The 59,983-nt window shown below is 45.1% G+C and overlaps 1 protein-coding gene, 1 long non-coding RNA gene and 1 pseudogene across 2 annotated transcripts; 1 reads left to right on the forward strand and 2 right to left on the reverse strand.

Annotated features, from left to right (window-relative positions):
* Window positions 1–3,226: 3,226 nt before the first annotated feature.
* Window positions 3,227–23,406, forward strand: LOC147991968 (uncharacterized). Its single transcript, XM_087538888.1, has 3 exons — window positions 3,227–3,406; window positions 22,353–22,496; window positions 22,834–23,406. The coding sequence occupies exons 1-3, from the start codon at window positions 3,227–3,229 to the stop codon at window positions 23,404–23,406; spliced, it is 897 nt and encodes a 298-aa protein (XP_087395014.1).
* Window positions 23,407–25,901: 2,495 nt separating this feature from the next.
* Window positions 25,902–26,518, reverse strand: LOC147991969 (uncharacterized; annotated as a pseudogene).
* Window positions 26,519–42,268: 15,750 nt separating this feature from the next.
* LOC147991970 (uncharacterized) lies at window positions 42,269–44,586 on the reverse strand. The gene is made up of 5 exons (XR_015614902.1): window positions 44,343–44,586; window positions 44,001–44,248; window positions 43,444–43,760; window positions 43,238–43,348; window positions 42,269–43,151 (listed from the first exon to the last, which is right to left on the reverse strand). It is a non-coding gene; the product is annotated as an uncharacterized LOC147991970 (long non-coding RNA).
* Between the last annotated feature and the right edge of the window lie 15,397 nt (window positions 44,587–59,983).

Consider the following 59,983-nt stretch of genomic DNA (forward strand, 5'->3'; position numbering starts at 1 on the left):
CGCCAACTCAGCCTGCACCTGTGTGGAGGCATGCAAATTTTCATGAAGGCTCCACCACCGCGCCACCTTAGCAGCCTACCTACCTACATGGCACCACACGCACCGCTGGCCTGGGTGCGTGTCGAAGCCAGGCGAGGCGGCAACGGACGGGACGGGCTCCGTTCCCGTCCCCGATAAAGCAAGGGGACACCTAAGCGATGCATTAACTGCATCTTGTCCTGTAATACGGGTGATAAGCTCGCAGCACTGTTTGCCTTTCCACCTCCTGTGTGCCACTGTGGCAGCCCCTTTTTCCTATAAAAGGAGGCCCAAGGCGACCAGGAGAAGGATTTGGCTTTTTGGGCACGTTACACCCTGTGGCTAGCTCAAGAACACAAGAACACTCAATACATCCACCAAAGCAGGACTAGGGTTTTACGCATCCTTGCGACCCGAACCTGGGTAAACGAACTGCGTGCTTCCTGTTAAATCCGCTCTTCGCTCAACCCCGCGCCCCTCCAATCATAGTAGGGATTCTTGTGATCCCATAGGTGTCGTTTCCCCGACACCAAACCCTAGTTGTATAGCCTATGATTATTCTGATGCCATCTGCGGACTAACCACTCCGGTTTATATACACACCGGAGGTGCCTAGGGTTATACAAAGTCGGTTCACAGACGAAAGGAATATTACACCCGGACACCAAACTTGCTGTTCTACCCACATAGGAGTCCTACCCGGACACGGGAGGTGGTCTTCTGCCTCACCTTTACGACCCATCAGTCCGGCCCATATCGAATAGACCGGACACCTGAGGACCCCCAAATACAGGACTCCCTCACCCCTATTGCCCACACTAACTTGGAGACGGTTCCAAATGCCGTCGCAGAAAGGGGTTAAAACCATTTGTATAGCACCGACGCATACGAGTGACTACAGGTGTTGTTAGTGTCGTGTAGTTTCCCACACTTATATTATGTGTATGTTGTTGTGTCTTAAAAAGATATGATTTGAACTGTATCTCTATCTTGATTTGGCAACATAAACTAGAATGAAATAGACAATACAATGACCATAGTACATAGATATATGTTTGTTTCATGTTGTTATCGTGTCCACCTTACTACTGAACCATTTTACCAAAATGAGTTTCATATACTACATGCTAAACATGTGATGTGTTTGCTTATTTCTCTTGTATAATGCGGACAAAATATTGGAGAAGAGCACCCCATTATGCAATGGTAGAGAAAGTAATGCAGATAAGGTTCAAGATAGTGAGTCAACCTTGTTGGTCTTTAAGAAAGGTGATAAAAACTATATTGTAGACAGTGAGACAACCCCAAAGTCCTGCCTTGATGTAGTGTTCGAGTTACTGGCCACTACCATTGGCCCAAGCTCTTCAAACTCGTTTCCTGAATCATTCGGCTTCTTGAGTCTCAGTTATAAGCTAAAAGACATCAGTCAGCTGTGCTTCAGCAAGAAGCCAAAGGACTAAGGAAGTCCCTGCAGAGTTCAGATGCATACTTTCTCGTACAACAGCAAGAGTTGGAGGATTTTAGCGCCAAACAAGAGAAAGCTAATAAGCTTGCTAAGCTTCTTGCCAGCATGGTGGGTACCCAGGATATCATTTCTTGAGCTCTTCTGAAGTGGTTTCAATTCTGGACTTGTTTTGCTGCTGCGTGTATTTGCACGGGTGGCCAATTTAGATGCCCAATGTATGTAATATGATGCTTTGTTCACTATATTTTCTCTGGTGGCGAACTTTGATGCCTAGTGGATGTAATATTTGTAATAGCTATAATAGCCTAGCGTAAGTTGCTTGCTTATTTGTTTCCTTATTGTATTGTTTATCTTTTTGCTTGTAGTCAGTGCAATTCTTTTTCCACGGTAACCTTTTTATTTAGAACTAGGCCACAATAACCATGGCCAACATACAGACCGTTGTAACCATGGTCCTGCTACCTGGTGTAGTGACCATGGGCCTCCTACGGTCCGTATGATCCATGGGCCATCTACGGGCCGTAGAATCAATGGACCTTCTATGGGCCGTATGATAGGTTGGTCAAACATGGGCCACACTATTAGTGGACCAATAACGGTCCACAATGTGGGCCGTAAACAGTTTAGAATGGGAATCATCTGTTTATCGGCCGACCATAACGGGCCATCAATAGGCATGTATGTATAACGGGCTTAATTCTATCGATAGGCATAACTGGTTGTTAATGGGCCGTATTAGATGATGCTATGAAAATGGGTCACTGGATTAACGGGCCACAAACGGGCTGACTGTAACCACGAGCTGAATTTGGCCCATCGACACAATAAGCCAGTAATGGACCTTAAGTAATCGTATGTTGGAAATGAGCACAAGAATAATTGGGCCCTTAGAGGGCCGAAAGGTAACACGGGCTAGAAACGGCCCAACAAATAATGGGTAGTTAATGGGTATAAAGTGATTAACTATTCATTATGGGCCAATTTCACCACAGGCCATTAAAGGGCCCAGAGTTACAAAGGGCCTCATCTGGGCCGAAAGACGTCATGGGCCATACATGGGCCGGAAGTTACAATGGGCTGGAATCACATTGGTAGGCCCAGATGATGCTACTAGGCCTAATTCGGATAAGCCATAACGGACCGCGAATTAGCAGGCTATAAATGGGCTATATCCGAACATGTCGTTAACAGCCTTTCCATGGCCCGGCCCGCTACCTTTTGACCAAGTCAAACGGGCCGACCTTTTGACCTAAATGGACCACCGTTGGGCCGAGCCACGTGTCGACGTATCATAGGCTCGTCTCGTCCATTCGTTGGGTGACATCTGTCCCAACGCGGAGCTGACACTTGGTTCCTTCGGCCAATGAGAATTTTACCCGTGGAAAATCGCCATTGGTCGTTGCTCGTAACGGGTTATCGGATCCAAACTCGGACTTGATATCTTAACAGCGCCCGCTACGGTGGATGCCACGTGTTGATTACCCTTGACGAAAACACTCCCATGACGTGCCATTTATCATCATGGAAGTGGTCGCCTTCCGTGATGATAATTTAAGTATTGTCATGGAACACTTCTACGATAGCACAGGTATGACTATCTTCATTCTGTCATAAAATAGTCATGGATATACATGCATGCCAGAAAATGTGACCTACTGTGACAAACATGTATCATCACAGAAGTGTTTTTATAGTGCATGGGCCTCGTCCAACGAGAACATGGCATGGCGTGCCCACCGTGCGATGCAGTGGGCATGGGAGGCGGTAGCAGCCCTCGTGGCGGTGGATATCGGTGAGGCGGAGTCGCATTATACGGCGACCTATATGGTGCAGCAATTCGGGCGCCGCAACCGCATCATGGTGGACGTCGCCGGCTCATTGGACAGATCCGTCGTCAATCTGATGTCCATCAACACCGTTCAGGTTACGGGCTCCGACGAGGAAGAGTAGGGCATGGGAGACGGCGGCGCCTTGAGTTCCGTGAGCCGGCTCGTGTCCCATGTCGTGCTCTACCTTGCTGGCGACAGGACCAACACCCTAGGGAGCGTAGCCGGCAGCTGGACATGGCCACGACAGAACTGTGCGAGCTCCAGTTAGATTAGGTTTCACATTGCATGTAATAATATGGATTTGAGGTGTCCGGTTGTAGAATCAAATATTTTAGGCATGACCTGTTAGTGTCCGTGCACGCATCCGCGGGCCTTTGAAGGACCGGATTTATCCATCGCAGTTGTAGATGCTCTTCGTACTCTAAAAAACGACATAGCATTTGAAAATAAGCTCAATGGCATTTGACCGAACACCTATCCGAACGTGATGTCCGCCATGGAGATTGTCGACGGGGGGCGCAGTGTATCTAGGTACAAATGGCTCCAATTCATGGATTGATATCTACCATTCAATTGAGCACATTAATTAGCTTAAATTTTATTTGGATCTCTCTCACACTCATCTTATTCGTAGTTGATATCTAGCCATTCAATTGGGCACATTAATTAGGGAAGAGATCTTTATAGCCTTACAAATCATGTATTGGCCACATGCTCAATAATTTTAAGATCAAGCGTATTGCCCCACATAATTTCATAATAACATTCTCAGTTCATATAATATAAAAAGTGTATACATATAGTAATGTTAAACTAAGCGTGAGTGTAAAATAGCTTATTCTACACCCCTACTAACGCTCTATAAAAAATACAGTAACATAACATATAAAATATAGTAATTGTTTTAACAATCTAGTAAATTAAAAACTTGGATAGTAATTTTTTTCAGAATTACTACATTTTATACAGTGTTATACTAGATTTTGTACATATCTTTACTACGGTGTCGAATAAGCTATTCTACACTCACGCTTAGAATAGCGTTTATATATATCCATATGTTACTATATATTCGCAAAAAAAATCCATATGTTGCTATAATGTGGAAATTTAGGTTACTCGCTATTCACTCTATCTCATTCACGGATTGATATCTACCATTCAATTGAGCCCATTAATTAGCTTAAAGTTTATATTGACCTATCATCCAATATCACTATCACTCTTTTCTTGCCCCTTTTAATATAATCGAAAAAAATCTACCCGGTAGGGCATTCCCCTACGATAATGCAGTAGAAAAATTATCTGTACAATAACACATGGCATATCACGGCAGATTTTTTGGACTGCGTGTCACAAAATGGCCTGCAACTTTTCCCTAGCATGTACAGATCCGCCGTTCCATAATGTAAAATATTTTTTGACACTACACTAGTGTCAAAAAATGTCCTATATTATGGGATCGGAGGGAGTAGTACTTTCGTGTCGCCTAGCAAGGGTGGCGGTCAAGATTGTGCCATGGCAGATTGTCTTGCAATTCTTAAGTGTGCCTCACTAGCTGGCCAGCAATGCCTGTGTTTGTACATACCTTTTTACATGACCTGGGGCAGAAATTTTTCCGCCGTGTAAACTGAAGGAAATATGCCCTAGAGGCAATAATAAAGCTATTATTTATTTCCTTATTTCATGATAAATGTTTATTATTCATGCTAGAATTGTATTAACCGGAAACATAATACATGTGTGAATACATAGACAAACAGAGTGTCACTAGTATGCCTCTACTTGACTAGCTCGTTAATCAAAGATGGTTATGTTTCCTAACCATAGACAAAGAGTTGTTATTTGATTAACGGGATCACATCATTAGGAGAATGATGTGATTGACTTGACCCATTCCATTAGCTTAGCACTCGATCATTTAGTATGTTGCTATTGCTTTCTTCATGACTTATACATGTTCCTATGACTATGAGATTATGCAACTCCCGTTTATCGGAGGAACACTTTGTGTGCTACCAAACGTCACAACGTAACTGGGTGATTATAAAGGAGCTCTACAGGTGTCTCCAAAGGTACATGTTGGGTTGGCGTATTTCAAGGTTAGGATTTCTCACTCCGATTGTCGGAGAGGTATCTCTGGGCCCTCTCGGTAATGCACATCACATAAGCCTTGCAAGCATTGCAACTAATGAGTTAGTTGCGAGATGATGTATTACGGAACGAGTAAAGAGACTTGCCGGTAACGAGATTGAACTAGGTATTGAGATACCGACGATCGAATCTCGGGCAAGTAACATACCGATGACAAAGGGAACAACGTATGTTGTTATGCGGTCTGACCGATAAAGATCTTCATAGAATATGTAGGAGCCAATATGGGCATCCAGGTCCCGCTATTGGTTATTGACCAGAGAGGTGTCTCGGTCATGTCTACATAGTTCTCGAACCCGTAGGGTCCGCACGCTTAATGTTCGTTGACGATATAGTACTATGTGAGTTATGTATGTTGGTGACCGAATGTTGTCCGGAGTCCGGGATGAGATCAGTGACATGACGAGGAACTCCGGAATGGTCCGAAGACAAAGTTTGATATATGGGATAATAGTGTTTGGTCACCGGAAGGGTTCCGGAAATCACCGGAAGGGGTTCCGGATGTTTCCCGAAATGTTTGGGTACGAGAACACTTTATTTGGGCCAAAGGGGAAAGCCCACAAGGTTTTTGGAAAGCGCAAAAGGAAGTTTTGTGGAGTCCAGGGGCCAGACGCCAGGGTCCCTGGCGTCTGGGTCCAGACGCCGGGAACCCTAGCGTCTGGCCCTGGAGTCCGAGAAGGACTCTTGCCTTTCGGGTGAAACCGACTTTGTGGAGGCTTTTACTCCAAGTTTCGACCCCAGGGATCAACATATAAATAGAGGGGCAGGGCTAGCACCAAAGACAGATCAAGAAACACCAAGCCGTGTGCCGGCAACCCCGTCTCCTCTAGTTTATCCTCCGTCATAGTTTTCGTAGTGCTTAGGCGAAGCCCTGCGGAGATTGTTCTTCGCCAACACCGTCACCACGCCGTCGTGCTGCCGGAACTCATCTACAACTTCGCCCCTCTTGCTGGATCGAGAAGACGAGGACATCACCGAGCCGAACGTGTGCAGAACTGGGAGGTGCCGTGCTTTCGGTACTTGGATCGGTCGGACGTGAATACGTACGACTACATCAACCGCGTTGATATAACGCTTCCGCGAACGGTCTATGACGGTACGTAGACAACACTCTCCCCTCTCGTTGCTATGCATCATCATGATCTTGCGTGTGCGTAGGAAATTTTTGAAATTACTACGTTCCCCAACAGTGGCATCCGAGCCTAGGTTTTATGTGTTGATGTTATATGCACGAGTAGAACACAAGTGAGTTGTGGGTGATATAAGACATACTGCTTACCAGCATGTCATACTTTGGTTCGGCGGTATTGTTGGACGAAGCGGCTTGGACCGACATTACGCGTATGCTTACTTGAGACCGGTTCTCCCGACGTGCTTTGCACAAAGGTGGCTAGCGGGCGACAGTTTCTCCAACTTGAGTTGAACCGTGTGTGGCTACGCCCGGTCCTTGCAAAGGTTAAAACAGCACCAACTTGACAAACTATCGTTGTGGTTTTGATGCGTAGGTAAGATTTGTTCTTGCATAAGCCCGTAGCAGCCACGTAAAACTTGCAACAACAAAGTAGAGGATGTCTAACTTGTTTTTGCAGGGCATGTTGTGATGTGATAGGGTCAATACATGATGCTAAATTTTATTGTATGAGATGATCATGTTTTGTAACCGAGTTATCGGCAACTGGCAGGAGCCATATGGTTGTCGCTTTATTCTATGCAATGCAATCATGCTGTAATGCTTTACTTTATCACTAAGCGGTAGCGATAGTCGTGGAAGCATAAGATTGGCGAGACGACAACGATGCTACGATGGAGATCAAGGTGTCGCGCCGGTGACAATGGTCATCACAACGGTGCTTCGAAGATGGAGATCAGAAGCACAAGATGATGATGGCCATATCATATCACTTAAATTGATTGCATGTGATGTTTATCTTTTATGCATCTTATCTTGCTTTGATTGACGGTAACTACTCCATCTCACGTGATGATCGGACATGGTTTAGTTGATTTGGATCACGTGATCACTTAGAGGATTAGAGGGATGTCTATCTAAGTGGGAGTTCTTTAGTAATATGATTAATTGAACTTAAATTTATTATGAACTTAGTCCTGGTAGTATTTTGCAAATTATGTTGTAGATCAATAGCTCGCGTTGTTGCTTCCCTGTGTTTATTTTGATATGTTCCTAGAGAAAATTGTGTTGAAAGATGTTAGTAGCAATGATGCGGATTGGATCCGTGATCTGAGGTTTATCCTCATTGCTGCATAGAAGAATTATGTCCTTGATGCACCGCTAGGTGACAGACCTATTGCAGGAGCAGATACAGATGTTATGAACGTTTGGCTAGCTCAATATGATGACTACTTGATAGTTTATTGCACCATGCTTAATGGCTTAGAATCGGTACTTAAAAGACGTTTTGAACGTCATGGACCATATGACATGTTCCAGGAGTTGAAGTTAATATTTCAAGCAAATACCTGAGTTGAGAGATATGAAGTCTCCAACAAATTCTATAGCTAAAAGATGGAGGAGAATCGCTCAACTAGTGAGCATGTGCTTAGATTGTCTGGGTACTACAATCGCTTGAATCAAGTGGGAGTTAATCTTCCAGACAAGATAGTGATTGACAGAATTCTCTAGTCACCATCACCAAGTTAGTAGAACTTCGTGATGAACTATAATATGCAAGGGATAACGGAAACAACTCCCAAGCTCTTCGCGATGCTGAAATCAACGAAGGTAGAAATCAAGAAAAACATCAAGTGTTGATGGTTGACAAGACCACTAGTTTCAAGAAAAGGGCAAAGGGAAGAAGGGGAACTTCAAGAAGAACGGCAAGCAAGTTGCTGCTCAAGTGAAGAAGCCCAAGTCTGATCCTAAGCCTGAGACTAAGTGCTTCTACTACAAAGGGACTGGTCACTGGAAGTGGAACTGCCCCAAGTATTTGGCGGATAAGATGGATGGCAAGGTAAACTAAGGTATATTGGATATACGTGTTATTGATGTGTACTTTACTAGTGTTTATAGAAACCCCTCGGCATTTGATACTGGTTCAGTTGCTAAGAGTAGTAACTCAAAACGGCAGTTGCAGAATAAACAGAAACTAGTAAAGGGTGAGGTGACGATGTGTGTTGGAAGTAGTTCCAAGATTGATATGATCATCATCGCACACTCCCTATACTTTCGGGATTAGTGTTGAAACTAAATAAGTGTTATTTGGTGTTTGCGTTGAGCATGAATATGATTTGATCCTGTTTATTGCAATACGGTTATTCATTAAAGTCAGCGGATAATTGTTGTTCTGTTTACATGAATAAAACCTTCGATGGTCATACACCCAATGAAAATAGTTTGTTGGATCTCGATCGTAGTGTTACACATATTCATAATATTTAAGCCAAAAGATGCAAAGTTAATAATGATAGTGCAACTTATTTGTGGCACTGCCATTTAGGTCATATCGGTGTAAAGCGCATGAAGAAACTCCATACTGATGGACTTTTGGAACCACTTGATTATGAATCACCTTGGTGCTTGCGAACCATGCCTTATGGGCAAGATGACTAAAGACTCCGTTCTCCGGAACAATGGAGCGAGCAACAGATTTGTTGGAAATCATACATACTGATGTATGTGGTCCGATGAATATTAAAGCTCGCGACAAGTATCATTATGTTCTGACCTTTACAGATGATTTGAGCAGATATGAGTATATCTACTTGATGAAACACAAGTTTGAAACATTTGAAAAGTTCAAAGAATTTCAGAATGAAGTGGAGAATCATCGTAACAAAAATAAAAGTTTCTACGATATGATCGCAGAAGTAAAATATTTGAGTTACGAGTTTGGCCTTCGGTTAAAAACAATGTGAAATAGTTTCACTACTCACGCCACCTGGAACACCACAGTGTAATGGTGTGTCCGAACGTCATAACCGTACTTTATTGGATATAGTACAATCTATGATGTTTCTTACCAATTTACCAATATCGTTTTGGGATCATGCATTAGAGACAGCTGCATTCACGTTAAAAAAAAGGGCACCATCTAAATCCGTTGAGACGACACCTTATGAACTGTGGTTTGGCAAGAAACCAAAGTTGTCATTTCTTAAAGTTTGAGATTGCAATGCTTATATGAAAAAGTTTCATCCTGATAAGCTCAAACCCAAATTGGAGAAGTGCGTCTTCATAGGATACCCAAAAGAAAATGTTGGGTACACCTTCTATCACAGATCCGAAGGCAAGATATTCGTTGCTGAGAATGGATCCTTTCCATAGAAGGAGTTTCTCTCGAAAGAAGTGAGTGGGAGAACTTAATGAGGTAACTGTACCTGCTCCCTTATTGGAAAGTAGTTCATCACAGAAATTTGTTCCTGTGGCTACTACACCAATTAGTGAGGAAGCTAATGATGATGATCATGTAACTTCAGATCAAGTTACTACCGAATCTCATAGGTAAACCAGAGTGAGATCCGCACCAGAGTGGTACGGTAATCCTATTCTGGAAGTCATGTTACTAGACCATGACGAACTTGCGAACTATGAGGAAGCGATGATGAGCCCAGATTCCGCGAAATGGTTTGAGGCCATGAAATCTGAGATATGATCCATGTATGAGAACAAAGTATGGACTTTGATGGATTTGCCTAATGATCAGCAAGCCATAGAAAATAAATGGATCTTCAAGAGGAGGACGGACGCTGATAGTAGTGTTACTATCTACAAAGCTAGACTTGTCGAAAAAGGTTTTTGACAAAGTTCAAGGTGTTGACTACGATGAATTTTTCTCACTCGTAGCGATGCTTAAGTCTGTCCAAATCATGTTAGCAATTGCCACATTTTTATGAAATCTGGCAAATGGATAAACAAAACTACATTCCTTAATGGATTCAAAGAAGAGTTGTATATGATGCAACCAGAAGGTTTTGTCAATCTTAAAGGTGCTAACAAAATATGCAAGCTCCAGCGATCCATCTATGGACTGGTGCAAGCATCTCGGAGTTGGAATATACGCTTTGATAAGTCGATCAAAGCATATAGTTTTATACAGACTTGCGATGAATCCTGTATTTACAAGAAAGTGAGTGGGAGCACTACAGCATTTCTGATAAGTATATTTGTATGACATATTGTTGATCAGAAATAATGTAGAATTATTCTGCAAAGCATAAAGGAGTGTTTGAAAGGATTTTTCAAAGAAAACCTCGGTGAAGCTGCTTACATATTGAGCATCAAGATCTATAGAGATAGATCAAGACGCTTGATAAGTTTTTTTTCAATGAGTACATACCTTGACAAGATTTTGAAGTAGTTCAAAATGGAACAAGCAAAGAAAGAATTCTTGCATGTGTTACAAGGTGTGAAATTGAGTAAGACTCAAAGCGCGACCACGGCAGAAAATAGAATGAGAATGAAAGTCATTCCCTATGCCTTGGCCATAGGTTCTATAAAGTATGCCATGCTGTGTACCAGACCTATTGTATACCCTACACTAATTTTGGTAAGGGAGTACAATAGTGATCTAGGAGTAGATCACTGGACAGCGGTCAAAATTATCCTTAGTGGAATAAGGATATGTTTCTCGATTATGGAGGTGACAAAAGGTTCGTCGTAAAAGGGTTACGTCGATACAAGTTTTGGCACTGATCCGGATGAATCTTAGTCTTCATCTGGATACATATTGAAAGTGGGAGCAATTAGCTAAAGTAGCTCCGTGCAGAGCATTGCAGACATAGAAAATTGCAAAATACTTACGGATCTGAATATGGCAGACCCGTTGACTAAACTTCTCTCACAGGCAAAACATGATCACACCTTAGTACTCTTTGGGTGTTAATCACATAGCAATGTGAACTAGATTACTGACTCTAGTAAACCCTTTGGGTGTTGGTCACATATCGATGTGAACTATGGGTGTTAACCACATAAAGATGTGAACTATTGATGTTAGATCACATGGCGATGTGAACTAGATTATTGACTCTAGTGCAAGTGGGAGACTGAAGGAAATATTGAAGGAAATATGCCCTAGAGGAAATAATAAAGTTATTATTTATTTCCTTATTTCATGATAAATGTTTATTATTCATGCTAGAATTGTATTAACCGGAAACATGATACATGTGTGAATACATAGACAAACAGAGTGTCACTAGTATGCCTCTACTTGACTAGCTCGTTATCAAAGATGGTTATGTTTCCTAACCATGGACAAAGAGTTGTTATTTGATTAACGGGATCACATCATTAGATGAATGATCTGATTGACATGACCCATTCCATTAGCTTAGCACCCGATCGTTTAGTATGTTGCTATTGCTTTCTTCATGACTTATACATGTTCCTATGACTATGAGATTATGCAACTCCCGTTTGCCGGAGGAACACTTTGTGTGCTACCAAACGTCACAACGTAAATGGGTGATTATAAAGGAGCTCTACGGGTGTCTCCAAAGGTAGATGTTGGGTTGGCGTATTTTGAGATTAGGATTTGTCACTCCGATTGTTGGAGAGGTATCTCTGGGCCCTCCCGGTAATGCACATCACATAAGCCTTGCAAGCATTGCAACCAATGAGTTAGTTGTGAGATGATGTATTACGGAACGAGTAAAGAGACTTGCTGGTAACGAGATTGAACTAGGTATTGGATACCGACGATCGAATCTCGGGCAAGTAACATACCGATGACAAAGGGAACAACGTATGTTGTTATGCGGTCTGACCGATAAAGATCTTCGTAGAATATGTAGGAGCCAATATGGGCATCCAGGTCCCGCTATTGGTTATTGACCAGAGAGGTGTCTCGGTCATGTCTACATAGTTCTCGAACCCGTAGGGTCCGCACGCTTAACGTTCGTTGACGATATAGTACTATGTGAGTTATGTATATTGGTGACAGAATGTTGTTCGGAGTCCGGAATGAGATCACGGACATGACGAGGAACTCCGGAATGGTCTGGAGATAAAGTTTGATATATGTGATAATAGTGTTTGATCACCGGAAGGGTTCTGGAAATCACCGGAAGGGGTTCCGGATGTTTCCCGAAATGTTTGGGTACGAGAACACTTTATTTGGGCCAAAGGGGAAAGCCCACAAGGTTTTTGGAAAGCGCAAAAGGAAGTTTTGCGGAGTCCAGGGGCCAGACGCCAGGGTCCCTGGCGTCTGGGTCCAGACGCCGGGAACCCTGGCGTCTGGCCTTGGAGTCCGAGAAGGACTCTTGCCTTTCAGGTGAAACCGACTTTGTGGAGGCTTTTACTCCAAGTTTCGACCCCAGGGCTCAACATATAAATAGAGGGGCAGGGCTAGCACCAAAGACACATCAAGAAACACCAAGCCGTGTGCCGGCAACCCTGTCTCCTCTAGTTTATCCTCTGTCATAGTTTTCGTAGTGCTTAGGCGAAGCCCTGCGGAGATTGTTCTTCACCAACACCGTCACCACGCTGTCGTGCTGCCGGAACTCATCTACTACTTCGCCCCTCTTGCTGGATCGACAAGGCGAGGACGTCACCGAGCCGAACGTGTGCAGAACTCGGAGGTGCCGTGCTTTTGGTACTTGGATCGGTCGGACGCGAAGACGTACGACTACATCAACCGCGTTGATATAATGCTTCCTCGAACGGTCTACGAGGGTACGTAGACAACACTCTCCCCTCTCGTTGCTATGCATCACCATGATCTTGAGTGTGCGTAGGAAAATTTTGAAATTACTACGTTCCCCAACAGTGGCATCCGAGCCTAGGTTTTATGGTTTGATGTTATATGCACGAGTAGAACACAAGTGCGTTGTGGGCGATATAAGTCATACTGCCTACCAGCATGTCATACTTTGGTTTGGCGGTATTGTTGGACGAGGCGACCCGGACCAACATTACGCGTACGCTTACGCGAGACCGGTTCTCCCGACGTGCTTTGCACATAGGTGGCTTGCGGGCGACAGTCTCTCCAACTTTAGGTGAACCGAGTGTGGCTACGCCCGGTCCTTGCGAAGGTTAAAACGGAGTCAAATTGACAAACTATCGTTGTGGTTTTGATGCGTAGGTGAGATTGGTTCTTGCTTAAGCCCGTAGCAGCCACGTAAAACTTGCAACAACAAAGTAGAGGACGTCTAACTTGTTTTTGCAGGGCATGTTGTGATGTGATATGGCCATGACATGATGCTAAATTTTATTGTATGAGATCATCATGTTTTGTAACCGAGTTATCGGCAACTGGCAGGAGCCATATGGTTGTCGCTTTATTGTATGCAATGCAATCGCGATGTAATGCTTTACTTTATCACTAAGCGGTAGCGATAGTCGTGGAAGCATAAGATTGGCGAGACGACAACGATGCTACGATGGAGATCAAGGTGTCGCGCCGGTGACGATGGTGATCATGACGGTGCTTCGAAGATGGAGATCACAAGCACAAGATGATGATGGCCATATCATATCACTTATATTGATTGCATGTGATGTTTATCTTTTATGCATCTTATCTTGCTTTGATTGACGGTAGCATTATAAGATGATCTCTCACTAAATTATCAAGAAGTGTTCTCCCTGAGTATGCACCATTGCGAAAGTCCTTCGTGCTGAGACACCACGTGATGATCAGGTGTGATAGGTTCTACGTTCAAATACAACGGGTGCAAAACAGTTGCACACGCGGAATACTCAGGTTATACTTGACGAGCCAAGCATATACAGATATGGCCTTGGAACACGGAGACCGAAAGGTCGAGCGTGAATCATATAGTAGATATGATCAACATAATGATGTTCACCAATGAAACTACTCCATCTCACGTGATGATCGGACATGGTTTAGTTGATTTGGATCACGTGATCACTTAGAGGATTAGAGGGATGTCTATCTAAGTGGGAGTTCTTAAGTAATATGATTAATTGAACTTAAATTTATCATGTACTTAGTCCTGGTAGTATTTTGCAAATTATGTTGTAGATTAATAGCTCGCGTTGTTGCTTCCCTGTGTTTATTTTGATATGTTCCTAGAGAAAATTGTGTTAAAAGATATTAGTAGCAATGATGCGGATTGGATCCGTGATCTGAGGTTTATCCTCATTGCTGCACAGAAGAATTATGTCCTTGATGCACCGCTAGGTGACAGACCTATTACAGGAGCAGATGCAGACGTTATGAACGTTTGGCTAGCTCAATATGATGACTACTTGATAGTTATAGTGCACCATGCTTAACGGCTTAGAATCGGGACTTCAAAGGCGTTTTGAACGTCATGGACCATATGAGATGTTCCAGGAGTTGAAGTTAATATTTCAAGCAAATACCCGAGTTGAGAGATATGAAGTCTCCAACAAGTTCTATAGCTAAAAGATGGAGGAGAATCGCTCAACTAGTGAGCATGTGCTCAGATTGTCTGGGTACTACAATCGCTTGAATCAAGTGGGAGTTAATCTTCCAGATAAGATAGTGATTGACAGAATTCTCTAGTCACCATCAACAAGTTAGTAGAACTTCGTGATGAACTATAATATGCAAGGGATAACGGAAACGATTCCCAAGCTCTTCGTGATGCTGAAATCAACGAAGGAAGAAATCAAGAAAAACGTCAAGTGTTGATGGTTGACAAGACCACTAGTTTCAAGAAAAGGGCAAAGGGAAGAAGGGGAACTTCAAGAAGAACAGCAAGCGAGTTGCTGCTCAAGTGAAGAAGCCCAAGTCTGGTCCTAAGCCTGAGACTAAGTGCTTCTACTGCAAAGGGACTGGTCACTGGAAGCGGAACTACCCCAAGTGATTGGCGGATAAGAAGGATGGCAAAGTGAACATAAGTATATTTGATATACATGTTATTGATGAGTACTTTACTAGTGTTTATAGAAAACCCTTAGTGTTTGATACTAGTTCAGTTGCTAAGATTAGTAACTCAAAACGGGAGTTGCAGAATAAACAGAGACTAGTTAAGGGTCAAGTGACGATGTGTGTTGGAAGTGGTTCCAAGATTGATATGATCATCATCGCACACTCCCTATGATTTCGGGATTAGTGTTGAACCTAAATAAGTGTTATTTGGTGTTTGCGTTGAGCATGAATATGATTTGATCATGTTTATTGTAATACGGTTATTCATTTAAATAAGAGAATAAATTGTTGTTCTGTTTACATGAATAAAACCTTATATGGTTACACACCCAATGAAAATAGTTCGTTGGATCTCGATCGTAGTGATACACATAATCATAATATTGAAACCAAAAGATGCAAAGTTAATAATGATAGTGCAACTTATTTGTAGCACTGCCGTTTAGGACATATTGGTGTAAAGCGCATGAAGAAACTCCATGCTGATGGGATTTTGGAATCACTTGATTATGAATCACTTGATGCTTGCGAACCATGCCTTATGGGCAAGATGACTAAAACACCGTTCTTTGGAACAATGGAGCGAGCAACAAATTTGTTGGAAATCATACATATTGATGTATGTGGTCCGATGAATATTGAGACTCGCGACAGGTGTCATTATTTTCTGATCTTCACAGATGATTTGAGAAGATATGAGTATATCTACTTGATGAAACATAAGTCTGAAACATTTGAAAAAATTCAAAGAATTTCAGAGTGAAGTGGAAAATCATCGTAACAAGAAAATAAAATTTCTACGATCTGATCATGGAGAAGAGTATATGAGTTATGAGTTTGGTCTTCAGTTAAAACAATGTTAAATAGTTTCACTACTCGCGCCACCTGGAACACCACAGCATAATGGTGTGTCCGAACGTCATAACCGTACTTTATTACATATGGTGCAACCTATGATGTCTCTTACCGATCTACCACTATCGTTTTGGGGTTATGCATTAAAGACAGCTGCATTCACGTTTAAAAGGGCACCATCTAAGTCCGTTGAGACGACACAATTTGAACTGTGGTTTGGCAAGAAACCAAAGTTGTCGTTTCTTAAAGTTTGGGATTGCGATGCTTATATGAAAGAGTTTCATCCTGATAAGCTCAAACCCAAATCAGAGAAATATGTCTTCATAGGATACCCAAAGGAGACAGTTGGGTACACCTTCTATCACAGATTCAAAGGCAAGACATTCGTTGCTAAGAATGGATCATTTCTAGAGAAGGAGTTTTTCTCGAAAGAAGTGAGTGGGAGGAAAGTATAACTTGATGAGGTAACTGTACCTGCTCCATAATTGGAAAGTAGTTCATCACAGAATTCTGTTCCTGTGACTACTGCACCAATTAGTGAGGAAGCTAATGATGATGATCATGTAACTTCAGATCAAGTTATTACCGAATCTCGTAGGTAAACCAGAGTGAGATCCGCACCAGAGTGGTACGGTAATCCTGTTCTGGAAGTCATGTTACTAGACCATGATGAACTTGCGAACTATGAGGAAGCGATGATGAACCCAGATTCCGCGAAATGGTTAGAGGCCATGAAATCTGAGACATGATCCATGTATGAGAACAAAGTTTGGACTTTGGATGACTTGCCCGATGATCGGCAAGCAATTGAGAATAAATGGATCTTCAAGAGGAAGACGGACGCTGATAGTAGTGTTACTATCTACAAAGCTAGAATTGTCGCAAAAAGGTTTTCGACAAGTTCAAGGTGTTGACTACGATGAGAGTTTCTCACTCGTATCTATGCTTGAGTCTGTCCAAATCATGTTAGTAATTGCCGCATTTTATGAAATCTGGCAAATGGATAAACAAAACTGCATTCCTTAATGGATCTATTGAAGAAGAGTTGTATATGATGCAACCAGAAGGTTTTGTCAATCCGAAAGGTGCTAACAAAATGTGCAAGCTCCAGCGATCCATCTGTGGACTGGTGCAAGCATCTCGGAGTTGGAATATACGCTTTGATGAGTTGATCAAAGCATATAGTTTTATACAGACTTGCAGTGAAGCCTGTATTTACAAGAAAGTGAGTGGGAGCACTACAGCATTTCTGATAAATATATGTGAATGACATATTGTTGATCGGAAATAATGTAGAATTATTCTGTAAAGCATAAAGGAGTGTTTGAAAGGAGTTTTTCAAAGAAAGACTTCGGTGAAGCTGCTTACATATTGAGTATCAAGATCTATAGAGATAGATCAAGACGCTTGATAAGTTTTTTCAATGAGTACATACCTTGACAAGATGAAGTAGTTCAAAATGGAACAGTCAAAGAAAAAGTTTCTTGCCTGTGTTACAAGGTGTGAAGTTGAGTAAGACTCAAAGCCCGACCACGGCAGAAGATAGAAAGAGAATGAAAGTCATTCCCTATGCCTTAGCCATAGGTTCTATAAAGTATGTCATGCTGTGTACCAGATCTATTGTATACCCTGCACTGATTTGGCAAGGAAGTACAATAGTGATCTAGGAGTAGATCACTGGACAGCGGTCAGAATTATCCTTAGTGAAATAAGGATATGTTTCTCGATTATGGACGTGACAAAAAGGTTCATCGTAAAGGGTTACGTCGATGCAAGTTTTTGACACTGACCTGGATGACTCTAAGTCTCGATCTAGATACATATTGAAAGTGGGAGCAATTAGCTAGAGTAGCTCTATGTAGACCATTGTTGACATAGAAATTTGCAAAATACTTACGGATCTGAATATGACAGACCCGTTGACTAAAATTATCTCACAAGCAAAACATGATCACACCTTAGTACTCTTTGGGTGTTAATCACATAATAATGTGAACTAGATTACTGACTCTAGTAAACCCTTTGGGTGTTGATCACATATCGATGTGAACTATGGGTGTTAATCACATGGTGATGTGAACCATTGCTGTTAAATCACATGACGATGTGAACTAGATTATTGACTCTAGTGCAAGTGGGAGACTGAAGGAAATATGCCCTAGAGGCAATAATAAAGTTATTATTTATTTCCTTATTTCATGATAAATGTTTATTATTCATGCTAGAATTGTATTAACCGGAAACATGCTACATGTGTGAATACATAGACAAACAGAGTGTCACTAGTATGCCTCTACTTGACTAGCTCGTTAATCAAAGATGGTTATGTTTCCTAACCATGGACAAAGAGTTGTTATTTGATTAACAGGATCACATCATTAGATGAATGATCTGATTGACATGACCCATTCCATTAGCTTAGCACCCGATCGTTTAGTATGTTGCTATTGCTTTCTTCATGACTTATACATGTTCCTATGACTATGAGATTATGCAACTCCCGTTTGCCGGAGGAACACTTTGTGTGCTACCAAACGTCACAACGTAAATGGGTGATTATAAAGGAGCTCTACGGGTGTCTCCAAAGGTAGATGTTGGGTTGGCGTATTTTGAGATTAGGATTTGTCACTCCGATTGTTGGAGAGGTATCTCTGGGCCCTCCCGGTAATGCACATCACATAAGCCTTGCAAGCATTGCAACCAATGAGTTAGTTGCGAGATGATGTATTACGGAACGAGTAAAGAGACTTGCTGGTAACGAGATTGAACTAGGTATTGGATACCGACGATCGAATCTCGGGCAAGTAACATACCGATGACAAAGGGAACAACGTATGTTGTTATGCGGTCTGACCGATAAAGATCTTCGTAGAATATGTAGGAGCCAATATGGGCATCCAGGTCCCGCTATTGGTTATTGACCAGAGAGGTGTCTCGGTCATGTCTACATAGTTCTCGAACCCGTAGGGTCCGCACGCTTAACGTTCGTTGACGATATAGTACTATGTGAGTTATGTATGTTGGTGACAGAATGTTGTTTGGAGTCCGGAATGAGATCACGGACATGACGAGGAACTCCGGAATGGTCTGGAGATAAAGTTTGATATATGTGATAATAGTGTTTGATCACCGGAAGGGTTCTGGAAATCACCGGAAGGGGTTCCGGATGTTTCCCGAAATGTTTGGGTACGAGAACACTTTATTTGGGCCAAAGGGGAAAGCCCACAAGGTTTTTGGAAAGCGCAAAAGGAAGTTTTGCGGAGTCCAGGGGCCAGACGCCAGGGTCCCTGGCGTCTGGGTCCAGACGCCGGGAACCCTGGCGTCTGGCCTTGGAGTCCGAGAAGGACTCTTGCCTTTCAGGTGAAACCGACTTTGTGGAGGCTTTTACTCCAAGTTTCGACCCCAGGGCTCAACATATAAATAGAGGGGCAGGGCTAGCACCAAAGACACATCAAGAAACACCAAGCCGTGTGCCGGCAACCCTGTCTCCTCTAGTTTATCCTCTGTCATAGTTTTCGTAGTGCTTAGGCGAAGCCCTGCGGAGATTGTTCTTCACCAACACCGTCACCACGCCGTCGTGCTGCCAGAACTCATCTACTACTTCGCCCCTCTTGCTGGATCGACAAGGCGAGGACGTCACCGAGCCGAACGTGTGCAGAACTCGGAGGTGCCGTGCTTTTGGTACTTGGATCGGTCGGACGCGAAGACGTACGACTACATCAACCGCGTTGATATAATGCTTCCTCGAACGGTCTACGAGGGTACGTAGACAACACTCTCCCCTCTCGTTGCTATGCATCACCATGATCTTGAGTGTGCGTAGCAAAATTTTGAAATTACTACGTTCCCCAAAAAATATGCCCTAGAGGCAATAATAAAGCTATTATTTATTTCCTTATTTCATGACAAATGTTTATTATTCATGCTAGAATTTTATTAACTGAAAACATAATACATGTGTGAATACATAGACAAACAGAGTGTCACTAGTATGCCTCTACTTGACTAGCTCGTTAATCAAAGATGGTTATGTTTCCTAACCATATGCAAAGAGTTGTTATTTGATTAACGGGATCACATCATTAGGAGAATGATGTGATTGACTTGACCCATTTCGTTAGCTTAGCACTCGATCATTTAGTATGTTGCTATTGCTTTCTTCATGACTTAGACATGTTCCTATGACTATGAGATTATGCAACTCCCGTTTACCAGAGGAACACTTTGCGTGCTACCAAACGTCACAACGTAACTGGGTGATTATAAAGGAGCTCTACAGGTGTCTCCAAAGGTACATGTTGGGTTGGCGTATTTTGAGATTAGGATTTGTCACTCCGATTGTCGGAGAGGTATCTCTGGGCCCTCTCGGTAATGCACATCACATAAGCCTTGCAAGCATTGCAACTAATGAGTTAGTTGCGAGATGCTGTATTACGGAACGAGTAAAGAGACTTGCCGGTAACAAGATTGAACTAGGTATTGAGATACCGACGATCGAATCTCGGGCAAGTAACATACCGATGACAAAGGGAACAACGTATGTTGTTATGCGGTCTGACCGATAAAGATCTTCGTAGAATATGTAGGAGCCAATATGGGCATCTAGGTCCCGCTATTGGTTATTGACCAGAGAGGTGTCTCGGTCATGTCTACATAGTTCTCGAACCCGTAGGGTCCGCACGCTTAACGTTCGTTGACGATATAGTACTATGTGAGTTATGTATGTTGGTGACCGAATGTTGTTCGGAGTCCGGGATGAGATCACGGACATGAAGAGGAACTCCGGAATGGTCCGGAGACAAAGTTTGATAGATGGGATAATAGTGTTTGGTCACCGGAAGGGTTCCGGAAATCACCGGAAGGGGTTCCGGATGTTTCCCGAAATGTTTGGGTACGAGAACACTTTATTTGGGCCAAAGGGGAAAGCCCACAAGGTTTTTGGAAAGCGCAAAAGGAAGTTTTGCGGAGTCCAGGGGCCAGACGACAGGGTCCCTGGCGTCTGGGTCCAGACACCGGGAACCCTGGCGTCTGGCCCTGGAGTCCGAGAAGGACTCTTGCCTTTCGGGTGAAACCGACTTTGTGGAGGCTTTTACTCCAAGTTTCGACCCTAGGGCTCAACATATAAATAGAGGGGTAGGGCTAGCACCAAAGACAGATCAAGAAACACCAAGCCATGTGCCGGCAACCCCGTCTCCTCTAGTTTATCCTCCATCATAGTTTTCGTAGTGCTTAGGCGAAGCCCTACGGAGATTGTTCTTCACCAACACCGTCACCACGCTGTCGTGCTGCCGGAACTAATCTACTACTTCGCCCCTCTTGCTAGATCGAGAAGGCGAGGACGTCACCGAGCCGAACGTGTGCAGAACTCGGAGGTGCCGTGCTTTTGGTACTTGGATCGGTCGGACGTGAAGACGTACGACTACATCAACCGCGTTGATATAACGCTTCCGCAAACGGTCTATGAGGGTACGTAGACAACACTCTCCCCTCTCGTTGCTATGCATCATCATGATCTTGCGTGTGCGTAGGAAATTTTTGAAATTACTACGTTCCCCAACATAAACAACGCGACGTCGAATGTGGGTCCGGCGTGGGAGACTAGACAAACCCGTCTCACCGACCGGTGAGCCCCCATGAAGCCAATCTGTTGCACTTTGAATATGAGGTAATAGCACCCTGGATCCATGAACTTGCACAAGATGTGATGATTTAGTCCAAAAGTTGCAAAATGTAACTGAGGGGTCCCAAATCTTGCACCCCTATGTGATGATTTGGTCCAAAGCCAATCACAGATCGACAAGTGGTAGTTCAGAGCTTGGACCGGTCAGCACTGGCATTTTTGCACAAAGCCCCCTGTCGTTCCGTTGAATTAACCCGCACTACTCCCACTTGAGTTTAATACACCTATCGTTGTTCCCGTTCTCCCATCCCTGTTCCCTTTTCTCCTTCCTGTTCCCTCTCCTCCATCCTCTCCCTCCCTCTGTCGACGCCGGCCGTCTGAGCAAGCTCCCTTCACCCATCCCCTGCCCTTGTACTAGCATTTGCACAGCTCCAGGCCATGGTTTCCTAGAGCGATTCGGGCAGCTCGTCCGACGCTGATTCAGTCAGCAGCGAAGTGCGGGTTAGATGTTTATCTCTGGTAGGGTTAGGGTTCCTTTGGGTGTGCATTTGTAGTTAGCAAATGAAGCTGATTTACTTTTGTTTTAGCTACCTGGCACCATCTTATGCTTGGAATGGAGCGGCCTGGCCACATATCTGAGTTCTAGATGTGAGCATGCATGTGTGTGTGAGAAGCTGTTGGCATTTAAATTAGTGGATAGTGGGAGGAGATTCCTAGCTTGTGCACAGAAGGTTATTAGCTAATTTGGTCTGAAGACTGTTTTGTATAGTTAAGTTTGACAGTCCTGACAGTTAACTACATATATTACTATGGTGTTGTTGTCTGAAAATATGTTAACTGAATCTTGTTGTTTGTAGTTCTGTAAGTTAACTAAATACCGTGGAGATCTTTCAGTTAACAAAATTTATGCATTTTAAAGTTTTGTAAATTATCTGAATTTGTGGAAGTTGACTAATTTTGCTCAAGTAAACTATCTTTTCTTCATGTAAACTAAACATTTGTAGTGTAGCCAGTATTTAACTGATTTTTTCATTGTATTGAATATTTTTCTTTATTGCAAATTTGTAGAAGATACCTAAATGCAGTTATCTGGAGTGGGTTGACCCTGAGTGGCCTGCCCCTTTGAAGATGAGCCTAGCTAGGATCTGGGGCATGTATGAAGATGAGAACAAGCTTAGGCCGAGGCAAAATGTAGTTAATGCTGAAGAAAATCTGAGGGTTGTGAGAGAGAAGGAAAAGATGGAAAAAGACTTGAGGTTTTTTAAGGTTGATTTTGCTCAAATGGTGGCTGAGAAGGAGCAAGCTCTGGCCCAACTAGGCAACACACAACTTGCTCTGGCCGACATGAAGGAAGATCTTGATAAGAAGAAGAAGATGTGTGACAAATCTTTCACAAACATTCATCAAGTTGTGAGGGCCAAGGCAGAGAAAGATAGGGACCTCATGAAGCAGGAGAGGGACAATATCATGGAAGAGAGGGACAGTCTGGTGCAAAAGAGGGACAATCTGGTGTTGGAGAGGAATGTGCTAAAGCAAGAGAAGAAGAAGTTAGAGTACACGATAGGTGATCTTTTCAAACATAAGGAGGACACCAAGGGCAAGATAAGGAAGCTTAAAGAGATGCTTGATGAATTTGGGTGATGCAATGGTGGTTTAATGTAATCATTTGTAGCAGGTCCAGTATGACCTGGCACTTCATGTTTCCAGACTTATTTGTATTCAGTAATTTGACTAACTAGATGATACCCCGTGCTGTTGCTGCGGGAATTTGTAGTGATGTACATGGGAGGATTTATGGAGTAAATAGCGAAACAATGAAATGAAATATATAAATGCATGCCTATTTGAACCTTTGATAGAATGATATGAAAAGTTAGAGAAAATTTTGTTGTGGTTGATAAGTGCATTTGTAATGTACTGATATATTGCAAAATATCATTGATTTTGTTAAGCTTAATTAATGATAAATATTCATATCATTTGTACCTTGGTAGTTCTGTATTGAGTAAGAACTTGTGCCCAAAAAATCAAGATTGCCAGCTTAATCACTGTTTATTGTTGGTGACGTGTACATCATTGGCTGCACCGTCCTAACAATTCAATCAAGCTCCCACTCTCCCATTGCTTATGTTGACTGCAACATCGAATGGATATCAATCACAGTCAAGTTCATAATTATGGAAAAAAACACTACCAAATTTATTGGACTCTTATATGCTTAAATAAAATAATAATGTGTGCATGTATACCACAGGAAGGTTTTCCTGTAATATAGTATGGTAACATAATAATTGAGTAGCAAGTGAGACCTATGTCGGGCAGCATAAATATTTACCTATATTATCATGTCACTTCACCTAATAGAAGCCAAATCTCACAGAAAATCTCATCAAATGCAGCCGGAGATACATTGAAGAAATGCGTCAATGTCTCGGTGATGAACCTCTCAATATATTGTTGTCCGATGCAACATGTTTTTCATATAAATGGTGAAAATAGAGCATCTTAAAGACACAGTTCAGATGTGGTGCAGGCGCTATGATAGTCTTCCCATACTGCATCAAGTATCAATCTTGAAATAAATATATTCCCAACTCTCTCAAATAAATTTCCTGGAACATATCATCTCTGAAACATGAAATCCATATAATACAACCACAATGCCTTCATATCAAAACTGAAGAAATAATTGGAAAATAAATGTTTGCATGCCACATTGAGTGAACGGTCCAATGTACATGCAACATACTGTGCAAATCCAAAGAAATATATAAAACTGGAAGACTGGAAGAGAATAATCAGATCATATCAAAAGGAAGCACCATATACGGATTGAAAGAGTGATATACAGTCTATGCTTTTACATATTTACATGCAGAGAACAAATATATAACAAAGCAGTAGACCATCAAAGCATAGCAACACAAAAGGCATCGGATAAATGATGAGAAATCGACGGGCAAATTAATGGTGAGAGAAATGATCTAGTGTGGAGAGAGAGAGAGAGAGAGAGAGAGAGAGAGAGAGATGATTTGCAGGCTGATTTCATCAAGCGTAGGTGAGTGAATATTTCTCATGCCAGTGATTGGTTCACTAAGAATAGAAGTACTACTCGGGAAGTCCTGCAGGCTGATTTCATCAAGCGAAGGTGACTGAATATTCACGTGCCGGTGATTGATTTACTAAGAATAGAAGTACCGCCGGAACCGGAAGGCCAGGTCAACATGTTGGAGGCATGAACAGTATCGGCTTGGGAGCCTAAGCGGAGGAGAATTAAATTCAATTGAGAGCAACTTGGTCGTCTTGCTCACTATTTGCATGAGCTCAGATCGACAAAAAAGAAAAAGGGCAGTTGCGCTGGAGTTGGGAGCCGTCGAATGTTGGAGCCGAATCGCTCAGCCCCTTCTTCTTGCTCTCTTCTACCTCACGTAGCTCTCACAAGAACAGAAAAAAGACACAGGTGTTTGGTGCCGCTGCCTCACACAATCAGCGTTTTCTTCTGTCTATTTCTTATCAAAGGTAAACATGTTTTGAATCTGTATAAGTAGCAGCCACACAGGCGCACTACCCGGCCACTAGCAGTGCCCACGCACGCATAACTCTTCCTCTAGAATCTCTCTAGGACGTGCAAGCTTATGCGGCTAACTAACCTATCCATGCGCTAACAAACTAACAAACCTACTAAATCTTCTCAGCTCCAAACTGACCCGTCCAACGCTCCAGCCCATCACGAACCTGGCCGATTCTCACGGCCGTGCATCACGAACCTGGCCGATTCTCACGGCCGTGCCGCATCTCACGACACTACTGCATCATGTCTTGCACGCCACTTCACGTAGCCTCCTGACATCTCGCTTCTTCCTTCATGCCTCGACTGAATTCTCATCGGACAACTCCCTAGTCTATCTAAACTACATTCAGGACTGAAATAAACATGCAGATACAGAATACATCAAGATTATATCTAACATTCAACCCCCTAATCTTGATGTCCATTCTTCAGGCAGAAACTTCAAAGAAGAGCCGGTCCGTCACTACCCTAGCCAGCGAGCAATGCCTTCTCTTCCTTCTCTTTCTTCTTCTCTGGACACTCCCAAGCAAAGTGCCCAAGTTCACGACAATTGTAACATTGTACCTCACTTTTGTCTTGGCGCCCTCCACCGCGTCCACGGCCACGACCACGACCCCGTCCTCGCGACTAGTCCCGCCCTCTCGCCATGAGGAGCTGCACTTCTTCACATCCCGTCTCCCGCCCCTTGACGAGTTCCTCGTGTGCCTTGAGTGAACCAATGGCCTCCTCCATGGCCATCTTATTGGTGTCGCCGAACAACGCAATCGAAGAAGCAACCTGGATGAACTTGTTGGAGACGGCTCGGAGCAGCTTCTTCACGACGTACTTCTCCTCCATCGCATCACCAAGCTCACGGATGCGCCCCACGAGCGTCGTGAACCTCGCCGCGAAATCATCCACGGACTCCGCATCGCCCATCTTGAGGCCATCAAACTCCGAGCGCAAGGACTGAATCCTCGCCTCTCGGACGCGCTCGACGCCCACATGCATGGAGCGAAGCGCCGCCCACACATCGGCGGCGGTCTCCTTCTCCGTAACTCGCAGCAGCGTCGTGTCGTCGATCGACTGGGAGATGATCGTCATGGTCATCTCCTCCTTGCCTGCGTCGACCTCCTTGGAGGAGTCCTCGCGTTCAACGGCAGCCCACGCGCCGTTGGCGCGCAAGAGGTACTTCATCCTCATCGCCCACGCCGCGTAGTTCGTCCTCGTGAGCAGCGGGAATGGGAGCTTCCCCGCCACCGTCGTCGCCGCCGTTGTGGCAGCCGCCATCGCCGCCGAGTCGCTCCGCACCAATGCTCCACTCGCTGAAGTGTCACGCGGCATCGTCTTCGTCATAACCTAGCGCTGATACCAAATGTTGGAGCCGAATCGCTCAGCCCCTTCTTCTTCCTCTCTTCTACCTCACGTAGCTCTCACAAGAACAGAAAAAAGACACAGGTGTTTGGTGCCGCTGCCTCACACAGCCAGCGTTTTCTTCTGTCTATTTATTGTCAAAGGTAAACATGCTTTGCATCTGTATAAGTAGCAGCTACACAGGCGCACTACCCGGCCACTAGCAGTGCCCACGCACGCATAACTCTTCCCCTAGAATCTCTCTAGGACGTGCAAGCTCATGCGGCTAACTAACCTATCCATACGCTAACAAACTAACAAACCTACTAAATCTTCTCAGCTCCAAACTGACCCGTCCAATGCTCCAGCCCATCACGAACCTGGCCGATTCTCACGGCCGTGCCGCATCTCACGACACCACTGCATCATGTCTTGCACGCCACTTCACGTAGCTGCCTGACATCTCGCTTCTTCCTTCATGCCTCGACTGAATATCTAAACTACATGCAGGACTGAAATAAACATGCAGATACAGAATACATCAAGATTATATCTAACATTCAACCCCCTAATCTTGATCTCCATTCTTCAGGCAGAAACTTCAAAGAAGAGTCGGTCCGTCATTACCGTAGCCAGCGAGAAACGCCTTCTCTTCCTTCTCTTTCTTCTTCTCTGGACACTCCCAAGCAAAGTGCCCAAGTTCACGACAATTGTAACATTGTACCTCACTTTTGTCTTGGCGCCCTCCACCGCGTCCACGGCCACGGCCACGACCCCGTCCTCGCGACAAGTCCTGCCCTCTCGCCATGAGGAGCTGCTCTTCTTCACGTCCCGTCTCTCGCCCCTTGACGAGTTCCTCGTGTGCCTTGAGTGAACCAATGGCCTCCTCTATGGCCACCTTGTTGGTGTCGCCGAACAACGCAATCGAAGAAGCAACGTGGATGAACTTGTTGGAGATGATTCGGAGCAGCTTCTTCACGACGTACTTCTCCTCCATCGCATCACCAAGCTCACGGATGCGCCCCACGAGCGTCGTGAACCTCGCCGCGAAATCATCCACGGACTCCGCATCGCCCATCTTGAGGCCATCAAACTCCGAGCGCAAGGACTGAATCCTCGCCTCTCGGACGTGCTCGACGCCCACATGCATGGAGCGAAGCGCCGCCCACACATCGGCGGCGGTCTCCTTCTCCGCAACTCGCAGTAGCGTTGTGTCGTCGATCGACTGGGAGATGATCGTCATGGCCATCTCCTCCTTGCCTGCGTCGAACTCCTTGGAGGAGTCCTCGTGATCAACGGCAGCCCACGCGCCGTTGGCGCGCAAGAGGTACTTCATCCTCATCGCCCACGCCGCGTAGCTCGTCCTCATGAGCAGCGGGAAGAGTCACGCAGCATCGTCTTCGTCATAACCTAGCGCTGATACCAAATGTTGGAGCCGAATCGCTCAGCCCCTTCTTCTTGCTCTCTTCTACCTCACGTAGCTCTCACAAGAACAGAAAAAAGACACAAGTGTTTGGTGCCGCTGCCTCACACAGCCAGCGTTTTCTTCTGTCTATTTCTTGTCAAAGGTAAACATGCTTTGCATCTGTATAAGTAGCAGCCACACAGGCACACTACCCGGCCACTAGCAATGCCCACGCACGCATAACTCTTCCCCTAGAATATCTCTAGGACGTGCAAGCTCATGCGGCTAACTAACCTATCCATGCGCTAACAAACTAACAAACCTACATTCAAAAAAACTAACAAACTAACAAACCTACTAAATCTTCTCAGCTCCAAACTGACCCGTCCAACGCTCCAGCCCATCACGAATCTGGCCGATTCTCACGGCCGTGCCGCATCTCACGACGCCACTGCATCATGTCTTGCACGCCACTTCACGTAGCTTCCTGACATCTCGCTTCTTCCTTCATGCCTTTGACTGAATTCTCATCGGACAACTCCCTAGTCTATCTAAACTACATGCAGGACTGAAATAAACATGCAGATACAGAATACATCAAGGTTATATCTAACATCGAATGCAAGGACCGGCGGTCGCGCCGTGGTCGGAGAGCCGTGGAAGGCGCGGAGACGGTGGTCGCGCCGTAGTCGGAGAGTCGTGGAAGGTGAGGGGACCAGTGGTCGCTCCGCAGTCGGAGAGCCGTCAAAGGCGAGGGGACCGGCGGTCGTGCCGGCGGAGCCCACAGGGAAGGGAAGCACAGCTCGAGATAATCCCGCGGAAAGCCGGCGGAGAAAACCAGTGGTTGGGGGTATGGCTCACGCAAGGCGGTTGTAACCTGGGAGAACGGCGGAGTAGTAGGTTGCAGGGCACCGGTCCCCTCGCCGTGGTGCGTTGGCGGTGGTTCCGTGGTTGACGTCGTCGCCCGTTCTCCTTTTTTTAGAGGCATCGCCCGTCCTGCTGCCAACGGAAGTGCAAAGGTGCGAAGTAATCGACTGATGGGCTTTGTTTTATGGGCCTTTTTATTGGTTTTTACACCGACTCAATACGAAGTGTAAGACTACCCACAGTGGGAGTAACATAGATAGTAACATCACACATATCAAGATAAAATAGATGATGTGGCAAGTAATAAATGAAGAAAGAGAAACATGTGGTAACATAGCTAGTTACTACTAGTATGAGTAACATCACATATATCAAGGCAAGATGAGTTTATAGCCTAATAAATAAAGTGTTGCATGTTACCACACATATGTTACTCCCCACTATAAAGGTAGTAACATAGGTAGTAACATGGGCATGTTACTACTCTATGTTACTACCCATTGTGGCTAGTCTAATAGTCACGTACGGAAGAAGAATGGCCGCTTCGGTTACCAGTGATGAATCGCTTCATTTGATGAAAAAGATGCTGAGGTGGCAACACTGGTAGAAAAAGGGCCTATAGTCCCGGTTCGTAAGGGCCTTTAGTACCGGTTCCTGAATCGGGACTAAAGTGTCGGTACTAATGCCCCGACCCTTTAGTCCCAGTTCAATCCAGAACCGGAACTGATGGGCCTCCACGTGGGCAGTGCGCAGAGCCCAGGAAGGAGACCCATTGGTCACGGTTGGTGGCACCAACCGGGACCAATAGGCATCCACGCGTCAGCATTTCTGTGGTTGGGGTTTTTGTTTTTTTTGAAAGGGGGGGTTGGGGGTTTTGGGGGGTTAATTTAGGTGTTTCATATATTGTGTTAGCTAGCTATAATTAATAGAGAGATGTGTCCTCTCTTACGTCCATGCTTGGTCGACGCTACGTACTATACATACGTATAGAGAGGACTAGACACGCTAGTTAGCTAGTAAGCAAACGAAGGAAACAGAAGATCGTCATGAACATATATGCATACAGAGAGAAGTGATATCGACCACCTCTCCTTCTCCGAGAGATTGGTCGAACAACAAGTTCTCGTATATCTATCCGACACTACCGGCTACATATATACAATAATTATCTCTTACAAATATAATCATACGGACTCATGGTCCACATAGTATTCTCCGTCTTCAGCGATCACTTGGTCAAGAAAGAATGCCGCCAATTCCTCTTGAATTGCTCGCATGCGAGCTGGTGCTAGGAGTTCATCCCGCTTCTGAAACATCTAATTTGAAGAAGGGGTCAATACATATATATATGAATGAATGAAACTCAATACAAATGATGGTAATAAAATAAAATTGTGAATGTTGTTATTTACGTACTTCATATTGTTCGTCAGAGTACCCGCCCCGCTCACAGGTCGTGTGGCGGATGGACTCGCAGATGTAGTATCCACAGAAATCATTCCCTTTTTCCTGCCACAACCACTTTACAAGAAATAGAGGTCAATCAAACTGATAAGCAAGAATGCTAAATGGTATTGATGAAACTAGCGCTTGAATCACTAGGAGATGCGCGGAACATGCTACTATAGTACTTACTTTCGGGTGTCTAAATTCCAGCTCCTTTGGCAGTCCCGGAACTTTTCTGGTGAATTTTCTCCAAACCCTGCCGGACAAAGAAAACAATTACTTGATATCAGGAAATGAACAAAGTTGCTGATATGGTGGATAATGATCGATTTAACTTACTTCTTGAGGATTTTAGTCATGTCCGCATACTCCTGGGGATCTTTTCGTTTAGAGTCCAAGACGGTTACTACTCCCTGCTCAAGCCTAATCTCAAGGAGAATATAGTGGAAACTGCACACGCATGCATAACTCATCAATTACATTACTATAACCTGGACTAATATATAAGGGAAACCGAATATGCACAAGACAGTAACACTCACTTGAAGTTGTAAGGAAAGAGTATTATATCTTTGTTTTCTTTTTTTTGAATGATCGTAGCAAGTCGGCCTCGGTATCTCCTGGACGATGTTCAACCTCAGTTGCATCTATGAGATATGTGTTAACGAACCCAATATCACCTATTTGTCTTTTCTTCAATTCGGCGATCTTCATTCTGCATAATATAGTGAGGATAATTATAAATACATGCAATGAAAGAGATGAGCTATATAGAGAGACTCAATGACAGAAGTAGTAGTACTTACAGACAGTAGCAGGTGATCGTTGTTTTATCGAGGGCCAATTGATTGAAAAACTGATAGAACTCCTCAAATGGAATAGGCAACAGTTCAATTCCAACGAGGTCATGCTCCGGTTTAACTCTCGCATACAAAGTACTCCTCCCCTCAGACTCTCTACAGATTTTCAAGTACCAATCATGTAATCTTTGCATCATCATTGTTAAAGATTTTTCATCTTTGACGAGAGGCTTCCCGTACTCGTATCTGTGTATCTGCACCTCCATGGTATCATAATGTACATCGTCGGGCAGGTAATCGTCAACATTGCCATAACCGGGCACCATCCTCGGATCGACGATGTCGCTAGGCACCTTGAGGGGGGGGCACGATTGCTTCGCTTGTTCGCCGAGCTGGGCAATTTGTTTCCCAGTTGCTCGTCATTCTTTCAGCCTTTGATCACTGACTGTACCTCCCGACCGCTCCGCTTCGGCCCATGTCTTTGCAATAATGCGCTCAAAGTTGCCTTTCGGCGGAGACTTGGGTGGTTTTGCCAGGGAAGCCAGAGTGCGCTTCACTTTCACCGTATCTACCTTCTCCCCCGGAGGTGGATGTCTCTTTGCTCTCAACCCTTGAAACCAGTCATCCACTTCGGTTCGGGCGATCTCGGCATTCTCCTCCGGGGTCCTCTCATATGGTAACTTCTCTGGAGTCTTCAGAGAAGGACCGAATCTGTATGTCCTCCCGCCTCTGGTTGTACTGCTAGACGCCGACCGAGCAGACAGAGCGGTTGTCTTCTTTACTTGCTTACGAGGCGGAGGAGAGGGACTACGACGCGCCAGAGCAGATGGAGCGGTGGCAGGTCTCTTCCGCCCTTGCTGACGAGGCGGAGAAGGAGGAGGCTGGCTGCTCGGGCGCGTCGGTGCAGGCGGAGAAGGAGGCGGAGTGCCGCCACGCGCCGGAGAAGGAGCCGGCCGAGGGCCCTGATCGTCACTCGCTGGAGGAGGAAGCGGTGGAGGAGGCGGAGTGCCCTGACTTGCCGGAGGAGGAGGAGGAGGCGGAGGCGTCCAGTTCGGAAGGTTGATGAGCTCCTTCCGCCATAGGCATGGAGTCTTCAGAGCAGACCCCAGCCGAGTCTCCCCTTCACCGGTAGGGTGGTCAAGCTGGAGGTCCTCAAATCCCTCCGTTATTTCATCCACCATCACCCTAGCATATCCTTCTGGAATCGGCCAGCAGTGAAAAGTTGCGCCGGGTTCAGTAGGATAAACAGAGCCAACAGCCGCCTTGACCTTCAAATTCATCTATTGCGTCATAAGGTGGCAATTTTGAGACTCCGTGATAGCATCCACGAGATAGATGGCAGGAGCCATCAAGACATGCTCCGGCTGAAGCAGCTCGGTGGAAGCCACGCTGCTTCTGCGCTGAGATGGCGGGGTAGCTTCGGGGGAGGCTTCGGCAGTACGTTTGCTGCGATTTGCTTCTCGTTCCTCTATCGCGTCTACCCTTGCTTGCAGCGCCTGCATTTGGGTCTGCTGCACTTTTTTCCTCCTCTCATGGGATTTGTAACCGCCTGCGTCCGGAAACCCAACCTTCCACGGAATGGAGCCTGGCGTGCCTCATGTCCATCTAGGGTGCTCAGGATTCCCGAGGGCCATTGTGAGCTCGTCGTTCTCTCTGTCTGGAAAGAACTTCCCTTGCTGCGCTGCTTCGATATACAGTTTAAGCTTCCTGACTGGTATGTCCATTTGATCGTTCGTCCAAATGCACTTCCCTGTTACAGGGTCCAAGGTTCCGCCAGCCCCGAAGAACCAAGTCCGGCAACGGTCTGGCCAGCTAATTGTCTCTGGTTCGATCCCTTTATGAACCAGATCATTCTTAGTCTTGGCCCACTTAGGCCGGGCTACGAGGTAGCCACCTGACCCCATGCGATGGTGAAGCATCTTCTTTGCAGCATTTTGCTTGTTTGTCGCCGACATCTTCTTACTCTTTTCCGATGTCTTGTGGGCCACAAATGCGGGCCAGTGATCTCTGATCTTCTCATATCTGCCCTTGAATTCTGGTGTCTCATTATTTTCGACAAACTTATTCAGCTCTTTCTTCCACCTCTTGAATAGTTCTGCCATCCTCTTAAGAGCAAAAGACTTGATTAATTTCTCTTTAATTGGGTTCTCTGGATTATCCTCTAGCGGTAGGGTGAAATTTGACTTCAGCTCAGTCCAAAGATCATTTTTCTGCATATCATTGACATAAGACACCTCAGGGTCTTCTGTAGCCGGCTTAAACCATTGCTGGATGCTTATCGGGATCTTGTCCCTAACCAGAACCCCGCACTGAGCAACAAATGCGCTCTTTGTCCGGAGGGGTTCAATCGGTTGGCCGTCGGGCGCGATTGCTATGATCTCAAACTTTTCATCCGAGCTCAACTTTTTCTTCGGGCCTCGTCTCTTTACCAAAGTTGTGCTCGATCCGGAGGGCTAGAAAAAAGAACAAAGACTTAATTAATATGTGTACATACCAAAACAATGAATGCATCAATCAGCTAGTCAGCACAGGCTTAACTAATATATATACCTGGCCGGACTCGGTTCGGTCACCGGAGCCGTCATCACGGTCTCCTTCTTGCACCGGCATTGGGTCACCGGAGCCGTCCTCATGTTCTTCTTCTTGCACCGGCATTAGGTCACCGTAGCCAGCTTGTTCACCCTCTCCTTCCAAACCATCGGTGTCGTTGAGAAACAACGAGACGGCATCACTTCCTTCTGCGATTATGTCCCTCAACAACGCTTCTTTTGCTTTGTCTAGGGCAGTGTCCATAGTTTCTACAAATATTTACAACATGGCAATTATTATTCAAACATGACAGATGGATATATTAGTGCCAAACGTAGAACTAGCTACCTAATCATAGTAAGCTATCGGGAGGGGGTATATATCGACAACGACGACACTACATCTATGTCCCTCGACGACCCTCGTTCCCGATAAAAAAAAGAGGAAGAAGAAGAAGAAAAAAAAGAGGAGAAGAAAGAATAGAGGAGAAGAACTCCTCTATTCTTTCTTCTCCCCTTTTTTTTCTTCTTCCTCTTCTTTTTTATCCTCTTCTTCCTCTCATGTTCGAGAGCATCGCCGAGGGGTCGGGAGGTTGCGTAGTGTCAAAGGATTCAACAAAACCATGTCTTCATCATTAGGCGAAAGTAACATGTGCATGATGGTACGAAGCTCTTCAAAGTTGTTCTGGAATGGAGTCCCAGATAGGATAATTCGCTTTTTGGTACAAAGTTCAGCAAGAGCCTTCCGAATATCGCTATTTGGAAGGCCTTTGCTGAATTCGTACCAAAAGGCGGATTATCCTATCCGGGACTCCATTCCAGAACAACTTTGCAGAACTTCGTACCAACATGCCCTGGTTACTTCCGGCTAATGATGAAGGCATGGATTTCTTCAATACTTTGACACTAGGAAACCTCTCTCGACCCCTCGGCGATCCTCGACCCCTCGAACCATCGACGACCCTGGAACCCTCGACCCCTCGGCGATCCTCTTCTTCCTCTCATGTTCGAGAGCATCGCCGAGGGGTCGGGAGGTTGCGTAGTGTCAAAGGATTCAACAAAACCATGTCTTCATCATTAGGCGAAAGTAACATGTGCATGATGGTACGAAGCTCTTCAAAGTTGTTCTGGAACGGAGTCCCAGATAGGATAATTCGCTTTTTGGTACAAAGTTCAGCAAGAGCCTTCCGAATATCGCTATTTGGAAGGCCTTTGCTGAATTCGTACCAAAAGGCGGATTATCCTATCCGGGACTCCATTCCAGAACAACTTTGCAGAACTTCGTACCAACATGCCCTGATTACTTCCGGCTAATGATGAAGGCATGGATTTCTTCAATACTTTGACACTAGGAAACCTCTCTCGACCCCTCGGCGATCCTCGACCCCTCAAACCCTCGACGACCCTGGAACCCTCGACCCCTAGATGACCCTGGAACCCTCGACCCTCGACCCTATAGAACCCTCGAACCCTCGACCCTGAAACCCTCACCCTTGACCCCTCGAACCCTTGACCCTGAAATCCTAGAGGAGAAGATCGAAGAAAAAAAGAAGAAAAAAAAGAGGAGAAGAAGAAAGGAATAGTGGAGAAGAAGAAAAAATAGAATATATTCTATTTTCTCTTCTTCTCCACTATTCCTTTCTTCTTCCCCTCTTCTTTTTCTTCTTTTTTCTTCTTCTTATTTATTTCTCCTCTTCTTCCTCTCCTCTTCTTCTTCTTATTTAGTTCTCTCGACCCCTCGTCCCCTCGACGACCCTCGTCCCTGATAATATTTTTTTTCTCCCCTCGACACCTCTCGTCCCACTCTCGACCCCTCATCATCATCTATCACCCCCCTCGTTTTCTTTTTCATATATCCATGAAGAAAAAAGAAGTCTTCCTCTTCTTATTTTCCTTTTTCCACTCCTTCCTTTTCTTCTTCTTCTTCTTCCTTCTTCCTTCTTCCTCTTTTCTTCCTTTTCCTTATTTTACTTTTTCCTCTACACTAACCTAAAATCGATATCTACTAATTAACAACCTAAATAAAAAAATGAATACATATATGAAAAAAACATCACATGAAAAAAACATCTAGCATTTCATCAAACACCTTCTATATGGACAAAAAAATTCAGAAGTTCCAAAAAATTCAGAAAAGTGGACAGCGCGTTGCTGCTGCTCCACTTCTCCTCTCCTCTACTTCTCCTCTCCTTCTGCTCTTCAATGCATCGGGGCCGGCGGCGACCATGGAGCAGGGGCGGAGCAAGGGGCGCTCGGGCGCAAGAGTGGCACTCGAGAGGGGGGCTCACTTTGAGGGGGGCGGCGACGGCTGGAGTCCGGCGACAAGGACGGCGGGCTCGGGGCGGCACGCGGTGACGGGGACGGCAGCCTCGGGGCGACACGCGGTGACGGGGACAAGGAGGAGGGCTCGGGGAGGCACGCGGCGACGGGGACGAGGGCGGCGGGCTCAGGGATGCCGGCGACGAGGACGGCGCGGGCTCAGGGAGGTGACGACGTGGTCCGGAGGGCTTGGCGGCGACGAGGACAAGGAGCAGCCTGGCGGCGTCGTCGGAGGAGAGAACGAGGAGATCGATCGAACTGAATCGAGAATTTCACAAGTGTTGGCTTATATAGCCAGAGCACTAGTCCCGGTTCGTGAAACCAACCGGGACTAATGCCCCTCTTTAGTCCCGGTTGGTGCCACCAACCGGGACCAAAGGCCAATTTTTAGCAGCCCAAAGGGCGGGAAGCGGCGGCCTTTGGTCCCGGTTGCTGGCTCCAATCGGGACTAAAGGGGGGCATTGGTACCGGTTGGTGCCACGAACCGGTACCAAAGGTGGGCATTGGTCCCGGTTCGTGCCACCAACCGGGACGAATGGCCTTGCATAGCGGCGTGGTGGTGGGAGTTTAGTCCCACCTCGCTAGTTGACAGCGCCCAACACCTGTTTATAAGCTCTGCTGCCTCCTCCCTCTCGAACTCCTCTGAACTGCAGGCCTATGGGCCTAATCTGACACTGCTTTGCCTGTGGGCCTATTGGGCCTTCTGCGGGCCTGAATCCTGGCCCATGTTGGGTTTCTAGTCGTATTCAGGCCGTGGTGGCCCAATAGGTGGCAATTTTTTTATTTGTTTTTCCAATTTTTGTTTTGTTTTTGCATTATTTATTTCCTTTTGTTTTTTGCTTTATTTTTTAATTGTTTTTGCTTTTAGGTCAGAAAAATTATAAACTTTCTGTTAGTGCCATTACTTTTCAAATTTGAATAGTTAAAATTTGAATTCTTTGAAATTTGTGTGAATCACAAGTTTGTGATTAACTTTACTATAAAAATATTTTTTTCCAGTTTTTTGTTTTGTTTTTTGCATTATTTATTTTCTTTTGTTTTTTGCTTTATTTTTTTATTCTTTTTGCTTTTAGTTTTAGAAAAAATTATATACTTTCTGTTATTGCCATTAGTTTTCAAATTTGAAAACACTTTTTTGTTTTTTGTTTTCTTTGTTGCTTTATTTATTTTATTTTGTTTCTACTTACAACAAAATACTTATTGTTGCTATTTTTATTTTTTTTCCAATTTTTTGTTTTATTTTCTGCATTATTTATTTTCTTTTGTTTTTGCTTTATTTTTTAATTCTTTTTGCTTTTAGTTTTAGAAAAATTATAAACTATCTGTTAGTGCCATTTTTTCAAATTTGAAAACACTTTTTGTTTTTTGTTTTCTTTGTTTCTTTATTTATTTTATTTTGTTTCTACTTACAACAAAATACTTATTGTTGCTATTTTTATTTTTTTCCCAGTTTTTTTGTTTTGTTTTCTGCATTATTTATTTCCTTTTGTTTTTGCTTTATTTTTTAATTCTTTTTGATTTTAGGTCAGCAAAATTATAAACTTTCTGTTAGTGCCATTAGTTTTAGAAAAATTATAAACTTTCTGTTAGTGCCATTAGTTTGCAAATTTGAATAGTTAAAATTTGAATTCTTTGAAAATTTATTATAAAGTGTTTGGAGCGCAGACTGTTCTTGTGTTCATCAACATACGGGGTCACCAAGGTAGAGTTCTGTAGAACTGTGTAGTGTGCTTGAGACCAAGAATATCCGTCCCTGCATATTATTGAGTCTCTTCCAAGAGTGCCTTTTCCAGTCAGTCTCCCCTCATACCGCGATTTAGGGAGACCTATCTTCTTAAGGCCAGGAATGAAGTCAACACAAAACCCGATAACATCCTCTGTTTGATGGCCCATGGAGATGCTTCCTTCTGGCCTAGCGCGATTACGGACATATTTCTTTAGGACTCCCATGAACCTCTCAAAGGGGAACATATTGTGTAGAAATACGGCCCCAAGATGACAATCTCGTCGACTAGATGAACTAGGACGTGTGTCATGATATTGAAGAAGGATGGTGGGAACACCAGCTCGAAACTGACAAGACATTGCGCCACATCACTCCTTAGCCTTGGTACGATTTCTGGATCGATCACCTTCTGAGAGATTGCATTGAGGAATGCACATAGCTTCACAATGGCTAATCGGACGTTTTCCGGTAGAAGCCCCTCAATGCAACCGGAAGCAGTTGCGTCATAATCACGTGGCAGTCATGAGACTTTAGGTTCTGAAACTTTTTCTCTGGCATATTTATTATTCCCTTTATATTCGACGAGAAGCCAGTCGTGACCTTCATACTGAGCAGGCATTCAAAGAAGATTTCTTTCTCTTCTTTCGTAAGAGCGTAGCTGGCAGGACCTTTATACTACTTCGGAGGCATGCCGTCTTTTTCGTGCAAATGTTGCAGGTCCTCCCGTGCCTCAGGTGTATCTTTTGTCTTCCCATACACGCCCGAGAAGCCTAGCAGGTTCACGCAAAGGTTCTTCGTCACGTGCATCACGTCGATTGAGGAGCGGACCTCTAGGTCTTTCCAGTAGGGTAGGTCCCAAAATATAGATTTCTTCTTCCACATGGGTGCGTGTCCCTCAGCGTCATTCGGAACAGCTAGTCCACCGGGACCCTTTCCAAAGATTACGTAGTGTAAATCATTGACCATAGCAAGCATGTGATCACCGGTGCGCATGGCGGGCTTCTTCTGGTGATCTGCCTCGCCTTTGAAATGCTTGCCTTTCTTTCGACATTGATGGTTGGTCGGAAGAAATCGACGATGGCCCAGGTACACATTCTTCCTGCATTTGTTCAGGTATATACTTTCAGTGTCATCTAAACAGTGCGTGCATGCGTGGTATCCTTTGTTTGTCTGTCCTGAAAGGTTACTGAGAGCGGGCCAATCGTTGATGGTCACGAACAGCAACGCCTTAAGGTTAAATTCCTCCTGTCTGTGCTCATCCCACGTACGTACACCGTTTTCATTCCACAGCTGTAAAAGTTCTTCAACTAATGGCCTTAGGTACACATCAATTTCGTTGCCGGGTTGCTTAGGGCCTTGGATGAGAACTGGCATCATAATGAACTTCCGCTTCATGCACATCCAAGGAGGAAGGTTATACATACATAGAGTCACGGGCCAGGTGCTGTGATTGCTGCTCTGCTCCCCGAAAGGATTAATGCCATCCGCGCTTAAAGCAAACCATACATTCCTTGGGTCCTTTGCAAACTCATCCCAGTACTTTCTCTCGATTTTTCTCCACTGTGACCCATCAGCGGGTGCTCTCAACTTCCCATCTTTCTTTCGGTTCTCACTGTGCCATCGCATCAACTTGGCATGCTCTTCGTTTTTGAACAGACGTTTCAACCGTGGTATTATAGGAGCATACCACATCACCTTCGCAGGAACCCTCTTCCCGGGGGGCTCGCCGTCAACATCACCAGGGTCATCTCGTCTGATCTTATACCGCAATGCACCGCATACCGGGCATGCGTTCAGATCCTTGTATGCATCGCGGTAGAGGATGCAGTCATTAGGGCATGCATGTATCTTCTCCATCTCCAATCCTAGAGGGCATACGACCTTCTTTGCTGCGTATGTACTGTCGGGCAATTCGTTATCCTTTGGAAGCTTCTTCTTCAATATTTTCAGTAGCTTCTCAAATCCTTTGTCAGCCACAGCATTCTCTGCCTTCCACTGCAGCAATTCCAGTACGGTACCGAGCTTTGTGTTGCCATCTTCGCAATTGGGGTATAACCCTTTTTTGTGATCCTCTAACATGCGATCGAACTTCAGCTTCTCCTTTTGACTTTCGCATTGCGTCCTTGCATCGACAAAGACCCGGCGGAGATCATCATCATCGGGCACATCGTCTGGTTCCTCTTGATCTTCAGCAGCTTCACCCGTTGCAGCATCATTGGGCACATCGTCTGGTTCCTCTTGATCTTCACCAGCTCCCCCCGTTGCAGCATCACCGTATTCAGGGGGCACATAGTTGTCATCGTAGTCTTCTTCTTCGCCGTCTTCCATCATAACCCTTATTTCTCCGTGCCTCGTCCAAACATTATAATGTGGCATGAAACCCTTGTAAAGCAGGTGGGAGTGAAGGATTTTCCGGTTAGAGTAAGACCTCGTATTCCCACATTCAGTGCAAGGACAACACATAAAACCATTCTGCTTGTTTGCCTCAGCCGCATCGAGAAACTCATGCACGCCCTTAATGTACTCGCGGGTGTGTCTGTCACCGTACATCCATTGCCGGTTCATCTGCGTGCATTATATATAATTAAGTGTCCAAATTAATAGAAGTTCATCATCACATTAAAACCAAAGTGCATACATAGTTCTCATCTAACAACATATAGCTCTCCAGAGCATCTAATTAATTAAACCATACATTAAAACTATGTAAAACATTTCAATGCGAAAACAAATGCGATCATAATCACAACCAAGGTAACAATTGATCCAACGGCATAATGATACCAAGCCTTAGTATGAATGGCATATTTTCTAATCTTTCTAATCTTCAAGCGCATTGCATCCATCTTGATCTTGTGATCATCGACGACATCCGCAACATGCAACTCCAATATCATCTTCTCCTCCTCAATTTTTTTATTTTTTCCTTCAACAAATTGTTTTCTTCTTCAACTAAATTTAACCTCTCGACAATAGGGTCGGTTGGCATTTCCGATTCACATACATCCTAGATAAATAAAATCTATGTCACGTTGGTCGGCATAATTTTCATAAACAATAAATGAACCAATAGTTATAAAGATAATATACATACCACATCCAAATCATAGACAGGACGAGGGCCGACGGGGGCGGATACCAAAACCATCGCACTATATAAGATGCAATAATAAATGTAAGAAAATGATACAAGTATCTATCTAAACATACAAGTAAGAATATTTTTCCTTTCAGAAAGAAGATAAGAACAAGAGGCTCACCACGGTGGTGTCGGTGATGAGATCGGCGCGGGTGATCGATGGCGGTGAAGACGGGGAAGGGGCGTGACGGACCGCTAAATCTAGACAAATCTCGAGAAAAATGGAGTTTGGAGGTCGAGCTTCGAGAGGAGAAAGCTTAAGTAGTGTGGCTCGGGCATTCCATCGAACACCTCATGTGCATAGGAGGTGAGCTAGAGCACCACAAAGCCCTCTCCCCCTCGGCCAGAAAAAACAAAGCACTGTGCTCTGCTCTTGCGCGAGGGGGTATATATAGGCACCTCATTGGTCCCGGTTGGTGACATGAGCCAGGACTAAAGGGGAGCCTTTGGTCCCGGTTCAAGCCACCAACCGGGACCAATGGTGGTGGGCCAGGAGCGAGGCCCATTGGTCCCGGTTCATCCCACCAACCGGGACTAAAAGGTCCAGATGAACCGGTGCCAATGGCCCACGTGGCCCGGCTGGCCCCCTGGGCTCACGAACCGGGACCAATGCCCACATTGGTCCCGGTTCTAGACTGAACCGGGACTAATGGGCTGACCCGGCCTGGACCAAAGCCCTGTTTTCTACTAGTGCAAGTTGCACCTCAAGAAAAGAGAGAGTGGATTGCTTATGTGGCAAGGTTGGTGAGGTGGATAGCTTGCATGCTGAGATAAATAGGATGGTGGGGATCGAAAGTGTTGTTCTGTGCTCGAGCACATGTGCCCTCGATATCTTCCCCCTTCGTTCCTCTCGAGATTGCCAACGCACACCATAGGCCCAGATATATATCAGGTATTTATATTAATAAACAGGCCGATGGCCCACGCCTCCACCACAGCGGCTCGGAATTTGATTGACGAGGTGGGCCATGAGACACCAGATTCTAGACTAACGCAGCTACCAATCGTATCCTGCAAGGTTCGTGTTCATCCCGTCTCCCCCCTCCCTGCAAAACACTAACATTCATCAGCCACCCTTCTATAAAAAAACCCCTTAAAAAAACATTCAGCAGCCATATGCAGCGACGGAGAAGATACAAACTAAGACACTCCTGCCAGAACGTGATGCATACATGATCAGATGGAGCATAAACACCGGAAGATCCAGCTGATCTCAAGCTCTGATCCTACAGCTTGGTTCACGGTACTCTCAGAGCTACCTCGAACCTGAAAACAGAGGGACAACTATTATTTCAAGATAGTCCAAACGTAGTCGACACAAGCAATCAGAAACCTATCTCTGCTGATAGTACGCACAGCTTCGAGTTCGCATCAGGCTCTGTTATGGTCGATCCAGATCCAGATAGCTTTGAAGGAGCCACGCCAATTTGCTCCCATGCAATTGCTGGAGGTGAGACAAACTCCAGCGGCTACTCTGCTCCCGTTTATGTAAGACAGCCTCTGCCTTTCATGCTCTAGTGTTTCGAAATTCAAATCAGATGGAAACATCGAGAGCGCGCAACCTGCGGCATGCTTACACTTACCAGCAATGCAACCTCCCGAGTTACTGCCATTAAATATTATGCACCAATGAACAAGCAACACTAGAGACACAATCGTCCCCAACAGCCAGGATGAAAAACTGAACCACAATGGATGCATTTGCATGAACTGTTGCATATTGCTCAGCAGTGCACACGCACCAAGACTATAAATTTAGGATTACATATTCAGAAAACTTACAATTACAAGACTGTATAAATTCAATGTCACATATTCAGAAAACTTAGTATTACCTAAGAATTCAATTATGTATAAATTTAGAGTTGCGCTCATCAAATTTAGAGTTACACTTCAACGAAAATTCAGAAACAGTACTAGCATGTAAAAGTCTTTCCTTGGATAGTCATAATCCTAGGAAATCCTGAGAACATGGATTCACAAACCATAATGGGTTTTATCAAACATGGAATCAGGATAAGTTCAGAATTACAACGTCAAAAATGATGACGGACACACTAGTCCGACAAACATTTTTTGGTCCCATATACTAAGGAAGCACACAGTGAAATGCGTAAAACTGAATGGATTCTTGTGAGCATAGTCCCTCTGATATTGTGTAAGGTGAGCAGGCAGAATATACCTTGCATCTCTGGTCCACCTATTAACTATGTGCTTCTGTGGAATTTCTTTTATCCTGATGAAATCGAGCACCTGAATGCAACCAAAAAACAAGATGTTCAGCATATTTAGATTATGTGATACCTCACATATATTCAATTGTAGCACATTCAGACTACCTTCAGGACATGGCTACGTAACAATCCCATGTGAGCAAACTGACCACACTCGCATTCAAAGTTTCAAACTCGTCACCTCCAGGACCTTGTGTTCTCAACACCAGCTTCACCCTGCAACATGTTATCAATTAAAAACATTAGAAGTAGTCCGGAACCAAACTGAAATTATTGATCAGAAACCACCAGAAGCAAATTTTACTACTCACCGAGCACCCACACACTATCTCCTGGATGCACTTTGTCCTCTCGGCATTTAGCCGGCTCTTCCCATACCAGATGCCAAACCCCTTCTCCCATGAGTACAGATTGTAGAAGTTGTACACCTCTCCCTAAGAGTTGAAAGTAGGACCAAGAACCGGTGTGATCACGTTTTCAGCTAGGTTCTCTGCGAGCATCTGGCTGCCTTCTCGAACGCACTGATACGATTTGGGCACGGTGTTCTGCTAGGAGCGGCGGCACCAATCCTAAGCCCGCAAAACAGCTACATATAGCATCAATTTTACAAATGCAGAGAGCAGTCAACCTGCAAACACAGGCACATATGGCATGAATTTTCTGAATGCAGAGAGGAATCAGCCTGCAAACATGAATTTTCTGAATGCACAGAGCAATCAGCCTGCAAACACAAGCACATACAGCATGAATTTCCACAATGCAGTGAGTAATCAGCACTTGTTCTAACTGTACAATTTCTTCAGTCATGTCTAGGTTTGTTTCCTAAATCCCTGAATATCTGATGGGATGCAGCTTGTTCTTCACTAACCTCGTGTTCCATCCCGGCGCTTGGGGATTCACCTTCATCGTTGACAGCTCTGGCGGCAGCGGCGAGCTCTCCCTTTTGTCGGCTGCCGCCTCCTTCGCCGAGAAGATTTGTGCTTTGCCCCTGTCCGCCATCCGATGTTGCGCCGCCTCGCGCTCCGCCTGATGTGCCACCTCAAAATCCGTCACCGTAGGGCCATTCACAACCACAGGGGCAGGCACAAAGTCTTCCCTAGCTCAAGCAGAGTGGATCTGAAACTTGGAAAAAAAAGCCACCCTCTGCATCAGCTAAGCCAGAGGCCTAAAAATGGAGATGGCATCGCCAGAAAAGCAGAGATCCAAGTACCTGCCGATCGTCTGCATCAGAAACACCATGGTCCGTGGCCGTCGGCGCTCCTGGCCTCTATCCTGCAGTCCCCGGCTTCCAAATGATCCACGCGCTGGGCGAGAAAACTCTCGCTCCTGCAACCAGTACACGGGGAGTGAACTTCCCGAGCCATGGATCAGATGGCGCCGCCGATTCTGATCCACGGCTCACCTCGCCGACGGCGGGCGGCCATCTACCACCCAGCACAGCCGCGTACGTATTCCCCAACAGTATTCATTTTCTAGCACACCGCAACCCCACGTATAAAAAAATGGCTCCGATCTATACGCGCTAACCGACGACCTCGATATCGAGCGCATCTGAGCTCGCGCTCAGTTACTCCGCGTCCAGTGGGGATCAACTTCTCTTATATATATATATAGGATTTGTGTACTGAAGTATGTACTTCAATTTAAGTACTTCGATTGAATTCAAGTGTTGTTATTAATGATTTAGTGAGTTAACTGAATTTTTCACAGGTAACTATACTTTTGATAGTTAACTGGATTTTTCACAGTTAACTGAATTTTTCAAAGTTAACTAAATTTGTCCACAATTAACTGTACTTGTGACAATTAACTGAACTTTCACAGTTAACTGAACTTATGACATTTTCACAGTTAACTGAATTGTGTACTTAAGTATGTACTTCAATGTGAACTCAGTGCACAAAGTTAACTCAAATTTTGTTTAAATGTCAGAAGATAACTGAATTTGTCTCGGTGCACAAAATTAACTGAAATTTTGTGCACTGACAGTAGTTAATTGAATTTGATTCATTTCACAGAAGTTAACTGAATATGTGCACCAGTTAAACTAGCATGCTATGTACCATATGGACCATACTCATTGCTCCTATCTATTTTGGGAAATTGGTTGCAGCACATTGTTGCATATGGACCCTACTCATGGCATCTCATGTTGTATCAATAGACCACATGCAGAAATTCACATTCATAACTGACCACAACATTCATAACTAACTAACTACATCATTGGATAGCATAGCATCATAGTTCAACATCATAGTTTAGCATCATACTTAACAGCACCCGTACAAATAACTTATATGCTCTACATATATGAGCACACCTAACAACATTGCCAAAATATTTATAACTTATATGCTGCACTATACCAGCATACCTAAGGTCTTCTTCAGCTCCTGCTTCTTCATGGACAGCATCCTCCTTCAGCTTCAGTTCTCCTTCAACAGCTTCAGCCGCTCGGAGCGGTGCACCACCCCATCTGCAGGCCTCTTGTTGCTTGTATTCTTCTTCTTCTTCCTGCCTGCCCCTTCTTCCTGCACACGCACCTCGTCCGCCTCGTTTGCCTCCTCTTGCCTGACGACGACGAAGTCGGGCACATCCGACAGCGCGTCCACGTCGATGGGGAGGTTCACAGCCGGTGCTGCGATCTGCACCTCATCCGGCTCGTCGTCAGAGAGGACGATGACGTCCACCTCCCACTCTTAAGACGACTCGGTCTCCGGGTCGTAGCCAGAGTCCACGTCAGACTCGAGGTGCGCGTGCTCCGAGTCCGAGGACGAATCCGTGTCGGAGACGTCATCGGGAAGGAGGAGGTCAGGCTGGAACCTGTCCCAGTATGCCGTGGTGATTGGCGCTGGGATGGAAAGGACGACATCGCTGATCCGACTGCTGCGGCGGCTCGTTGGCGGACCGGTACATCCACCAGCGCGCGCGCTGCCCAGGATCATCGGACCGCGTCTCCCCCATGGCGAACCGCAGGATCTTCGCCGGATGGACGCCGACGATGCCATACGGGCCGGTGGGAGTCAGCAATCGCAGAAGTGCAGGCGCGGGCGAATGGTCACGTGAGCTAGCTGTGGGGGAGGTGCGCCCGGGTGCAAGACATTAGGGATGCGCTGGAGCTAATTAGCTACTCTGCCTATCATTAATTAGTTCAAAACTAATTATTCTAGTAGATCGAGTATTCGGTAATGTTCTTTTGCTGGCTTCTTTATTTTGAACAAGTGTAATGCCGAATATATTGTATACACATGAACTGATATCCCTATATATAATGAAATTAGAGTGTTATGTTAATCATATAGAATGTTAGCACTAGTAGAAAACAGGGCTTTGGTCCAGGCCGGGTCAACCCATTAGTCCCGGTTCAGTCTAGAACCGGGACCAATGTGGGCATTGGTCCCGGTTCGTGAGCCCAGGGGGCCAGCCGGGCCACGTGGGCCATTGGCACCGGTTCATCTGGACCTTTTAGTCCCGGTTGGTGGGATGAACCGGGACCAATGGGCCTCGCTCCTGGCCCACCACCATTGGTCCCGGTTGGTGGCTTGAACCGGGACCAAAGGCTCCCCTTTAGTCCTGGCTCATGTCACCAACCGGGACCAATGAGGTGCCTATATATACCCCTTGCTCGCGAGTAGAGCACCCCAGTGCTCTGTTTTTCTCTGGCCGAGGGGGAGAGGGCTTGGTGGTGCTCTAGCTCACCTCCTATGCACACAAGGTGTTCGATGGAATGCCCGAGCCACACTACTTCAGCTTTCTCCTCTCCAAGCTCGACCTCCAAGCTCCATTTTCCATAATATTTGTCTAGGTTTAGCGGTCCGTCACGCCCCGTCCCCGTCTTCACCGCCGTCGATCCCCCGCGCCGAGCTCATCACCGGCACCACCGTGGTGAGCCTCTTGTTCTTATCTTCTTTCTGAAAGGAAAAATATTCTTACTTGTATGTTTACATAGATACTTGTATTATTTTCTTACTTTTATTATTGCATCTTATAGAGTGCGATGGTTTTGGTATCCGGCCCCGTCGGCCCTCGTCCTGTCTATGATTCGGATGTGGTATATATATTATCTTTATAACTATTGGTTCATTTATTGTTTATGAAAATTATGCCGACCAACGTGACATAGATTTTATTTATGTAGGATGTATGTGAATCGGAAATGCCAACCGACCCTATTGTCGAGAGGTTAAATTTAGTTGAAGAAGAAAACAATTTGTTGAAGGAAAAAATAAAAAAATTGAGGAGGAGAAGATGATATTGGAGTTGCATGTTGCGGATGTCGTCGATGATCACAAGATCAAGATGGATGCAATGCGCTTGAAGATTAGAAAGATTAGAAAATATGCCATTCATACTGAGGCTTGGTATCATTATGCCGTTGGATCAATTGTTACCTTGGTTGTGATTATGATCGCATTTGTTTTCGCATTGAAATGTTTTACATAGTTTCAATGTATGGTTTAATTAATTAGATGCTCTGGAGAGCTATATGTTGTTAGATGAGAACTATGTATACACTTTGGTTTTAATGTGATGATGAACTTCTATTAATTTGGACACTTAATTATATATAATGCACGCAGATGAACCGGCAATGGATGTACGGTGACAGACACACCTGCGAGTACATTAAGGGCGTGCATGAGTTTCTCGATGCGGCTGAGGCAAACAAGCAGAATGGTTTTATGTGTTGTCCATGCACTGAATGTGGGAATACGAGGTATTACTCTAAACGGAAAATCCTTCACTCCCACCTGCTTTACAAGGGTTTCATGCCACACTATAATGTTTGGACGAGGCACGGAGAAATAGGGGTTATGATGGAAGACGGCGAAGAAGAAGAGTACGATGACAACTATGTGCCCCCTGAATACGGTGATGCTGCAACGGGGGGAGCTGGTGAAGATCAAGAGGAACCAGACGATGTGCCCAATGATGCTGCAACGGGTGAAGCTGCTGAAGATCAAGAGGAACCAGACGATGTGCCCGATGATGATGATCTCCGCCGGGTCATTGTCAATGCAAGGACGCAATGCGAAAGTCAAAAGGAGAAGTTGAAGTTCGATTGCATGTTAGAGGATCACAAAAATGAGTTATACCCCAATTGCGAAGATGGCAACACAAAGCTCGGTACCGTACTGGAATTGCTCCAGTGGAAGGCAGAGAATGCTGTGGCTGACAAAGGATTTGAGAAGTAACTGAAAATATTGAAGAAGAAGCTTCCAAACAATAACGAATTGCCCGACAGTACATACGCAGCAAAGAAGGTCGTATGCCCTCTAGGATTGGAGGTGGAGAAGATACATGCATGCCCTAATGACTGCATCCTCTACTACGGTGCATACAAGGATCTGAATGCATGCCCGGTATGCGGTGCATTGTGGTATAAGATCAGACGAGATGACCCTGGTGATGTTGACGGCGAGCCCCCCAGGAAGAGGGTTCCTGCGAAGGTGATGTGGTATGCTCCTATAATACCACGGTTGAAACGTCTGTTCAGAAACGAAGAGCATGCCAAGTTCATGCGATGGCACAGTGAGAGATGGGAAGTTGAGAGCACCCGCTGACGGGTCGCAGTGGAGAAAAATCGAGAGAAAGTACTGGGATGAGTTTTCAAAGGACCCAAGGAATGTATGGTTTGCTTTAAGCACGGATGGCATTAATCCTTTCGGGGAGCAGAGCAGCAATCACAGCACCTGGCCCGTGACTCTATGTATGTATAACCTTCCTCCTTGGATGTGCATGAAGCGGAAGTTCATTATGATGCCAGTTCTCATCCAAGGCCCTAAGCAACCCGGCAACGAAATTGATGTGTACCTAAGGCCATTAGTTAAAGAACTTTTACAACTATGGAATGGAAACGGTGTACGTACGTGGGATGAGCACAGACATGAGGAATTTAACCTTAAGGCGTTGCTGTTCGTGACCATTAACGATTGGCCCGCTCTCAGTAACCTTTCAGAACAGAGAAACAAAGGATACCACGCATGCACGCACTGTTTAGATGACACTGGAAGTATATACCTGGACAAATGCAGGAAGAATGTGTACCTGGGCCATCGTCGATTTCTTACGACCAACCATCAATGTCGAAAGAAAGGCAAGCATTTCAAAGGCGAGGCAGATCACCGAAAGAAGCCCGCCATGCGTACCGGTGATCATGTACTTGCTATGGTCAATGATTTACACTACGTAATCTTTGGAAAGGGTCCCGGTGGACTAGCTATTCCAAATGACGCTGAGGGACACGCACCCATGTGGAAGAAGAAATCTATATTTTGGGACCTACCCTACTGGAAAGACCTAGAGGTCCGCTCCTCGATCGATGTGATGCACGTGACGAAGAACCTTTGCGTGAACCTACTAGGCTTCTTGGGCGTGTATGGGAAGACAAAAGATACACCTGAGGCACGGGAGGACCTGCAACGTTTGCACGAAAAAGACGGCATGCCTCCGAAGCAGTATAAAGGTCCTGCCAGCTATGCTCTTAGAAAAGAAGAGAAAGAAATCTTCTTTGAATGCCTGCTCGGTATGAAGGTCACGACTGGCTTCTTGTCGAATATAAAGGGAATAATAAATATGCCAGAGAAAAAGTTTCAGAACCTAAAGTCTCATGACTGCCACGTGATTATGACGCAACTGCTTCCGGTTGCATTGAGGGGGCTTCTACCGGAAAACGTCCGATTAGCCATTGTGAAGCTATGTGCATTCCTCAATGCAATCTCTCAGAAGGTGATCGATCCAGAAATGGTACCAAGGCTAAGGAGTGATGTGGCGCAATGTCTTGTCAGTTTCGAGCTGGTGTTCCCACCATCCTTCTTCAATATCATGACGCGCGTCCTAGTTCATCTAGTCGACGAGATTGTCATCCTGGGGCCCGTATTTCTACATAATATGTTCCCCTTTGAGAGGTTTATGGGAGTCCTAAAGAAATATGTCCGTAACCGCGCTAGGCCAGAAGGAAGCATCTCCATGGGCCATCAAGCAGAGGATGTTATCGGGTTTTGTGTTGACTTCATTTCTGGCCTTAAGAAGATAGGTCTCCCTAAATCGCGGTATGAGGGGAGACTGACTGGAAAAGGCACTCTTGGAAGAGACTCAATAATATGCAGGGACGGATATTCTTGGTCTCAAGCACACTACACAGTTCTACAGAACTCTACCTTGGTGACCCCGTATGTCGATGAACAAAAGAACAGTCTGCACTCCAAACACCCGGAGCAGTGCGACGACTGGATTACATGTGAACACATCAGGACTTTCAGCAGTTGGTTGGAAACCCGTCTCAGAGGTGACAACACTGTTTGTGATGAGTTGTACTTGTTGTCCAGGGGACCATCTTTGACTTTATTGACTTACAAAGGATACGAGATAAATGGGAATACATTTTACACCATCGCCCAAGATCAAAAGAGCACCAACCAAAACAGCGGTGTCCGCTTTGATGCAGCAACCGAGAGCGGAAATGACACATATTATGGTTACATAGTGGACATATGAGAACTTGACTACGGACCTGATTTTAAGGTCCCTTTGTTTAAGTGCAAATGGGTCAATCTGTTAGGCGGCGGGGTACAGGTAGACCCACAGTACGGAATGACAACAGTGGATCTGAAAAATCTTGGGTACACTGACGAACCGTTCCTCCTAGCCAATGATGTGGCACAGGTTATCTATGTGAAGGACATGTCTACCAAACTGAGAAAAGGAAAGATAAGGAAGCGAATACATCATATGATGAGCCAAAGCGCCACATAGTTCTTTCAGGAAAAAGGGACATCCTGGGAGTGGACGGCAAGACAGACATGTCTGAAGATTATGAAAAGTTTCATGAAATTCCTCCCTTCAATGTCAAGGCTAACCCAAGCATCCTGATAAACAATGAAGATTATCCATGGTTACGGCGCAATAAGCAAATGACACAAGCGAAGAAAAAGTGAAGACTTTCTCCCACAACTATTATGATGATACCATGCCAATTTTGTAACACACGAACATGCTACCATTGTCCGTTTTGTACATGCACATGCTATGTGGGTGAAATTATGATACCATGCCAACTTTCAACTTTTTCAGAGTTCATTTGAAATGCTTTCATGTCTTATGGTTCGGCCCTCGTAATACCATGACCATTAGTCCCTGGCCCATGCCAACTTTCAACTTTCTAAAACTAATGGCACTAACAGAAAGTTTATAATTTTGCTCCTCGCCCCTGGCCCATGACCATTAGTCCCAGTTTGTGCCACAAACCGGGACTAAAGGGTTGGTCCTCGTTGCGGGCAGAGTTTAGTCCCACCTCGCCAACCGAAGGGGGCTCACACCGGTTTATAAGCCCTTCCCTCTCTGCCTTGTTGAGCTCCTCTCAAAGTGAAAATAGATGCCCTAATAGAGAAAAGTTTAACCTAAATTCATAGTGAATTTCTCTGAAATTCATAGAAATTTACTAGGAATTTAGGTTGAATTTTCTCTATAAGCACACCTATTCTCATTTTTTAGTAAGTTAATCACAAACTTGTGATTCAAACAATTTTCAAAGAATTCAAATTTTAACTATTCAAATTTGAAAACTAATGGCAATAACAAAAAGTTTATAATTTTTCTAAAACTAATGGCACTAACAGAAAGTTTATAATTTTGCTAACCTAAAAGAAAACAGAATTAAAAATTAAAGCAAAAAACAAAAGAAAATAAATAATGCAAAAAACAAATCAAAAAAACAGGAAAAAAACTATTTTTATAGTAAAGTTAATCACAAAATAAAATAAATAAAGCAACAAAGAAAACAAAAAAACTAAAAAAGTGTTTTCAAATTTGAAAACTAATGGCACTAACAGAAAGTTTATAATTTTTTTAAAACTAAAAGCAAAAAGAATAAAAAAATAAAGCAAAAAACAAAAAAAATAATGCAGAAAACAAAACAAAAAAACTGGAAAAAAATTGCAACACTATGTATTTTGTTGTAAGTAGAAACAAAATAAAATAAATAAAGCAACAAAGAAAACAAAAAACAAAAAAAGTGTTTTCAAATTTGAAAACTAATGGCATTAACAAAAAAAATTATAATTTTTTCTAATCTAAAAGCATAAAGAATTAAAAAATAAAGCAAAAAACAAAAGAAAATATATAAAGCAACAAAAAAACAGAAAAATGCCACCTACTGGGCCCCCACGGCCTGAATACGACTAGAAACCCATCCAAGGGCCAGGATTCAGGCCCGCAGGAGGCCCAATAGGCCTACAGGCATAGCAGTGACAATTAGGCCCGTAAGCCTGCAATGGAGAGGAGCTCAAGAGGGGTGCGGCAGTGGGGCTTATAAACCACTGCGCACCCCTCTCAACTAGCGAGGTGGGACTAAACTTTCGACGCAGCAGCCGCACAAGGCCTTTGGTCCCGGTTGGTGGCACCAACCGGGAGGGGCATTGGTCACGGTTCGTGGCACAAACCGTGACCAATGCCCCTCTTTAGTCCCGGTTGGTGCCACCAACCGAGACCAAAGGCCGCCGCTTCCCGCCCTTTGGGCTGCTGAAAAGAGGCCTTTGGTCTCGGTTGGTGGCACCAACCGGGACTAAAGGTGGCATTAGTCCCGGTTGGTTTCACGAACCGGGACCAATGCTCTTGCTATATATACAGCACTTAGCAGTTTTCGACCAAATCACCCACTTCTCCCCCGACGCCCCTGCTCCTCCTCGTCGCCGTCACCGCCCGACGCCCCTGCTCCTCCTCGTCGCCATAGCCACCGACGCCGTCAGGCTGCTCGCCTTCGCCGTCGCTGCCACCACCGACGTCGTCAGGCTGATCGCCTTCGCCGTCGCCGCCGCCCCCTGTGAGCACAGCCCCTACCGTCCCGCGCCCCTGCGCCCCTGTCCTACGCGGCCGCCGCGCCGCCGCCCCTGCCCTGCGCTGGCGCCGCCCGCCGCCCAGCCGCCACTGCCCTGTCAGGCCGGCGCCACCCCCCCGATCTGTTTTTTCATGTATATATGGTGTTTTTTTCAGATTATATTTATATGTGTGAGTATATGATTGTATGTATATATGTTCTCTGTGTATATATATGTTCATGTATATATGCAAAAGATAGATGCTTGTTATATACATATATGCTTGTTTTTTATAGAATATGATGTTTTTTTCATAGATGATCCCATATATGATGTATGCACGAATGTGGATGAAATATAATGTTTTTTTGTTCATAGAACATGATGTTTTTTAATTCACAGATTTTTTTTGTTCATGATCAGGCGGGACGTTGAGGAATAATAGATGTATTTTTGTAGAATTTTCTATCGTGCATAGACGGATTTTAGACCACGGGAGCACCCCCTCCCTATCGTTGCAAAATTTGCTAAGTGATATTAAGAAAGGAAGGAAAAGAAGGATAGGAAAGAAGAAATAAGAAGAGGAAAGAAAGAACAAGAGGAGAGGAAGAAAAGGAGAAATAAATAAGAAGAAGAAAAAGGAAGAAAAAGAAGAGGAGAAGAAGAAAGGAATATTGGAGAAGAAGAGAAAATAGAATCGGGAACTAGGGTAGAGGGTCGAGGGTTCGAGGGTTCTATAGGGTCGAGGGATCGAGGGTCGAGGGTTCCAGGGTCGTCTAGGGGTCGAGGGTTCGAGGGGTCTAGGGCGCCGAGGGGTCGAGGGTCGTCGAACATGAGAGGAAGAAGAGGATAAAAAAAAGAAGAGGAATAAGAAAAAAAAAGAGGAGAAGAAAGAATAGAGGAGAAGATCTCCTCTATTCTTTCTTCTCCTATTTTTTTTCTTCTTCTTCCTCTTTTTTTATCGGGAACGAGGGTCGTCGAGGGTCGCTGAACGGTAGAGGAGAAACCCTAAATAGAAAGTATCGTTGGTGTGAGATACATGTACCGTCGGTGTCGGACACTACATCCACGTCCCACAAGTGGCGCGGGCTTCGACGCCCACGTCACTTGTGGGACGTGGATGTAGTGTCCGACACCGACGGCCACATGTATCTCACACCCACAATACTTGCTATTTAGGGTTTCCTCTACCGTTCGGCGACCCTGACCCTCGACGACCCTCGTTCCCGATAAAATAAAGAGGAAGAAGAAGAAAAAAAAGAGAAGAAGAGAAAAAAAAGAGGAACGAGGGTTGTCGAGGGTCAGGGTTTCCTCTACCGCTCGGTGACCCTCGACGACCCTCGTTCCCGATAAAAAAAAGAGGAAGAAGAAGAAAAAAAGAGGAGAAGAAAGAATAGAGGAGTTCTAACTCCTCTATTCTTTCTTCTCCTCTTTTTTTTCTTCTTCCTCTTTTTTTTATCCTTGAAGCGTTGTCGAGGCCACCCCAAACCCTAGAGAAACAGCGTCGAGGCCACCCCAAACCCTAGAGAAGCAGCGTCGAGGCCACTAATTAATATTAGTTCTACGTTTGCCACTAATATATCCATCTGTCATGTTTGAATAATAATTGCCATGTTGTCAATATTTGTAGAAACTATGGACACCGCCCGAGACGAAGTACAAGAAGAGTTGTTGGGGGACATAATCGCACGAGGAAGTGATGCCGTCTGCTCGTTGTTTCTCAACGACACCGATGGTCTAGAAGCAGCTGGCTATGATTATGATGGCTCCGGTGACCTAATGCCGGTGCAAGAAGGAGACCGTGAGGACGGCTCCGGTGACCCAATGCCGGTGCAAGAAGGAGACCGTGATGACGTCTCCGGTGACCGAACCGAGTCCGGCCAGGTATATACATTAGTTAAGCTTCTGCTGACTACCTAATTGATGCATTCATTGTTTTGGTATGTACACATATTAATTAAGTCTTTGTTCTTTTTTCTAGCCCTCCGGATCGAGCACAACTTCGGTAAAGAGACAAGGCCCGAAGAAAAAGTTGAGCTCGGATGAAAAGTTTGAGATCATAGCAATCGCACCCGACGGCCAATCGATTGAACCCCTCCGGACAAAGAGCGCATTTGTTGCTCAGTGCGGGGTTTTGGTTAGGGACAAGATCCCGATCAGCATCCAGCAATGGTTTAAGCCGGCTACAGAAGACCCTGAGGTGTCTTATGTCAATGATATGCAGAAAAATGATCTTTGGACTGAGCTGAAGTCAAATTTCACCCTACCGCTAGAGGATAATCCAGAGAAGCCAGTTAAAGAGCAATTAATCAAGTCTTTTGCTCTTAAGAGGATGGCAGAACTATTCAGGAGGTGGAAGAAAGATCTGAATAAGTTTGTCGAAAATAATGAGACACCAGAATTCAAGGGCAGATATGAGAAGATCAGAGATCACTGGCCTGCATTTGTGGCCCACAAGACATCGGAAAGAGTAAGAAGATGTCGGCGACAAACAAGCAAAATGCTGCGAAGAAGAAGTATCACCATCGCACGGGGTCAGGTGGCTACCTCGTAGCCCGGCCTAAGTGGGCCAAGACTGAGAATGATCTGGTTGATAAAGGGATCGAACCAGAGACAATTAACTGGCCAGACCGTTGCCGGACTTGGTTCTTCGGGGCTGGCGGAACCTTGGACCCTGTAACAGGGAAGTGCATTTGGACGAACGATCAAATGGACATGCCAGTCAGGAAGCTTCAGCAGTATATCGAAGCAGCGCAGCAAGGGACGTTCTTTCCAGACAGAGAGAACGACGAGCTCACAATGGCCCTTGGGAATCCTGAGCACCCTGGACGGACATGAGGCACGCCAGGCTCCATTCCGTGGAAGGTTGGGTTTCCGGACGCAGGCGGTTACAAATCCCATGAGAGGAGGAAAAAAGTGCAGCAGACCCAAATACAGGCACTGCAAGCAAGGGTACAAGCGATAGAGGAACGAGAAGCAAATCGCAGCAAACGTACTGCCGAAGCTTCCCCCGAAGCTACCCCGCCATCTCAGCGGAGAAGCAGCGTGGCTTCCACCGAGCTGCTTCAGCCGGAGCATGCCTTGACGGCTCCTGCCAGCTATCCCGTGGATGCTATCACGGAGTCTCAAAATTGCCACCTTATGACGCAATGGATGAATTTGAAGGTCAAGGCGGCTGTTGGCTCTGTTTATCCTACTGAACCCGGCGCAACTTTTCACTGCCGGCTGATTCCAGAAGTATATGCTAGGGTGATGGTGGATGAAATAACGGAGGAATTTGAGGACCTCCAGCTTGACCACCCTACCGGTGAAGGGGAGACTAGGCTGGGGTCTGCTCTGAAGACTCCATGCCTATGGCGGAAGGAGCTCATCAACCTTCTGAACTGGACACCTCTGCCTCCTCCTCCTCCTCCGGCAAGTCAGGGCACTCCGCCTCCTCCACCGCCTCCTCCTCCGGTGAGTCAGGGCACTCCGCCTCCTCCACCGCCTCCTCCTCCGGCGAGTGACGATTAGGGAACTCGACCGGCTCCTTCTCCAGCGCATGGCGGCACTCCGCCTCCTTCTCCGCCTGCGCCGACGCGCTCGAGCAGCCAGCCTCCTCCTTCTCCGCCTCGTCAGCAAGGGCAGAAGAGGCCTGCCGCCGCTCCGGCTACTCCGGCGTGTCGTAGTCCTTCTCCTCCGCCTCGTAAGCAAGTAAAGAATACAACAGCTCCGTCTGCTCTGCCGGCGTCTAGCAGTACATCCAGAGGCGGGAGGAAATACAGATTTGGTCCTTCTCTGAAGACTCCAGAGAAGTTACCATACGAGAGGACCCCGGAGGAGAACGCCGAGATCGCACAAACCGAAGTGGATGACTGGTTTCAAGGGTTGAAAGCAAAGAGACATCCACCTCCAGAGGAGAAGGTAGATCCGGTGAAAGCGAAGCGCACTCTGGCTGCCCTGACAAAACCACCCAAGTCTCCGCCGAAAGGAAACTATGAGCGCATTATTGGAAAGGAATTTGCCGAAGCGGAGTGGTCGGGAAGTACTGTTAGTGATCAAAGGCTGAAAGAACGACGAGTTGGGAAACAAATTGCCTAGCTCGGCGAACAAGCGAAGCAATCGTGCCGCCCGCTCAAGGTGCCTAGCGACAACGTCGCTAATGATCCGAGGATGGTGCCCGGTTATAGCAATCTTTCCGATTACCTGCCCGACGATGTACATTATGAACCCATGGAGGTGCAGATACAAAGATATGAGTACGGGAAGCCTCTCGTTAAAGATGAAAGATCTCTATCAACGATGATGCGAAGATTGCATGATTGGTACTTGAAAATCTGCAGAGACTCTAGGGGGAGGAGTACTTTGTATGTGAAAGTTAAAAAGGAGCATGACCTCGTTGGAATTGAACTGTTGCCTATTCCATTTGAGGAGTTCTTTCAGTTTTTCAATCAATTGGCCCTCGATAAAACAACGGTCACCTGCTACTGTCTGTAAGTAGTACTACTTCTGTCATTAAGTCTCTCTATATAGCTCAGCTCTTTCATTGCATGTATTTATAATCATCCTCACTATATTATGCAGATTGAAGATCGCCGAATTGAAGAAAAGACAAGTCAGTGATATTGGGTTCATTAACACATATCTCATAGATGCAACTCAGGTTAAATTTCATGCCGCAGATACCGAGGCCAACTTGCTATGATCGTTGGTAATAAATGAAAACAAAGATATAATACTCTTTCCTTACAACTTCAAGTGAGTGTTACTATCTTGTGCGTATTCGGTTTCCCTTATATATATATTAGTCAAGGTTATAGTAATGTAATTGATGAGTTATGCATGTGTGTGCAGTTACCACTATATTCTCCTAGAGATTAAGCTTGAGCAGGGACTAGTAACTATCTTAGACTCAAAACGAAAAGATCCCTAGGACTATGCGGACATGACTCAAATGCTCGAGAAGTAAGTTAAATCGGTCATTATCCACCATATCAGCAACTTTGTTCATTTCCTGATATATCAAGTAATTGTTTTCTTTGTCTGGCAGGGTTTGGAAAAAATTCTCCAAAAAAGCTCCAGGACTCCTGAAGAAGCTACAATTTAGACACCCGAAAGTAAGTACTATAGTAGCATGTTCCGCGCATCTCCTATTGATTTGGCATTCTTGCTTATCAGTTTGATTGACCTCTATTTCTTGTAAAGTGGTTGTGGCAGGAAAAAGGGAATGATTTCTGTGGATACTACGTTTGCGAGTCCATCCGCCACACGACCTGTGAGCGGGGCTACACTGAGGAGCAATATGAAGTACGTAAATAACAACATTCACAATTTTATTTTATTACCATCATTTGTGTTGAGTTTCATTCATTCATATATATATATATATATATGTATATGTATTGACCCCCTTCTTCAAATTAGATATTTCGGAAGCGGGATGAACTCCTAGCACCAGCTCGCATGCGAGCAATTCAAGAGGAATTGGCGGCATTTTTTCTTGACCACGTGATCGCTGAAGACGGAGAATACTATGTGGACCATGAGTCCGTATGATTATATTTGTAAGAGATAATTATTGTATATATGTAGCCGGTAGTGTCGGATAGATATACGAGAACTTGTTGTTCGACCAATCTCTCGGAGAAGGAGAGGTGGTCGATATCACTTCTCTCTGTATGCATATATGTTCATGATGATCTTCTGTTTCCTTCGTTTTCTTACTAGCTAGCTAGCGTGTCTAGTCCTCTCTATACGTATGTATAGTACGTAGCGTCGACCAAGCACGGACATAAGAGAGGACACTTCTCTCTATTAATTATAGCTAGCTAACACAATATATGAAACACCTAAATTAACCCCCCAAAACCCCCAAACCCCCCCCTTTCAAAAAAAAACAAAAACCCCAGCCACAGAAATGCTGACGCGTGAATGCCTATTGGTCCCGGTTGGTGCCACCAACCGGGACCAAAGGGTCTCCCGCCTAGGCTCCGCCCACAGGCCACGTGGAGGCCCATCAGTCCCGGTTCTGGATTAAACCGGGACTAAAGGGGCAGGGCATTAGTACCGACCCTTTAGTCCTGATTCAGGAACCGGAACAAAAGGCCCTTACGAACCAGGACAACAGGCCCTTTTTCTACCAGTGTAGTCAAATGGAATGTTGGGGAATATGCAACACATTTGACTTGCCAAAATTCGGTAAGGCAAAGGTTGGCATGGTTAAGCCTCATAGTTCTTTCCCCTTCAGCCCACACATGTCCCTCTCAATATTATCCCCAAACACCCCCTCCCCAAGTAACCACCATCTATATTGCGCAAAACCCTAGCCCCCCCTCTCCGCATCCCTCACCATTTGGGGCGTGCACATCTCTGCACCCAACCGCACAGTCGATGTCCATGGAGTGCACCTCTCCTCCACAATGCACCGCATAGTCTGCTGCGGTGGCGCGCAGCTCGAATGCGGCAACGTTGACCTCTCTTCGACGCTGGAGTACACCGTCTACCACAGACCTCTCTAGCATGCCGGACCGCAACGTCTGTTTCTATGCCGTTGTTCTTGGCCAGGGTGGCGAAAACCTCTTTGCCACACTGCACCGCACCGTTTGCAGCATCGCGCTGACCACGAACACACCATCCACCAGTAGCTTGGTAAGTCCCCAATCGCTTGGACCTGTGGTTAATATTTTAGGGCATTGGGATTGTTTCCATGGCATTCTTTAGTGTGCAATGGGACCTATAAGATACCATTCTTTAAACTGACCTGTTAGCCGTTGGTTTAGTGTGCATTGGGATCTAAAAGATAAAATGTTCATGGTTTGTTATACTCTTCACCATGTGTTGACCTTATTGGGTTGTCAATGGTTTGATAATTTTAGTATCTATGTCATGCCACAAAGTATGGGGATACTAAAATGAAACTTCTTTTTTAATCAGTGCCACATTTTGATGTGGGTTCGTACGGATATTAGGAGCACATTGATGATTGTAGTCTTCATTTTACTCTTTGTATCCAAAGTATATTCTCATTTTGGTACACACACGATCAAATTTGCCC

Source organism: Triticum urartu, chromosome 1A (genome assembly GCF_056163025.1).
Source record: "Triticum urartu cultivar PI428250 chromosome 1A, HENAU_Tu73, whole genome shotgun sequence".
In the NCBI taxonomy this organism is placed as follows: Eukaryota; Viridiplantae; Streptophyta; class Magnoliopsida; order Poales; family Poaceae; genus Triticum; species Triticum urartu.

Bases quoted from the DNA above. Each gene is read 5' to 3' on its own strand.
- LOC147991968 (XM_087538888.1), top strand. From the start codon at position 3,227: ATGCAGTGGGCATGGGAGGCGGTAGCAGCCCTCGTGGCGGTGGATATC. The intron at 3,407-22,352 runs GTTACGGGCTCC...CTTTTGTTTTAG, and splicing joins TGTCCATCAACACCGTTCAG to CTACCTGGCACCATCTTATG. The intron at 22,497-22,833 runs GTTATTAGCTAA...GCAAATTTGTAG, and splicing joins TCCTAGCTTGTGCACAGAAG to AAGATACCTAAATGCAGTTA.